This window comes from Cheilinus undulatus, linkage group 14, assembly GCF_018320785.1.
Source record: "Cheilinus undulatus linkage group 14, ASM1832078v1, whole genome shotgun sequence".
NCBI lineage: Eukaryota > Metazoa > Chordata > Actinopteri > Labriformes > Labridae > Cheilinus > Cheilinus undulatus.
Window position 1 is genome coordinate 33,047,187 of NC_054878.1, and position 61,069 is coordinate 33,108,255.

General features: G+C 38.1%; 3 protein-coding genes across 8 annotated transcripts; 1 reads left to right on the forward strand and 2 right to left on the reverse strand.

The window, feature by feature from the left end:
• Window positions 1-4,515: 4,515 nt before the first annotated feature.
• Window positions 4,516-15,014, reverse strand: taf1a (TATA box binding protein (TBP)-associated factor, RNA polymerase I, A). The gene is made up of 11 exons (XM_041804658.1): window positions 14,824-15,014; window positions 13,332-13,524; window positions 12,390-12,553; window positions 12,181-12,294; window positions 11,901-12,099; window positions 11,519-11,640; window positions 10,269-10,427; window positions 10,058-10,124; window positions 9,408-9,531; window positions 7,902-8,056; window positions 4,516-5,319 (listed from the first exon to the last, which is right to left on the reverse strand). The coding sequence occupies exons 2-11, from the start codon at window positions 13,456-13,458 to the stop codon at window positions 5,273-5,275; spliced, it is 1,278 nt and encodes a 425-aa protein (XP_041660592.1). The 5' UTR covers window positions 13,459-13,524; window positions 14,824-15,014; the 3' UTR covers window positions 4,516-5,272.
• A 2,147-nt stretch (window positions 15,015-17,161) lies between these two features.
• Window positions 17,162-42,967, forward strand: mia3 (MIA SH3 domain ER export factor 3). Of its 4 annotated transcripts, XM_041804875.1 has the most exons (28): window positions 17,162-17,351; window positions 19,624-19,757; window positions 19,855-19,941; window positions 20,043-22,845; window positions 25,756-26,091; window positions 26,367-26,497; window positions 31,441-31,572; window positions 31,847-31,868; window positions 31,979-32,067; window positions 32,155-32,232; window positions 32,366-32,476; window positions 32,563-32,634; window positions 32,719-32,823; window positions 34,060-34,182; window positions 34,294-34,381; window positions 34,510-34,562; window positions 35,005-35,095; window positions 35,228-35,366; window positions 35,549-35,711; window positions 35,798-35,833; window positions 35,941-36,008; window positions 37,906-37,991; window positions 38,249-38,362; window positions 39,229-39,291; window positions 39,376-39,419; window positions 39,544-39,618; window positions 40,065-40,476; window positions 42,050-42,967. In XM_041804875.1, the coding sequence occupies exons 1-28, from the start codon at window positions 17,231-17,233 to the stop codon at window positions 42,295-42,297; spliced, it is 6,024 nt and encodes a 2,007-aa protein (XP_041660809.1). In that variant the 5' UTR covers window positions 17,162-17,230; the 3' UTR covers window positions 42,298-42,967. The 4 variants fall into 4 exon arrangements, with proteins under 4 accessions (XP_041660809.1, XP_041660811.1, XP_041660810.1 ...); XM_041804877.1 differs by lacking the exon at window positions 38,249-38,362; XM_041804876.1 differs by lacking the exon at window positions 39,544-39,618 and having other exon boundaries at window positions 42,050-42,966.
• A 1,457-nt stretch (window positions 42,968-44,424) lies between these two features.
• Window positions 44,425-60,313, reverse strand: aida (axin interactor, dorsalization associated). 3 transcript variants are annotated; one of them, XM_041805463.1, is made up of 12 exons: window positions 60,027-60,313; window positions 59,249-59,315; window positions 59,110-59,163; window positions 57,240-57,294; window positions 57,093-57,156; window positions 54,829-54,929; window positions 54,663-54,671; window positions 53,256-53,378; window positions 52,873-52,995; window positions 49,775-49,892; window positions 49,580-49,689; window positions 44,426-44,696 (listed from the first exon to the last, which is right to left on the reverse strand). In XM_041805463.1, the coding sequence occupies exons 1-11, from the start codon at window positions 60,131-60,133 to the stop codon at window positions 49,590-49,592; spliced, it is 921 nt and encodes a 306-aa protein (XP_041661397.1). In that variant the 5' UTR covers window positions 60,134-60,313; the 3' UTR covers window positions 44,426-44,696; window positions 49,580-49,589. The 3 variants fall into 3 exon arrangements, with proteins under 3 accessions (XP_041661396.1, XP_041661398.1, XP_041661397.1); XM_041805462.1 differs by having other exon boundaries at window positions 44,425-49,689; XM_041805464.1 differs by lacking the exon at window positions 54,663-54,671 and having other exon boundaries at window positions 44,425-49,689.
• Between the last annotated feature and the right edge of the window lie 756 nt (window positions 60,314-61,069).

Sequence of the window (61,069 nt, forward strand, 5' to 3'; positions counted from 1 at the left end):
TGCCACCACCATGCTTCTTTGTTTGGATGGTAATGGCCAGGTGATGAGCTGTACCTGGTTCATAACTCTTAAAATTGAGTCCTTCAGGTGATTTTTTGCAACTTCTTCCATTTGAGAATTATAGTGGCCACTGTGCTCTTTGGAACCTTCAGTGCAGCAGAGACATTTTCCCAGATCTGTACCTTGAGCTCTGCAGGCAGTTCCTTTGACCCCATGGCTTGGTTTTTGCTCTGATATGCATTGTCAGCTGTGAGGCCTTCCATAGAGAGGTATATCCCTTTCCAAATCATGGATCACAGGGTCTGGGATACTTTCTGAATGTGTTCTATATGCAAGTGAATTTTGCCCGCCCTTCCCTGACCTTGTGGCTTTTCCAGTGTCCAGTTTAAAGAAAAAGATTTAAGGAGGAGACATAGAAAGCACAAGCATTTTCTAACTACAGACAATGAGCTGAAAGTTGCTTAAATAAACATCAGATTCATTCTTGGCATAAAAGAGACTACAAAAGCAGACCGGAGTAACTTTAAAGGGCTCCAAACTCTTCTAAACAGCAAGTTTGGCGAAAAAAGTCAACTCAAGTATGACAGCCACTTGCCTTTGTTAAAATATTCACTTCTAGATGCAACATTTCATTCTAAGTGAAGACAACCCAATAAAAAACGTGATCCTCCAGAGGCCTTGTCTTTAGATTAACTTGTGTTTCTCAATAATTGATGCCTGCCTGGAGTTCTTTTGTGCTTTTTTTTGGTTGTATTTTGGATCATTTGGGATTCTTCTTCTCCACTTCTAGTTGGTTTGTCACCACAGAGCTTGAAGCAAACTCACAACATTTGGATTACCACTTATCACACTCAGGCACGCGAGAAAATTAAACCTTCACAGCCTCTGGTGAATGCTCTGCTGGTCAGGCCACTTTGCATTTCGGAGTCATTACTTTGCAGCTCTGCACTGCTTGTCTTCAGCAACTGTGTACATGAGCAACATGCAGGATGGAGTCCTGAGTAATTATCAGTGATTGTCCGGTCCCCAGACGTTAATATTTGTAGAGGGATTAGCTGTTTATTTCCCAGGCTATGGATTTTCTTGCAGGCTGAATAAGTGGAGCAATCGGAGAAGTCGAGAGGATCAGTTTGCAGCCTGAGTCGCTGCACAGCACAGCTCCCCAGAAATCAGCTCACAGTCTTTATTCTCCTAATACATTATTGAAAGCTATTTTTGCAGCTGCACTCCAAGAACAAAGGTACTGTGGTTGTCACTTTCAACTTCACAGACAGAACAGGGAGGATATTTTGGGAATCTTTTTTCTTTATTCTTTCTTCCTCGCGCTGAAGTTCTCCAAGAGTTGCTTCCCCTGAAGCAATTCTTGTCTGCCAGAATCATGCGTGTGTCGGGAGCTCTTTGTTATCTACTGTTCAAAAAGGCCTTCATAGGTCTGGAATACACCCATGATTGTACTCACAGGCCATTTTCCCCACAGAAAATGTCTTTGTAACAAGAATTTCATTCATAAGCTTCTTCTTTCCCCTTTAGTTTGATCTTCAGAATGTTGATTCAGACTTCACCGCCATGTTTTATAGCATGCAGCACATGGCAGACGCATCTTAAGTCCAAAATGCATAGCTGAGTTATCACACTTTCTCCCTTCTCCTTCCTTTTAAACCACACCAGACTTCAAATGTTGTGCAGAGTTACTGAGATGTTACAGTCCAAGTCTGGATTTTAGGTTACAAATCCTCAGAGCCCTACTGCGCAGCCAAGCTAGACCCTGAGTCACCAACCGCTCTGTGTGTTCATGTTTGTTTTTAGTATGACTGTAAGAAAATTCAATTAATTAATGCCTCAGAAAACAAAACATCCAGCATCGTTCTTATCCCGGCATAGAATAAAAGCATTTTTCCCTGCAAGATGTTTTTTTATAGATTCAGTCTGAAACCTGTGCTAATGATTCATTACACAACTATTATTATGGCTGTCAGTTCACGGGGAGGTTAGGTGGAAGACGTCAGAAACATTCTCCCAGAGCCAGAGGAGGTAAAAGGCCTGTTAGAGTCGTCAGATGAACCCTAAGAGAGGTTTTTTTTTTTTTTTTTTTTTTTTTTACATGATAGATTTTTCAGTAAAGCATGTCTCAATAACCTTGAGATCTATTTCCGGGAGAGATTACATAGGCTGGCTGCACACCTCTATATTAAAGTCAAATACACAGCAAAAATTACAGTGTTGATTGAAGGCGGATTAAGTTAAATCTAACTCTATAAAGGAGTTCAAATCAACTCCAAAATGTCTAACCCTGAGATATAAACACTCAAGTTTTTGTTGTGCACAACAGCTGTTTTGGGTTGTGATGTGGAATCATTCTCTTACCATGTGCACCTGTGTAGTCAGCAGAGGTGGAAAAAGTACAAGAGTATTCATGTAAAAGTCACTCAGGGGGAACTTACTTAAGTAGAAGTAAAAGAACTGCTTTCAAAATGTACTCAAGAAAGAAAAAGTACCTAAATGAGCAACTCAGTTACAGTAATTTGGGTACATGTCATTGGTTACTTTTCACCCCAGTATTACCTATGGGCCACCAGTAATTTGTGATAATCCCACAGGACATCTGTGTTTTTAACTTGTGTAAACAGACTATGTCTTTAATTTGCTGAGAACAAAATATAGGGCAAATTACATACCATATTTCAGCACACATAGGCCCATAGGTAATACTAATCCCATGAATAGTACTTAAGTGATCTATATTTGGTTCAAAGGTGAGAAGTTGTCATTTCTCATGTTGTTAAAAAGACGTGTCTATGTAGTTTTTGTGAATTAAGCTTTATAAATTCATTATTTTATATAATAATACCTCTGTAATGAATATGACATAGTGCTTTTATACACATGAATTCATTGCTGAAGTTTTATTCTCAAAACTATTTGCAAATGGCACGTAGACGGCCTGGTGGTTAGGTTGCATCTCGGGTTGCCAACCATTCTTTAAAATAAGGAATTCCTTATTTGGAAGCTAGAGTGTTCTGACCTGAATTGATAAAGAACGCCTTTTGTTCCTTATTTTTGAAAATAAATGTCTAAATGATTTTTATTCCAATGAATTCATCACAGCTGTTGCTATCTCTCTGCTTGGAAGGTGTAGTGCTTTCCACTGACCAATGAGAAGCATCAAGTGTCCACTGTGCCTGTTCTCACTGACCAATGAAAAATATTTTTAGTGTTGTTGCAGAGATGCAGCTTTGAAAAACTTAACTAGTAGACAAGCAAAGAAGGCTACAAAAGTACAGCAATGGTCAGGAAATTATTATTATTAGCAGGTTATTTTGCACTTTAAGTTATTTTTACAGATTAAGTAAAATTATGTTGATGCAAATGTTAACCATCTGATAACAATGCATGTACAATGCATGCATGAAAGCCCAAAAATACATCTATTTAACAACTATTTGCAAATAAAGAAGTCTCCAACAACATTTTCTGGGTGTAAAAGTGCAGTAATATTTCCCCTTGTAGCATTTAGCAGAAAAAACTTGTAGTATGCCCCAAATTGCATACAATGTTAGTAAGCATACAGCGTTAGTAAGTTTGCCAGTAGTACGCCGCATTAGAGTATACTATTCAGTGTTAATGCACTCTCTGGCTGTATTGTTAGTCGCAGTGGATGGGGACAGCCTGCCCCAGTGTCCTGCTGCTTCGTCAGGCTACAACAATAGTCTGATGGCTCCATTACAGGCATGTTTTGTTGTGTGAAACCCCTTAAATCCCTAATAGGTGGTTACATCTACCTTACAGGTCAGTGTGTTCTGCAGTTTTTGTGACTGCTATGACCAGAGAACAATAAAACCTCAGACAAGTCCTTGTGGACAGAACTTGTTAGAAAAGATGAGAATACAAGAGCTGAAAACAGCCGAGAAACAGCAAACTTAAGTTACTAAAGAAGCACTTTGATGGCGTGACTATTGCGTGGGTTAGAGAGGGCAAGAGAAACTCCACTTTGTGACCCTGGACTGAAAAATAACCTTTAAACTAAACTGTCAAGGTGCCCTGAGGAAAGAAAACAACTCCCAGCAGAGCCACTTGAAGATAGAGGGAGCAGAGCACGGACTGAACATCTGTGTAGGTGATTAAAAAAATTCAAATCCCTGATTAAAAAAAAGAAAAGGTCACATCCAGGACGCATTCAGAGCAGTGACCAGCTCCTAACTCGATTCTCTTCACTGCTCCCCGAGTTTTTGAATTTTCAAGCGACATGTGTTCTGTATTCCCAGATCCCCTCTGCAGCTGCTCCTCTGGTCAGACAAGTGCTTTAGGCTTTGGTTTATGTAATGACTGCAAAGCAACACACACTCACACACAGAGGGCACGGCTGAGTGAGTTGCTGCATGGCCAACGTTGTGGCAAGCTGAAACAGAATCATTACAAACACTTTCATTTATTAACTTGGCATGCTGCTGGGTGAAAGGACCTAATTTCATGGTCCAGTCCAATGAGAGAGTAAAGCAAAGCGAGTGGAGGCTGGAATCATTTCATAAGAAACATGTTTAGTGCAAAAATATGAATGGGAGATTATCAGATTGTGACAAAATGTTGAACATTTTTACAAAAAGGCACCTTGGAATGTATGCTCTATGTATTCTACATTCATTCAAAACTATCATAATGACTCAAACATTTAAAGGAAAAAAAAAACCTGGAGAAACTGAATATTTCAATATTAGCAGCAACCACTTGACCATGGTCTGTCCCAGTGACTTCAACTTCAACAGATCCTGTCGCTGAAAGGTCTGTGTTGATATTTCTGAGGCAACAATGGAGAAAATCCCTCAGGCTTTGTGTTGTGTACACTACACCTTAAAATCCCTCCATACAGTGGTTTGAGGTCAGCTGCTCCCATTAAAATGTTTACAGAAACCATGAAACCATCGTGAAAGCTAACATTCAGAGCAGCACTGTCAAAATCAGTCAGCCTTACCCTACGGCCACTCACAGCAAAAACACAGAACAAGAGCTCCACATGGTGGACTAAGCAGCGTGTGCTTTGGTAATGAAGCACAATGAAGCAAAATACTGGGAAGATCAGCTAAAAATATGTATCTGAGAGTCTGCTGTTAACTCAGGATCACCTAAATGTGTCTACATGGATTTTTAGCACATATTTTAACACTCTGAGTATGACATTAATTCTTCATGAGCAGGCATCAGCTGTTTTTCAGTTACTTTCCACAAACATATCAGTCCTCTGCATTGTAAACACACACTCTGATACTCAGTCCTTTTCTTATGTCTTCTTTCCACATAGTCCAGCTGTGTACTTCAATTTCAGGTCTGTAAGAGGAAAGAAAATGATTCACTTTAAAATGCTACATAAAAAATAATTTGTGAATTTTTAATGAATTGTTTTGAGACTGGCTTAAATCTTCAAGGGGGCCGTGAGGGGAAAAAATCCTGTACAAGTCTGCTGCTCTGACAGATGACCTTACTATTTCTGGAAAAGAATTACAAGTTTTTAAGAGGTAATAATAAACCATTACAATAAAAGCTTGTCATTCAAAGGGTGAAATGCCAATACCTCAAATAAAATAGCTGTCTTCAAGTAATTTAGGAACCAAGTTGTGCCTTTTTTTTTTTTAAATCCTAGCCTTGGCATGGCATGTTGCACTTGAACCAAATATCCTTTACATGAGGATTTGAGAAGTGAGGTTTTGCAGGTGAAGCAAGTGCACAACAGTGATAAAATCAGCTTTATCACACTGAACCTACTACAGTGTCCTAACAGCCCAGAAGGAAAATGTGCCATTTTCACCCTGTCTCCCTGTTACTTTAGCTGTGTTTCCACCAGGTGGTCTAGTTTGTTTGGTTTGGTGCGGCTTACGTTTCCACAGATGCCCGTAGCCCTGACATGGTGGGTGGACTGCAAGGCTATTATAGTTAACTAAAACTAACTAAATAACTAAAACTAGCATTTTAAAATCATTTTAGTTTACATAAACTAAATAAAAACTAACAAAAAAATTAAACCTAACTAAAACGGCATAGTGTGCTTAAAAAACTAACCAAACTAAAAAGGAAATAGAGACAAAATATCCTTAGTTTTAGTCCTTGACACAACCATACTGACTGGCACCTACACCCACGTCTAAAGAGTGTAAAATTGCCTGAATTGATTGGTTAAGACTTCACGCAGAGGTAGTTTTTTGTCTGGAGTTGTGTTCAAAGATCATCTTTAAATAAATAAAATGATTAGTGAAGAGTAGCCTGTTTGATTATGTTTTTAAAAATGTACATTCACTCAGTCCTGACATAAATCTAAAAAAAAACAAATAAAACTAGACTTACACAAAGCATTTTTGAAAAAGATAAACTAAACTAACAAACCAGCAGTAAAAACGAATTAAAACTAAACTAAAATCGAACACAGAAAATGAAAATGAAATAAAAATAAAAACTAAGGAAAAATCCAAAACTAACATAACCTTGGTGGACTGTAGAGGGTATGTCATTTTCAGTACACAACACAGCCAGGATTGGTGGCAAAACACACAAAAATCAGAATAATAACCTCTTAAATAAGGGATATTAGGACTGGACAGAGATCCAAACTAATTCCTAGACTGTGGACAATGATATGTGGTCACAGCTCTAATCTTACATATTATGAGGTTAAACTGTTCTAGTGTCAGATACCTTTAGCTTAAGAAAAGAAAAAAATATCAGTATTTACCCAGTCGGGTTTATTTACAAAGACTACTTTATTTAATCTGTGATAAATATTGTTAGATTTGACAGTTTTTTGGTCCGTTCCTTTAAAAACACTTTATTTATCAGACATCACAAGACTACTTGTACAATATAAAAGATAATCCGTTGTCACCTTAGATATTATTTATCATCATTGATCTGCTGAAGTTTAAGGTCTTAATTTTCCTTAAAGGTGAGAGGAAGGAGAATGGAGTGGAGTTTAGCTTATACTCATCACTAACTGAACGATTGTTGTAGCTACTATAATAACTCAGTTTAATCGTGTCTTTATTAACGTACCGCTGCAGCTCCAAACATTTCCTTTAACATACTCCATCAGCTGAGGATCTGTGCTGACCACGGTGAACACGGTCAAGATGTAATTATTATAATGACAGAACTTTCCAGCTGAAATAAAGATGCCTACTGCTTACTCCCTACAGAAGGGTGCCAAAAAGTAGGGCAGTACAGGTCATTAATTTCAGACTCTTTCCAACTTTTGATAATGGAAAGGCAGATAAACGCGTACTAAGCCATACCAACCTGAACCAGACCACTCAGTGGAGACAACCTATATTTTCCACACTATCACTTGAAATGCCATGGTCAAAGAACAATGAGTGACAGAAATCTGCAGAGTGCTGGGATTGTCCTACAGGCAGATTTTCTTGGTTTTCTTTCGCTTTTCTTACTCAACAAAGCTTTTTAGCTTATTTTTTCAAAGAGATAATGGTGCATCTCTAATATTTGTATCTGTGATTCATATGCACTGTTCTCTGACTTGTATTAACAGGGAGGCAAAACCATTTGTCTGAACTCTGCAAAAGCTTACCAATACAAAGGCTGTCACTTTGGTTTCTCCAACGTCAACAAAAAAGAAACATCATGTTTCTAACAAGGGGAAACAGTAATTAACAGGGCAGAGAGTTAACACATGCAGTGTGGACAGCAAGCAATGTGAACCAATGCTGCTAGGACATGGGGTCAAATCATAAAACAAACATATAAACAAGACCAAAAGGCAAAACAAAAATTACAGTATTTTTGACAAAAATTGCAAGAGAAAATCGTATGCCTCTTTGCTGACACATACTTTCAGGATAAAAGTAAACATCCTCAGATATAGCTAACAGGTGCAGTTTACTGTACCTTCAGGTGCATCAACTTACCAGGACAGAGGATCTTTGCCAGTGATGCCTTCACTTCCATGAGCCCTGGATTCTCCACAGAGTCATGGCTGGCGTGGAAGGCTGTGAAGTGCAGAGCAGGCCACCAGTCTCTTCTTGCAGACATTTGTTCAGAGATAACATTCTTCCAGCCTTCTCTGTTTTAATACATACACAGGCACATCTCAAAAAATTGGAATATCAAGTAAAAGTACATTTTTTCCTGTGATTTACTTCAAAAAGTTAAACTTCCATACATTCTAGATTCACATACAAAGTGCAATATTTCAAGACTTTTCTTGTTTAAATCTTGATGATTATAGCTTACAGCTCATGAAAACCAACTTTCTTAAAATATTAGACAAAAGTCCAATTTGCAAGGTTTCCTGAGCTGTCATTCTCACACCATGGTTCAGTACACACAACTACAATCATGGGGAAGACTGCTGACTTGGCTCTTTAAGAGGACAATCAGTGACTCCTTCCACAAGTAGGGTAAGCCACAGAGGGTTGTTGCTGAAATAGTAGGCTGTTCTAAGATGCTGTTTCAAAGCATATCTATGGAAAATTGACTGGAAGAGAAAAGTGTGCACAATCAGCAGGAATTAGCCTTCAAAAGACCGCCAAACAAAGCACATTCAAGAACTCAGGAGAACTTCACGAGGAGTGGACTGAGGCTGGAGTCAGTGGATAAAGAGCCACCACACACAGACTGGTCCAGGGAATGGGCTACAAGTGGTCCAAACTAAGTCCTGTTTTCAGATTGAACTAAGTTAGAATTTTCTATGGAAATCAAGGTCCCAGAGTCTGGGAAGAGAAGCACAGAATCCAAGGTGCTTGAAGTCCAGTGTTTACAGTTTCCACAGTCAGTAATAGTTTGGGGTGCCAAGTCATCTGTTGGTGCTGGTCCACTGTGCTTTATCAAGTCCAGAGTCAACACTGTCAGCCATCTACCAGGAGATTTTAGAGCACATCATGGTTCAAGCTGCTGAGAATCTTTATGGAGATTATGATTTCCTTGGTTTACTGACTATGGTATTCCTGTGTTTGATTGGCCAGCCAACTGGCCTGACCTGGACCCCACAGAGAATCTCTGGGGAAATATCAAGGGGAAGATGAGAGACACCAGACTCAACAATGCAGACGAGCTTAAGGCTGCTATCAGAATAACATGGGCTTTAGCAACAGCCCAGCAGTACCACAGACTGATCGGCTCCATGCCACAACATGCAGTAATTTTAGCAAAGGGACTTACCATTACTAAATCAGTATAACTTTACAGACTGACTAACTTTTTCCTGTATCATAAATACTATCTTTGGATCCATGTTATGTGATATTCTAATATTTTGTGAGCTGTAAGCCACAATCAACAATGTTAAAAGAGCCTTGAAATATTTAACTTTTTAATGATGAATTTAGAATATATGGAGGTTTCATTTCTTGAATTAAAACATAAAATATAATAGGTGGCTACAGAATAAAACCTTTCCAAATATTCATACGTACTGTTGCTTAAGTTGTTGAATTATGAATTTTAGATGCTTCCACACATCTAAGTTGCTTCTCCAGCAGGCAAAGTCCAGCATTTCTAGAATGACACCTAGAGCTTTCGGGATTTTATCAGTTTTTTCTGAAAAAGACAGGGAGTGAAATTCTTACTAAATTACAGCAGCCAAAGTGAGCATGCGTCACGTTTTATTTGCCCCATTGTCCTCTGTTTTTTCAATTAGAATAATCAATTTATCTACAGTAATTATTTCAGATAACAATACTTGTTTTTTTCTGTGACAGGCCAGACATCCAATACTGTCATGGCCCACACTATTGAGATAAGTTAACCCTATCTCTGTTTGTTTTCTGCTTTTGTAGCTCTTGAGATCAAAGATTTATTATGTCAAGATCTCAAGAAAAACAACCAGAACTGACCCGACACTTGAAAAAAAATGGGTAAGATAAATGGATGCATTTAGGCCATCCTTGGGGCTTTCAATGTACATCTCATATGAGAATATCTTCCACATAACCATGTAGAGTATTTTACCAGGAAAAACAAAAAGTGTCATGTTATTTCCACTTAGTTATCAATAGATTAAATGCACTTAAATTTAACTTTTCTCACCGATTACCCAGATGGTTAATATCAAAGATGCTTTTACCTGACTGAAGCAGGAGAGAGCTGTACTCAAACATAAGCTCATGACTTGGGACCAATACATGAAGAGTCTACAGCATAAGGAGACAAGGATCAATATGATGCAGTATATTTTGTTTGCTAAAAGAGAAATTCCAAAAATCACAAATTCTAATTAACACACATAAACACCTGCATCACTTGACAGTGGCAGAGCTTTTACCATAAGGCAATACCTTTAAAACTTTCATCAGTTTCTTGTCTGGATAATCATGCCGCTTTAAGTACTGGTACAGATAGACATGTGCATTGGGATTGGGGGGGAAATTGCTGTCATAAGCGTAGTCATTCAGGACTTTTAAAGCTCCTTCATGGTCCTCATAGAACTCCAACATCTGTTAAAATAAAAAAAGATCAGCTGTGGAAAATTTGGCAGGAAATTAAACAGCAGGTGGGATAAAACAATTTGAAACCACAGAAGAGAAGATGTTTCTCTCCATAAAGTAAACGAAACCTTTTCTATAGCTGTAATAAACAGAGAATAAGTGATGTATCAATGGACACACTAAAGACTGACTACATTTGAAGTAGTAACAAATTATTGATATTCACAATGCAATAAAACCAAACTGGTGTCTAAACTTCCAGAACTGAGGGCCCATACAGAAAAATATAAGGGTGACTGGACTAGTTTTATATTCCTCCCCCTTTAGTGTATTCAAGATTGTAAAAACAAATCCAACTTAGGTATGCTTCAAAAAGCAATTAAAACATTTGGTGCTAGAAGACAAGTACAACATGCTTTGTAAATCTGATTGAACAGATAGCAGAGCAGAGGAGCGAGATTTGTGCTGCTATTTGCCTCCGTAACCCTTTTGTCTTTAATTCATCAGGGCAGTGGGAAACAAGATATCGTCAATGTTTTGTAATCATTTATGTTGTCATCTTAGTTATCCATGAAAATAAGCAAGTCAACAAATTCCTGGTCAAAACGTTTGTGTCCAGAATCATGACAGCAGCACTGCATAGTGTGGAAACAGGAAGTATGTTGTAATTTGGCCGATATTTCACTTTATTTCAAGAATTTACTGCCAGCCAATCATAATGGATTACAGGCTTCTGTTGGCCAATGGGCTGTAGTTTGAACACTTCTACTCTAAAGGAACAAACACATGGTTTTATTCACTCCATTTTCCTGGCAAAACAAGTCATTTCAGGCTGTTTTCTCAAGACTTTATTAATTTATCTCATAACCTCAGAATTGCATACATACTAGGCTCTGCTGCTCATCCCACAAAAGCGTGTTCCTCACAAATGTGGCACCATTTAAAAGGGAAATAAACAGTTTTTTTAATGGCACAACATTTATTGCTAAGAAGCATCTTTACAAAATCTACCAAACACAAATGTCCTTACTTTTTTTTTTGCTATGTTTAAAATGTCTATTTCTTTAATTAATGAAGGATAATAAGGAATGATTTCAGACCTCAATATAACTCAGTATGAAGGGATCCCACACTCCAGGATTTCTCATGATCTCCCTTAGGTTCACTGAGGCCTGTCTGAAGTAGTTGTGCATGTCTTGGTTGTCACTGGAGTCAGTATTATCTAAAACAAAAGGATAATTTCACAAAACACTCAACAAAAAATGAAACAAACCGAACCATTAGTCACACAAAAAGGCATCTAGTGAGATTTGTACACTAAAATTTATAGTCAACAACCTCGTCATCTTTTGCTTGTATCTTAGTTACTAGATCTGACCTGTAGGTGGCAGGATAACATCACATGAGAGCTTACAGCATGGCTGTGTGACCAACATGAGTGAATAATAGATGCTTTGGGTGTAAAGCTGTGTATCACCTTACCACTGTTTGAATGTTGATTCTTTTTGTCACACCAGATGATGTAATCCAGTAAACTCCTGTAGGCCTGGATCAGTTTAGTCCTCTGAATCTGAGAGGCCGACTCTTTCCCATGCCTCCAACTTTCAGCAACAGACAGCTGATGCTTTGCCTCCTCGATGTAACCGTTCAGCAGCAGATGAAAGGAATGTTCTAGACAGACCTAGAGGAGCAAAGAAACAAACTTAAATAAGAAATCGTCTTGATTTCAGTGTAGTAAGGTCTAGTAGCAAACATAACGTACCGAAAGATGATTTCTAACTACAAAGTTCTTCATTAGTTCATAGACATGGTTGTAGTCTTCCATCTTTGAGTTTGGGTGATGATGAAGGATCTCAGTGCTGATTCTCCAAACAACCTGGAGTAAACATTGCAAAAGGATGTTAATCATAGATGTGAAAGCTTTTGCATATCCATCTGCCAAAAAAAAAACTCAAACCAAACCCATCCTACCTCCTTGTACGGATGATTTAAGTTATGGGTTGGATCTTCCAACATCTGAGGGTAACATGCCATATACTCAGCTGCCTCTTGCCATCTATGATGCAGCAGCGCTTCTCTGATCCGCTCCAGACACATTCTGGTAGTCTGATGAAAACCAGTTTCAAAAGGTGTCTCTTAAGATAAAAGCAAAGCTGTTGTTAGTTAGATGACAGAAATATGATAGTCATAAACATAATGAGCTATTAGAGTAAATTAGCTTGTCTGATAATGAATTGAGGACAACACCAGTATTGATATCTGATCATTAAATCAAATAATGATAAATCAACTAATAGAAGCTCCCTTTTTTTAACAGAAACATAACAGAATCAAACATTTTCACTTATACCTTTGATGCATTCAGTTAAACACTGTATCTAGTACCTAAATTATATTTAACATATGCTTAGCATTTCAGTATAGGAAAGTATTTTCTCATTTACAAGTCACTAGATCCAAGTTAAGTTAGTATTAGCTGATGTAACAGCTTGAATAAATGTATTAAGGATGATCTGTACAGTACAGGCAGATATTAAAATTTCTGCAGATATGTACAACTAGTATTTAGCGATCAAAATCTGCCAATGTTGTAAATATTAGTCATCCAAACAAATAGGCTAAGTTAGTTGATTTTTAGGCTGGACCAACAGACCTACTTCAGCTGAAATATTTTTCTTTATCATCATTCCTTAAACTTTTATGAATTTTTCAGTTTTAAGGACAGAAAGTTGTTAAATTGTTCATTCTCAAACTTAAAATTGTGGGTTTTAAGGACAAAAGTTTCAGGTCTGAACTACATTTAAATATCCGTATCAATATCAGCTAAAATTATTCTGTAAATATCAACATATCAGATATTGGTAAAAATCCAATTTCATGCATTTATATGTGTTTTAGTGCTGTACAACTCACCAGAAATCATAGGATAAGTTATTGGAAGCTTTGATTTCTTTCCTCCTTTTGAGGAGTTGTCTTCTGAGAAGTTATCATCATCAATTGGCTCTTCAAGACACCCTAGCTCTCTTTCCAAGTCATCCATTGTCAAGCCTCAGCTGACACAGCTACTTCGTGTTGCTTATGCTGATGCTCAGAGAAGAGATTCTATCTGCAGAAAGAAACATATTTGAGTAGTTTGGACAAATATCAGACAGTACATCACAACCGTCAGTCAAACTGAGCAATCAGGGAGAAGGGCCTTATTAAGAGAGATGACCAAGAACCCGATGGTCACTCTAAGTCCCAGAGATCTCGTGTGGAGATGGGGCAAAGTTCAAGAAGGACAAACATCACTGCAGCACTCCACCAATCTGGGCTTTACTGCAGGATGGCTAGACAGAAGCCTCTCCTTAGTGCAAAACACACGAAAGCCCGCTTGGAGTGTACAAAAAAGAATTTGAAGGACTCTAAGACTGTGAGTAACAAGTTATCTGTTCTGATGAAACCAAGGCTTAACTGGTTGGTCTCATTTTTAAACATTATGTTTAGGAAACCAGGCACTGCATCACCTGCCCTTTACCATCCTAACAGGGAAACACGGTGGTGGTAGCATCATGCTGTGGGGGCCTTTTTCAGCAGCAGGGACTGGGAGACTAATCAGGGTTAAGGGAAAGCTGAATGGAGCAAAGGACAGAGGTATCCTCAATGAAAAACCTGTTCCATGGTGCTCAGGATCTCAGGCTGGGCCAAAGGTTCACCTTCCAATGTGACAATGACCTAAGCACACAACTAAGACAACACAGGAGTGGCTTAGGTACAACTCTGTGAATTTCCTAGAGTAGCCCAGACAGACCCAAGATTTGAACCCTATCGAACATGCCTGGGGATACCCAAACATGGATGTCTGTGACGGTCCAAATCCAACCTGAGTTTGAGAGGATTTGTAAAGAAGAATGGCAGAAAATCCCCAGAGCCAGGTGAGCGTTCAAAAAGACTTTACACTGTAATTGCTGCCAAAGGTGCTTCAACTAAGTACTGAGTGAGTGGTCTGAAAACTTATTCCAATGGGATATTTCAGTTTTTAATTTTCAATTAACTTGCCAAAATTTCTATAATTCTGCTTTCACTTTGTCTAATTTTATTGCTATTCAAAACAGTTTTTGTGGAACAGATTAAAACAACTGGATTTTATGCTTTACTGAAATGAACAATGGTTTGCTGCAAATGATTGTTGTGATTGATAAGTTACTAAACCAGAAGCATGGGTATCTTTGACCACTAAACCAGTAGATGACCAGAAGTGTGTAGAATTGAACCAGGTTATCGCTATTAAAAGCCAATACCAGCACTAAATTTTTAAATACCGTGTATGTAAAAAGCCTACATGATAGAACATGTGCCTTTATCAAGGTTAGGCCACTAGAGCAAGCCAATTATCTTTTGTAAACAAAGTAAGCTGAGTTCCTACCTGCTGAGCTGAAACTACAAGTAAACAAAGGAGCCGGTGCTACGTTAGCCGCGACGTAAGCTTGTGTCGGTGAGACAGCTAAATAACTACCGTTCTAGACAAAGTAGCTTATTTCGGGAGAGTCTGGTTTTACATCGAAGGGGAATTTGAGTCCCGCATGTTGTCTACAATTTCCCACCATGTTTCTTGGACGCTAGCTGGAGAAAGGAAGTAGAGGAGAAAAGCTCAACGGTCATTGGTTGCTGCAGTCGGAAAAGGCGGGGCAAAGACATTCTTCTTCGCTTGTGACTTTTTACTTCTACTTCATTCTACTTCCTGCCTCCCCAACCTCATCTGACCCCAGGCGAAGATCAGCAAATTAAACTGTATGATGAAATGTGCTTCTACCTGCATTATGTTAGAAAATCTGCCTATGAATTACTTTTTGTGGTAATTAATTAAAGGCAGCCAGTGTTCCTGTTAAAATTTCCCATGTATTCAAGTTTTATTCAGTTGTTTATTTAACCTGGACAAGGTCAGACCTGATGTTAGTATTCACACGATAATGTTTGTACAGACCTTTATATTTGTGATTACAAGATTGACACAGGAGCAGTGTTCTTAAACTGTTTGTGTTCAGACTTTCATGCTTGTGTATAATTGTTTGTCTAAATATAGCTATAGTAATCACTGCCTATGTTTTTGTTGTTTCCAGTTGGCCTGTGTGGTTGAATTATCTGTGTGTGAATGTTATGCTTTATAAAGGCTATTTTTGACTGAGGCTAAACAAAAGAAAATCTACACTCATATAAGTGAAATCCTAATGTTTTTTCCAGCATTTTCTTCCCATATCAAAACCACTGATTTGTAAATCAGTTGTAAATATTTGCAGTTTTCAAAGCCTGAAATAAAAACACACCATGAATGATTACAGTTTTATAAACTGGGTTATCAAATCTGTTTTTTTTTTTCAAAGTGTTTAAAAAGTTTTTTTTCTCAAACCTATTTTATTTTTAATTACAAAACAAACAAACAAAACTACCTCCTCAGCTTTTGCTTTATCTGTTCAAGTACCTCATACTCTCTATTCAAATGTGATGTTGTGATAAATGAAAAGGAAAAGTCCATCGAGATCAAGAATCTAATTTACAAGAGTGTCCTTGCCAAGGCAGGCACCATCAGGGTTACACACACAAACACATTATTACAAACACAAATTAGTCAAATTCAGGCCACAGAGCAACAAGTCATACATCAAAACATCTTCAACCTGATGCGTCTTCCCTCATTGTCTTTAATTTACAATCAGTTGTTCTCCATGCCCCTGAATTTGCAATCATAAAACTGCTTGCAACAGGCTGATAAGAAACTGCATGGGGTCTGTAGGTAGCCTGCAAGGACTGCCAAATTTTACACCACAACAGTGGCTCAGAAGGTGCAAAATTTAGGTCAACAGTAGGGAGCCCCCCTAAGGAGACCCAGTGTGAAAACACTGTCTCTTGTATGATGTTTTTATGATGCTGATTTTTATAGGCTAATGTGTATTGTTTGATGGAGCCATAAAACAGGGATGAGAGCGTGGGGAATGACATGCGATCACAGAGCCAGTTTAAAGGACTTGAACCTGTCTGCCTGCATGCATAGGGTGCAACAAAACCACCAGGTCTTCTGCACCCCTTAGAAATTATATTAATGTAAACTGGAGTGGAAATAAAAATGTATTCATTCACACTTTGGATTTTTCCCACATCTTTTTTACATTTATTAACAATGGTAATGAGTGCATGGTTGCAGGGGCCCCTGTGAATTTTTGCCTGGGGCTGGAAGGGACTCGCTACTGTTTGCAATGAGTTTTAAGTGTTTGAAGATGGACTGATGGCAACAAGAGATGCTCTCACTTGCCTTTAGATGAACTGCAAATGTGGATTTTATTTCGCATCATTAGGTAACACTTTGTGTTTTCATTTTGAACCCATTTGCTACTTTGCTTTGCTTTACTTTGCTACCTCACCCTTTTTCACTTTTACTGTGATTTTAAATAAGATTTGTTGAACTGAGATTCTTGGGGTTCTGATTTCCCTCGGGATTAATGAAGTATCTATCTATCTCTATCTGTGTTAGCATGGTTAAATAACACCACAATGCACCAGTCCAGATCCTCAGAGTAAAGCTCTTAATATGCATAACGAGTAAGCTATGCATAATAGATGACGAGGCTGCATTCAAACCAGTTTTTTTCTTTAACATTGCATCTGTGAGAACTTGTTTTCCCCACAGTCACATGAAGCAGCCAGATCTCAGCCTTATATCCTGTGAAAACCTATCCTAGCCTACACCCAGCCGGATCTGATCTGCTGACGTGTCGGCTCCTTCTGCCCAGTGCTCATGCTCAAGCTGCAGGATCAAGCCAGGCACCGAAACTGCCAGCATGGCAGCAAAACACTTCTACCGACAGGGCTTTTTATTACTTTTATTCAATTTTATCTCCACCGCAGCCTTGGAGAAAAGGTTCTCCGACTTTAAAAGATGCGCCGATGAGGAGTGTAGCAGTAAGTTTGCTTGCTTGTACCTACTAGGAGCTCATCTGTACTTCAAGGATGCATCTTCCCACATCCCGATACTACAGCTAGCCATAAACTGCGTCTTATCTCTAGACCTGTTGCCACTCGATATTTGCGACCCGGATTATCTCATGTACTAGTTCTGATGCTGTATGGCGACGTTGGGCTTTTTCAAACACCCCCAGGCTAATGTTTATAGCAGTCATTAGCTGTGAAAGGTTATCCGTTCAGACGCAGTTTGTGTTGGCCGGTTGCCTGGCATCTCCGGCCTGCGTTGTAGTGAGGACAGTGGTAGCTAACGTTAGCAGCTAATTAGCCACCGGCCGGCGATTGTTATTACCAGAACAAACACTAGTTAACTTAAGCTAATGAGGAAGAAGCCGAGCTAGCTCTATTGTTTGGAAGTACTAGCTTTAGCTTTACTTCTGACCTTGTGAATGCTATCAATACTGTTGTTTACCTAATTAAACCAACAAACAATCTCCTTAGATGTAATTCAAGCTAACTCTAATTAACGTCGTAAACTGTTCATAGAGGTGTTCATCCACTTAACTCATCACTTTATTTAAGCTAAGACAAGTCAGTCTGAGGTGACAGTCACAGCTGTTGTTGTAGACATTGTTTAACTGAAAATATTAAGCAAAAATCCAGCTGTAGGTGATAAGAAACTGTTTTATTGACCACAAATCACCAGTGAAAGCCAGTCATGAGTCATAAAAACACTGAAGACAAGACACAGAGTGCTCTTGTTACCATTTATGAGTCACGAAATGCTTTAAACGTAAAATGTGTTTAGTGACAGGTATAAAACCTTGAAATTTAGATTTTAACATAAACAGCAGTGTACCATGCAGATAACAAATCTTTAAGCTAGGTTAAACTGTGTAAGTCTTTTTTGCATATCTAGTCAACAAGGGCTTGTAGAACAAAAAAATGTTTTGCAATCGACCTGAAAAAGATAACCTTTATTTTTAGGGATGCAGAATATTATCGGCATGATATCAGTATTAGCATATATTCGCATAAAAAGTGAATTACAAATATACAAAATGTACGCTGATATTTGGCTACAACTGATATTTTTCATATTTTTTATTTTTCATGCCTAAATAATGGCCACCTACTTCAGATAAAGTCTTTCTCTTTCTTCATCATCATTCCTTATACCTTACAGTATATTTTAAGGAATTAGATTGATTAAATTGTTCATCTTTAAAATTCAAATTGTATGTTTTGAGGATTGAGATTTTAGGTCTAAACTACATTGAAGTATCAGTATCGACTAAAATATATTTGTAGATATTGTCATATAGGATTTCATCCTAAGCAGTGTTAATTTCATCGACTAAAACTAAAGAGAGAGTCAAGTAAGACTAGCTAAAAATTGATCTATGATAGCTAAAACTCTGAGAAAAAGTATCATCAAAGACTAAAACGAGACTAAAATGAAATTCAGTTCTTGTTAGACATTTAAAATCCATGATATTTCTCCACTGTGGGTAAATCTGTCAAAACATATATATCTGTAATTCTTCTGCCTCTCACCCGTAGAAATCAGGGAACCCAGGTTTTGCAGGCTGCATGTTTAGGTACAAGATTTAGGAAAGAGAATAAATTTTTGGTGCTAAAAGTAAATAATACAGTGTAAGTACTTTAATTGACTAAGACTGGGCTAAAATCTTTTCCAGTTTCAATTGACTAAAATTAGACTAAAACTATAAAGGGGAAAAATGAATAACGTGACAAACTACAAGGCACTTTATCAAAAGACTAAAAATAGGACTACAATGAAACCTGGCTGCTGAAATTAACACTGAGCCTAAAGTCCAATATTATGTATCCCTATTTATTTTTAGTTGCAGTTAGGTAAGTCATCATTTAGCTAACACCGAAGTATTGATCCAAGCTTTCAGTTGTGATTTTGTACAAAAGTTTCGTAGTTTTCTCTTACATTAGGACTAAACCTTATATTTTGTTGTTTTAGACTGTTGAATGGAAAAAATCAAAATATTCAGTGGACTATTTGGGCTTTTTTGAAGTACATACATTGACATACTTAACCATCTAATCAAGAATATAATAAACAATATTCACGTGTAACCCTTCTGTCTGTCAAGTCTATATGCACCTTTTTTTGAAAGGTAATTTACTTGTAGCTTTTTAATTCTTGGCATAACTCTCAGAATAAGCTTTGAAAACAAGATTTATAGAACATCTTTGGTAATAGTTCTTTATAATTCTTTATAATTTGCTTCCACAGTGCTCCTGGTTCGGGGAAAAGCTTTAAAGGACTTCTTTGGACCTGACTGTCGGTTCCTGACAGTGAAGAAGTCAGAGACTATCTATGTATACTATAAATTGTCTGGAAGAAGGGCTGACATATGGGCAGGAAGTGTAAGTGTACTATGTCGATTTTTTAATGTATCGTTAATATCAAGTTTTGGTTATATATGTAATCTTACACAGTGTCTCTTCTTATATTTACCAATAGGTTGGAAGTAACTTTGGGTACTTCCCAATGGATATTCTTGCAGTGAACCATGTTTATACTGAAAAAGAAATAGAAGTTCCAGCAGAGGTACAAAAATATTTGATTAAAAATAATATTAAGCTATCAAATATAACATGGCTGCATTTATAAAAGACCTTTCCTAATTGTTGTTTTCTGTTCTCTTTTAGGAAACAGATTTTGTCTGTTTTGACACTGGATTTGATAAGTTTGATAATTATGATGTAGATTTACTGTTAAGATCTTCATTAGAGGAGAATGATGATGAAAAACAAGGAACTTCAGACCAAACTGAGACAGGAACTGAGCATCATAAAGACTCAGAGGACCTCCATGATGAAGCCCCTAATGATCAAAGTGCCTCTTCACATGAACTCAACATGACATCTGAATCAGAAGTAGGAGAGTCCGATACAGATACACCGGATGCTCCTGAAAGAGACGCAGATCACACTGAAGAACACACAGTTATTACAACTGAAGTGCCAGAGATGAGTGAAACCAAAGACACAGCCACGCAAACCGAGGTTGATTCTGCATCCAAAGATGATTTGGTTTCAGAAAAAGTTTCAGTTTCTGAAGAACATCAGATCCCTGACTTAAAAACCACCTTTGGAGCTTCTTTTGATGCAGTCGTGTCTGAGGATGAAAACACCAAGAGAGTGACCCCATATCTTGAAGAGGAGGAAGGTGAAGATGTGAGAAATCCTCCTGAAGATGACTTTGATCTTAAAGAAGAAACTCCTCTGCTGTCTTACACTGAGGAGATGGAAAACATTCCAGCAGATAATTTGAAGAAAGTATCTGAAGGAGTGCAAATACCTGAATTAAAAACTACTCTTGGATCAACTTTTGATGTTGTCGTCTCTCAAGAAGAAATCACAACTAAGGTTAGCCCATATGAGGAGGAAGAGGAGGAGGAGGCAGAGGAAAGGGAAAGTGAAGAGATACCTCCCAAAGATGATGTTGATCTTGAAGAAGACACTCCACTACTGTCGTACTCAGAAGAGCCAGTAAACACTCCAGAATCTGATTCACCCAGAACATCAGAGGGTGTGCAGATCCCTGATTTAAAAACTACCTTTGGATCGACGTATGATGCCACTGTCTCTGATGATGAAATCACTAGAAAAGTTTCTCCTAATGAAGAGGAGGAAAGCGAAACAGCTGAGAATCTTCCTGAAGATGACGTGGATGTTAAAGAAACTCCACTGCTGCCGTTCTCTGAAGAAACTCCAGGTTCTTATTCAGATAAAATATCTGAAGGGGTGCAGATCCCTGCTTTAAAGACTACACATGGAGCCACTATTGATGCTGTCATCTCTGATGATGAAATCACTAAAAAAGTAACCCCATATGAGGAGGAAGAAAGCGAACATATGGAAGATGTAGATGAGGAAGTTGAAGAAGACACTCCACTGCTGTCTTTCACTGAAGAAGCAGAAGACACTCCGCCTTACACGGACAAAATTTCTGAAGGAATGCAAATCCCTAATTTAAAAACAAGCTATGGAACAACTTTTGATGCTGTCGTGTCAGACGAGGAGATAACCAGGAAAACTACTCCATATGAAGAGGAAGAAAGTGAAAATGTCCAACATCCTCCCACAGATCACAGACAAGATAAAGAAGGAACTCCACTGCTGTCTCTCTCAGATGAATCCTTGAACTCTCCATCATCTGACTCCCTCAAAGAGGAGAAGAACATTTGGACAACATTTGGAGATGCTGTTTTTTCTGTTGTCACTGGGGGGGAGAGGACAGCACAGGATTTTGGTTCAGAGGAAGATGACGACGATGAAGATGATGATGAGAAGGAAGAGGCTGCTCCAAATGCCTCTGATATATTTGCTAAAGCAAAGCAAGACATCGAGGAAGACTTTCATGAGGTTCTTCAAGATCTGCCTATTGCAGTACAATCAGACGAACATGGCGGTGACGGCGATGGAGAAGTGGTAGGACCTGAGGAAACCTTAAAACCAACAAAAGAGGCAATACAGCATCAAGCAGACGCAATTACAACTCCAGACCAAGGCAAATCTGCTATTCCCGAGGCAACAAATGAACCATTTGAGCCCAAAGAGGAAGAGAAGGGGGTCGGTACTGGTCAGACAGGTGTACACCACAGTGTTGCAATGGAGCAAAGTGAAGATTTGGAAAAAGAACTGGCCAAAAACAAAATGGCAACTAACCAAGAATTAGCTCATTCTGAAACTGAAAGGACTCAGCAACAATCCATGGAAGAAATTCAGTCAAAAAATTCAGACATTCAGGAGAGTGAAAAGATGGTGCATGACAGCATACCTTATCAGAAACACACACATCTTATGTCGGATTTAAAGAGTAATACCAGCCAAGCAGAATTTTGGCCATATTTACAACCAGAACTTCAAGAGGAACCCCTCAAAGAGGAGCTAGAAGATGCAGAGACTGCAGTGGAGAAAGAAGAACTACTTGAAGATGAAAATGCACTATCTCTATCACAATCTGAAAATATAGACTCTGAAAAATATCCACCAAAAGAAGCTGATCCTGATATGTTGACTCCAGAGCCAGAGTACAGTGATAGTGTGTTGAGACTGACTCTGATTCGAGAACACTTCACAGAGGACAAAATGGAGAGGGTCTTAAAGCTGCTTGGTCTCAAGAATCTCTTCAAAGTTGAGGCTATGTTTTCTGACTTGGACACAGAAATGAAGGCCACCCGTTTCTCACACACAACTGCTGCACAAGACATTGAGAGTGCGCTCGAGGGAATCTTGGAAGCTTCTGAGAACACCATCCTGGATGAGATCGAGAAGATGCTAGACTCAAAACACAACCATGAGCCAAATATGGAGGAAAGTAATTTGGATGAGGAGACGGAAATACTGGATGACTTCCAGGAACTCGCATTCAGTCTACGACAGAAATATTCAACAGCCAGTGACAGCACGCCTTTGGCAACAGAAAAAGAACCAGAATTGATTGAGCGTAAGTTTTATTTATACTTCTAATTAATATCCTGTGTAGATTATGTTTGGATTATTTGCAATTGGTAGAGTCAATGCCTACAAAATAGGTCAGGCACTGTAAAATGGAGAGTTTAATCATGCTGATCTACAAGATGTGATTTGGTTTGGGGGTCCCCAGGAGGGGAAAAGGTTAAATCTATCTTTCTAGGTGGCAATTTGAGTTCAGCAAGACCTCAACATGCACTTTGTTGTTTTTTAAGGACCATTTGTGTACCCCATGTGGAGTTTGCATTCCTGCTAGCTACCAGGACAGTAGTTGAGTTCTCTTATTTTAAGTCTCTATAGAGTATACCCCTCTTCTTGGATAGCTAAGGCAACAAAAAAGTAATGAGTAAACTATTATGTTGCTTTGTAACGCATTACTCCAGCGTAGCCAAGGAATGTAGTAGAATAGTTCACTCAAAATTCAGAAGCATGGAGTTGGCTGTAGGCCAGTGGTGATGGTAAAATCTGCTTTTTGGCTGTTAATTTCATGATGATACTTACCATGTGAAGCAGGAGATGTTGAGTTACAAATTGCAAATTCCAAGGCACATTTTAATTGAACTGAATATGCAGCGCAGTTATCCTTCATTTTAAAAAAGTGGGGGATAATTTAAGAGTGTACCCACTCCAACTACACCACTGGTTATGAAGCATAAACCCACAAACCAAAAGCACAATGCCTGGACTGCCCACCTCTGCCACTATCTTTAACTGAGGAGTCTTTTAAATCAAACCAGCACTCTGCAAGGTTTATGAAGTTAACAGTAAAGCTCTGTTTTCTTTAAATACTGGATTATGACTAGGGATGAGCATTGAAATCTGGTACCAACATGGTACCAGTACCAACACATCTGATACATACCGGACCAAAATACAACCCAGATTTTTATACTTTAATAATAAAGTGTATTACCTTATTTTTTCAATACCCCACCACCCTCATGTGATATGTTGCCACCCCAAATTAAAGGCAAGAAATAATTTGGAATTTTAGTGCATTCACTTTATTTCAGATGAGTATAAATGTTTTTAAGTTGTTTTGTCATCTGGAGTAATGTCTTTGCTCTGTGTGCATTTTTCTACCAAGGAAATAATCACATTTGGGCGCAGGTGGCCTAGTAGTTTAAGGCACGCCCCACATACACGATTGGCCTGGTTCAAATCTGACCCATGGCACTTTCCCACATGTCTCTCCCCAGCTCTCATCTCTGTTTCCAATTTTATCCACTGTCCTCTGCTGTCATTAAAGGCATAAAAAGCCCAAAAATAGATCTTTAAAAAAAGGAAATAATCACATTGGCTGGTACCCCCTTTTCCTTTTCTTATCTCTTGTTCTTCTGGCATCTTTTTAAGGTATTTCTGCAAATAATTTCTGATACCCAGACAGCTTTTATCCCTTGACACCTTTCAACACACTTTTTTTAATCAGAAGTACAGCTTCAGGCACCATTTAGGCACATGCATCATTTTAAATGTTTTGATTTAGCACTAGTAACAGGAAAAACATGAACGATACCCAACCCTATTTATAACTTACTGAGAGAGAAAAGCTGTTAAAAAGTGGTGTTGCCAGCCTAACTTTGATGCTATGTCTCAGCATGCTTTGAATACCAGTGCTTTCACTTGCAAAACACAATGACATGGGCAAATTTTAAAATGCATTGTATTGCCTCAGCATTTTATACAGGTGTATTGCTAACAGCTTTGTCAGATGCAGCCAGCTTTTAAGTTGAAGGAAAAAAGTTTTTGTGAGTGTGCCCTAAACACCAGATTTGACCAAAAATTCCATATGTTCTTAGTGTGTATAATTTCAGACTAAGTTCAGAATGGTATGTCATGTATCATCACTTTATTAAAAGTGATTGCAGCTCACACCTTATCAGAATGGACATCAAATGTCCCTTTGTATGACAGTTTAAATTCCCTGCATAGAGGGTATTGGCCATAAAATCAAAGATGACTGCAACAATAACAACAATATTTTGATCATATTAAACCATTAATGCCTAAGTGGAGTTGTATTATTTCATTCATAGCACTTATAGTACCAGCCGAGCAAAAGGCACATCTGCTGAAATTTGTCAAAACAAAGTGTGAAGGTAAACAAAGGTAAGTGTCAACTAAAGATATATTGTTAAACTGGGGGTATTATGCCTTTTTTCAAGGCTTTACACCATCTCTCTGATACACATGTAGTAGCTTTACATGGTTTACAGCTCAAAAAACTCTTTGTTTCTCATACTGGCGTCCTGAAAAGCCCTTATTTTAACCTCCGTCTGAAACGCTTTGTTTTCGCTGCTGTCTCTTTAACTCCCCCCACTCCACGGACTTGCTTTCTCCCGATTGGCCGATTTTCCGGAGGCTGGCCAGCGACAGGACTCAATGTTTTGTGTCCGCCCCCTCCGATGGGGCTATATTGCTAGGCTAGTAGCTGCTGGTTTTATTCCCCCTCTCTCTCCAAACTATCAGGGTCAGATTCTGGGTCTAACACATATCAAAATTCGCCATAATTTACTCATTCGGACTGGTTCATTCAAAGTTTACAAGTACTAAATATGACAAACGCACCGACTTTAATGTCCAACAGGAAAAAAAAATCTGTGGAAATTTTCTTTAACATACTAAATTGATTAAATAGCCATGAATGAGTAAAGAATGAAATAAAGAAATGAAGCAAGGCATGGTTTGATAATAAACACTTGGCTGTAGCTGTTTTGTTCAAACTTCTAGCACAAAGCTATTTGGTTGAAATTGCATCCAAGAAATGTCCCTCTCATGACAAAGCTTTTAAACCACACCTGCTGTCCAAAGAACAGTTACTGACTGAAGATTTAAACAATGGATCTTGCAAATGATCTTTTTTTTTAATTGTGTTTTGTTGTAGCTGAACATGAGTCAAATGCAAAACCTGACATGTCTAAAGATGAAGAAGACCGGACAAGCAGTGTCCCTCTGGCTGAAAGCGATGACAACCTCACAGCAACAGATCATGAAAAAAGGACAGTGGAGACTAAGGAAGAGCAGGTATTTTGGGATGAGCAGCCCAGTGGACCAGATGTCAACATGAGGGAAGATGGTGGACACTTCAATAAAAACAAAGACAATCAGCCAAGCTTCAGCACATCAGAGGACTTGCAGAGAGTCCCTCAGGATACCCTGGAAAATCCTCTGGAAATGGGGCTCGGGGTTGAGGTTGATCACACATCCTCTGGTTCTTCGGGTAATATGCCCAATCAGTATTTCTTTTTTTTGTTGATTAGTCAGTAATATCCCTCAAAATGCTAGATTACAGTATCTTGATTGCACTGCCTTTTAACCAAAATTGTCATTTCTATCTGACATTCTAAGTATTTAAAAGCTTTTCATGTAGTCAGCCAATTGCACAAAAATGTTCCTGAGAATTTACTACTTTAATTTTAAGTTTGGTTATTTTACTTCTCTCTCCTTGTCTGCCTATAAGATACATAGATTAATAAGTACGTTTTGTTCCACCAGGCTCTTTGGAATCCATGGATCCAGTTCCTGAAAGCCATGTTGAAGAAGTGGGATTATTGTCTACTGGAATAGTTTACATGGGCTGCATCCTTTCAATGATGAAAACTAAATTTTCTGAGTGGACGATTGTGGTAAGTTTACAACTTGACTCCAATAACTCTGTTAGCTCATTCGTTATTGTTCTCAGCTCTGCACGTTAAATGATTGAGTTAATCCATAAATCAGAATGCAAAAGTATGAATACCCATATTTTAGTGACTTGCGGAATTAAACTCTGACCCAAGCCTGCTGTTACAACTTGCAGGGCTGTGGGCTACCAACTGCCTCTTAATATTTGCTGTAAAGCCCATAAAAAACAGAGTTTAAATCAAAGATTTGTGCAGAGTGATACATTTGTCTTGGAAAGAACAATACTGGAAATAGGTGACATCTTTGTTTTCTGTGATGTATATTGTGATATAAAAATACAGCTTGTTATTTTAAATGTATGCAGTAAGTTTCTAAAGACTAATATGTATGGGAACAATTAACGCTTGAATCTTAGTATTATAATGTAATTATTTTAGACTTTAAGCCTATTTTCATCTTAGGCCCATACTATTTAAAGGAGAATGTGATGTGAAATGAATGGAAGTATAATTAGAGATGAAACACTTGCCAGTGTTAATCAATTAAGACCCAAGACTGCCTAAAAACCACCCTCTAAGATTGTGTATGGATTGACAAAGACCTTAAAAATGTTGAAAAACTGCACAGAATTTCAAAGTTTCTAGAAATATTTTTTTTTCTCAGCAGATAAAGACAGAACATTAAAACCCTCCGAGATTTTAAACCCTTGACTCGAAGTGTAAAAAATTCCCTTTGCCCTAAAGTTTATCATGTTTTTTACAATAATCAATCTTTCACATCAAAATCATCAACATCCTCCTCTTCAAACATGGCCCCTCATCCACTGTGCTTTGTCTAGAGTATCCCCAGTCACATCATAATCTGCATTGTTCACCATGGTTGTTCTTGTCTTCTAAAATACTGCTGTAGTTGGCCTCAAAAATGAAAATATTTTTTACCCCACTTGCCTTCCAGTATGTATTTTCGTGAATCACATTGCAGTTTTAAGGTCACTTTTATAAACAGTAAGATCATCCAGAACGTGGATGGTCCTGTTTCTGCAGAATATACAGCCCTGGATCAGTTGTAGAGCAGATATTTTTTCTGTGTTGGCCAGTTGTTGGGGGTCTTCAGTCAGTAAAAAAATGGTCATTCAGGGAGGTATGGTAGGACTAATTTTTCCTGTTAATTTGAAATTTCCTCTAAATGTTCTGAATTTCCTAGAATTTTTCTTTTCATAAAACCACACTCATTTCCTAAAATTTCAAATGAATTTCCTAGATTTTCTTTGAATTTTTAAAACTTTTTAGGGTATCCTGTAAAAACATTCCAACAGAAATATCCCTGAAAGATTCCATGTAAATTCCTGATAATTTTCAAACAAATTCCCCCCAAATTTTAAAGTCAACTCCCCTATTTTTTCTTATCATAACAACCTTATTAACAAAGAACCATTTGATAAGGTTTTCATGTTTACTTCTAATGCTTATACAAACAAAAAGTGCATAGGCTAGTCCCCATACTGCTAATTTGATCTATGGTGGTTTTAATATCAAAGTTGATTAAATTATTTGCAATGATGAATTTGTACTTTTTTAGATTTTCAGCAAATTCTAACAATACAGTGATAGGTGATAATACTGATACTTAGTTCTTGATTGTTGTGTTATGACATTTGAGTGTTGTTACATCTCTAAGTGATAAACAAACTAATAACTCTAGAGAATCCATATTGGCTGAAGCTAAAAGTATTAAAGAAATAGAATAAATGCCTTTAGTGTCACTGCATAAATACTACAAAATTGCTCATGCCCCTTCCCGCAATACTACAAAACACTCGTATACTTAAAATTATGCTCAAATATTGGCTCAAAAAACATGCCTTGGTAAAATGCATGAGTGTAAATATTAAATATATTAATTTGAGATAAAATCCTAATCAAAACATGTTTCTCAGAAATACAAGATAAATGGAGCATTTTCAACACTAATTTGCATCAGAATGCTCTGAAGGCATAATCAAAACCTCTATTTCGTTTAACTCCAAAGGTCCTATTGTGACAGCGATGAAAAGTGCATTACTTTTGGTTTTTAGAAGATGCATATGTAAGACCAAACTAGTAATCTTATTGCATGCATTTGTCAGGAAGGGTCGGGAAAATAAATAAATACAGAAGCACCTTCAAATGAAAATGAAAGTCTACATGAAAAAAACACTTTTTCTTCAGTCCAACAATATAGATACCTAACGTCTTATACTTGCCTCAAAAAAAGCTTTAAAGCCCAGTAAGTCTAGTGCTCTGATACATTAAAACACGTCGACTGTCCTTATATGGACCTTTATATTGGGGAGTATCCAAAAATCTGAGTTTTCCTGAATGCCTCACGGCCCCCCTTTCTGTCTTGTTGACTGTCGCGGTGTAGGCTGAAGTTCATCACAGCCGGTGTTGAGCTGTCTACTCACACAACCGGTGGGCCTTATTTTGGCATGGAGAAGCAGAGAAACATTGTAAAACGCTGTCGTAACCTGGACTATCTACTGTCGAGCTAATTCGGTCATCAGACCCTTTTCGAAGAGCATTTTTTTAATCCATATTTGAACCTCTAGCTCGGCTAACGTCTCCGGCTTAACCGTTCATCTTTGATAGTGAAATGGAATCGACGACTTGTTTTTGATTACATTAAATGTCGTTTTCAAGTCCACACGCTACCTAGCTCAGCGCCTGGCTCTGATATCTAACGCTGTCAGTGTTATTGATGTATTTATGTTGTTTTACAAAGGCTGGCTGTAGTATTTAATCCACTCGGCTAATGCTAGCACAACTGCAGCGTTTACGTAGGGGATAGCTAACGCTGACGTGCTAGCAGGCTAATAGCTGTCAAAGTAGCATTCTCGGTGTAGTTCCGCTCTTGTTTCAAAGGCTGGCATGGAGACTGATACAGTACCCCGACCTGTAATGGAACCGGACCATGTTTACGTGTTGTTTCTAAAGCAGCTGCAGCATGTAAGTGAAAAATCTTAGCCCAGCACTGATTCTTGTAAATGTCACGTATTTATAATGCTATCATGGCCTGCTGACGTGTTATTAAGCATATGGTCAATGCACGTTTCCTACCTCTCAGTATTCTTACCAAACTACCATTTGCATTTGGTGCAGCTGGTTTTGCTTCAGAGGTGTTCAGTGAAGTGATTATCATCCTTGTTTATTCACATCTTGTGTTCAGTGTCGTCAAGTGAGTAAATCCCCTAAAACATAGCATGTTCACAGTCCTGCCTTTGTGCACCGCTATAATGGATAAAGTATGGTTTTGAAAGCAGCTAACAGAAAAGAGCTTTTTAATCTTTTCAGGCAGCGTGGTGTTAATAATTTTTAATCCCCTCATTTAATCAGAGACACAAGCGTGCATGCTTCTGTGTGAACTCCTGGTCAGTTCAAAGGTCACTTTGTGGTATGACTGGACACTTATTAAAAGGTGACACGGGTTGCCACTATATCAGAATGGATGTTATGATGTGACGCTAGTAATTGTCACACAATATCAATACCTGTTTGATACAGCAGCAACCAAAATAAGAAATTTTGGGTAATGAATGTTGGGTAATTTTGTACTTTAAATTACCGAAAAGTGCAGGCAGACTTCAGCACAAGTGGTTATTGTTTCTGTGCAGTTTAGAAAGTCTCCTTCTCTGCTTTTTTTCTGTTTGTAAGAGACATAAATGTAACTTTTACATCTTTATGAGCCAAATCCAAATCCCAATGGCTTTGGATTTTTTTTGACCTATGAATTTGGATGGCTTATCTGTTTCTTATTATTATTTTGACCCTTAAGACTCACAGTTTAAAATTTAATTGATATTTTTACCTTTTAAACACATGATTTCAAATTTTGTATCATATTTTTACCTTTAAAAGTCATTACTTCAACTTTCCACCTCAGATATTTACCTTTTAAAGCATGATTTTTGACTTTTAATTATGTATTATGACCTTGCGGTCTAAGAAGTTTGGCTTTCTTATGTCAAATTTTGAGCCTTTGAACTTGTCATTTGGACTTTTACAAATCTCAAAAAGATTCAGAGCTTCAAGTTTTTCCTTTTTTTTTTATATTTTATTACCAGTGAAAATAAGGCTGAGAGTTTATGGTCAAATGTTGACCCTGTATGGCTCTCGGGTGAGCCCTAACTTCAGAACCCGGCCCCTGCTGTGATTGAGTTTGACACCCTTGCTGTAGCCCTTTAATTGATACTATCAACTTTTTTTAAAAGGAGATTGTGCTGCTTTTATAATACATGGCATCAAAAATTATTGAGATGCTGAACATTCTGACAACCTTAGCGGTAATATTATTGTCCAGTTTGTCCATTGATGTTGTAGTTGTTCACTTCAGCCTTATTGGCAGCAAAAAACATTGTATTATGGAATTTAATTTTAATTTCAATAAGCTGCAGTAACCCCTCTGTAATAGCCCTAAAAATTCTGTCTAATTGAGTAGTTCTAAATCATTTCCTCATCGCTGTCAAAATGCGCAACATGATTGTGTCAGTGCCAGGAAACCCATGTGACTTGCTTTGCAGCTGTATGCCCATTTTGACTCTTTTGTTATGGGATATTTAACAGAGTTAAGTGTCTCTGGATGAGGCACAAGGACACCGTTTTGTGCAGTATCACTATAACTATTGTATGCTAACGTGCTGATAAGCTTTTGTCTTTCAGGGTTGTGAGTAGAGTAATAGATTAATCTCTCTATTGTTCTTTTGATATGTGTTAAGAAGTGTAGGAGTACATGGAAGCATCAGAAATTGCTATGACAACTAAATTACTAAATTGTCTCTACTTTTAGTTGTATTGAGAAACGTATTTATTTCACACCTTAAGACCACCTTAGAAACAGTTTGATTAAGAGTTTAATTCATCACTCTTGATTGCGCTAAGGATCATTATTAAATACTTTTGTGTGCCCTTAGATGATTTCACTACTACCAGAGGAGTGGAAGCCTGGGGAAACCTTGTATGGCTTTCCTTGGCAGGCTGTTGCTGTCACGGCTTTGGTTGGAGTAATGACCTTCACCCTCTTCTTCTGGAGGACCGTGTTGGCAGTAAGTGTTGTACTACAGTGTCTCTCATCTCTGCTTAACTTTTGAGTCAGGGTTTGCCAACAACAGACAAAAATATTTCTTTGTATGAGCTTAGATTAAATGTCTCTGAACATGCACAATGCCTTGATTTGTTTATCTTGGTTTTTGAACCAAGGAGAAATAGTTTAGAATCAATAAAGTATTTTTCTTCTGCACATCTGCCAAAAAACAGAACAAGACAAAAAAAAAACCCAAATGTGATATTAACCTTTAGTTTTTCTAAATCTTTTTTTAGGTTAAGAAAAGACAGTACCTTGGTAAGTCTTAACACATTTTGTCAACTATGCTGCTTTTTATCATACTTCATTGCTGCGCAGACTGCAGAAGCATGAAACTGAACTCATTGCCTAACATTTGTTGCACACAGTGGATGAGAAAAAGCTGTCAGAACAAATTCAGGCTCTCAAAAAGGAGAGGGAGGATGCACTCAAAAAAATGTCTGAACTTCAGAAACAGGTGAACCAAGGATAAAATGGAACCAAATAATCTAAAGTGTACTTTTTGAACCTTTTATAACGTTTTTTTTCTTCTCGTCTTTTTAAGACTGAACATCTGAAAGAAAAAGAAAAACAGTCCAAGGAAGAAGTTAGTCATACAGTGAAAAGAATTGAAGACCTGGAGGTAGGAATTTGTTATTTTTGTTTGTCCTTGTGTATTTGATTATACCATGTAAGGTGTTATATCTTGGCTTTTTTTTTTGTCATTCCATTATGAGCTTTGAGAGTAAAGTGAAGACTCTTGTTTCTTTCTGCAGAGCAAGGTGTTGGAGGCAGAAACACGAAATAAAAAAATAGCTGAGGAAAAGAACAAATACACCAAACTCCTCCAAGAGGAGAGGGCCAGTTCTCAGCAGAATGAAACCAGGGTAAGTGTCTTAAATCTTTTGCCGCCCTTTAAAAAAACCTTGATTTGTCTTCTCAGATTCATGATGCTTAATGTTTTTTTCATCAGATCGAAAAACTGGAGAAGTCAAATGAGAAGCTGCAGCTCAGCAGGAAAAAGATTCAGGACACACTTGCTAAGGTACGAGGAATCCTCTACATGTTGCAATATTGAATGATGCCCCTAGTTCCATCTCTTAATGTCAACTTTGTGTGCTTGTCACAGACAACTGTGCTTCTGGATGAGGCAAAGATTCGAGAAGATGCCCGAAACGTCCATCAGAAAAGTCTGGAGAAAGATTTTGCAGCATTAAAAGAAGAAAATAAAACGGTAAGACAACATGTAGACAAGTGATGAAACTAATGGCAGTTTTGATTATATTTGCAGTAGAATTCCCCCATTATCAGTGATACGGTTCAAGTTTTAATAATCAATAAAATGGTTTGGGATTACTGTGCTTTAATGTCATGGTAAATATGTCTGGACAGTGTATAATGTGCATTTGTTTACCTTGAGGAATTGAAAATAAGTCAACAGGTGAAGTAAGAAAGAGATCTGGAGATCTCACTGTCAGTCTATCTGCATTGTCTGTCAGAAGCCAACACAACTGAGTAGGGAGCACTTTACTAAGAAATCAAAGAAAACCACTCTAAATGTTTGTTAACATGTTTTAATTCTTTTTAGTGTGTAAATGTGGCAGAACAATCAGAAAATTTTTTATGTCTCTGTATCACAGCTTTTTTTTGCTACTGCTGATGCCCCCTCACTCTCAGTTTCAATGTTGATTGCCAAGCATGGCACACTCCTTCTCTCTTGCATGTTAATATTTTGACATTTATACCGACTTAAAAGCATAGTGCCCTGTGCAGCATTTTTTTGTATGTAAACAGAGGGGCCGATACTTAAAATTATAATTTTGATATATCAAATAAGCCATATTAAAACTTTTAAGAAATTTTTAAATGTCTTGAATGCTAGATGATAGGATCTTACATTTTTTATTTTTATTTTATTTTATTTTTTTAAATTTTCATTTCAGTCAAAAGAGTTGTAAGCTGTTTTTTCTGCTTTTGTGTTTTATATTTACTTTTAATCACAGATGAGGGTTTTTTTTTGTTTGGAATTACGCCAGATCTGACATTATCCTGTGTGCTCCTTAAGAATTATAGTAATCATACTACACATTATTAATGAAGTGGGATATTGTGCCAGTATATCTTTGTTATATATGCGGGAATTTACACTCCACCAAGAGTTATGGAGATAGATTATCAAAATAAATATAACCCAGTTAAAAAGAGCTATGATTCATCAGTGGGAACAATAAATTGATCATTGAAACATTCATGATTTAATATCAAAATTAAAGAGTTTTATAAGTATTCTGAAAAGGGCAATCATGCCTTGTATTTTTATTTCTTAAAACCTAAATGTATGCTTTTCTACTTTTTTAATATAATATATAACTGCTTTAATGTTGCATAAGTCAAAACCGGCGTTTTCTTCTTTTTTCCTACAACTTTTTATTACCACTTTCCTGAAGCGCACTCCTTTTTTTTCTTACAGCTCAAAGCAAACATTAAAGACTGGGAGGAAAAACATAAGGAGCTGAACGAGCAGATTAAAGTTTACCAAAAGTCCCAGAAAGAGCTGGAGGACTCCGTGGTGCTCAAAGATCACAACGTAGAGGTCAGGATTTCGGTGTTTCTATAATCGTGATGCTTGTTGTCAGCTGTATGTATTCATTATTAACTTGCATCAAGTTATTTACTTTTCCTGCACAAAAATGTCTCCTGGCAGGTGCTGTCTGATCTCCTGGCGGACCTGGATGCTTGTGACTCACAGAAAGGCGAAACCAAAGTCTTAGCCAATGGCGAAGTTGCACCTGGTCAGTCAGTCTTTTCTTTATTGGAAACAGTTTTGTTGTTTTTGAAGGGCCTCCACACATTTTTCTTCATTCTCAGAAGAATAGTGTTGTGTTCAGATTGATATTGAGTTGTTTATGAACTTTTTCAGACAAGAAGACAGCCATCAAGAACAGGATCAAACAGATGATGGATGTTTCTCGGGTAAGATCTCAATAGGGCACATAGTTTATTCTGATAGAGGAAGCTGCTCTTGAATTTGTTTTATTTGTTAGAGATGTCACAATAAAGGATTTTTTTAACTGATAAAGGTCAAATACGTATCAAACGATACTGAAGCCTGTTTGATATCAGAACAGAAATAAAAGTGTAATGTACCACATATAGGGAAGTTTGCTGGTTTTAGTTGCCAAAAAATGCTGACAAAAAACTGCATGTTGTCTGGATTACACCAGGGATTTTGTGTAGTTAAGACAGCTCTCTCTTTGTCACGCAGCAGATTTTGGCTACAGTCTTGACTTGAAATCTGTGTACATTGTACTTTTTGATACTGTCATTAAAATAACAGTGGTATTGTTCAAAAACCTGCTGTATTGAAGTATAAAAATTTGGCTTACTTTATTTGATATGTAAATTTTTCTTCCAGGTCCAGACTACTCTCTCTGTGGTTGAAGAAGAGCGTGACCGCTTCATGACCAAACTTCTGAATGAGGAGAAGAGTAGAAAGTCATTGGAGGGTATGCCGATCATGTTTGTTTTTGATAAATCAAAAGTTGGAACAGAGAAGTTACAGAAACATACAGCCTTTGAATGCATCTTACATCCCATCTCCTTCCAAACAAACACACCAATGTATTTTTTGGCACCAGAACAACACAGGGAGCTGGAGCACGCAATCGCTACCCTAAAAAGCGAGAAGAGCCACGTTGAAAACCAGTTCAAGATCCTTCAGCAGAAAAATGAAATCATGGTTGAAATGTATCAGCAGAAGGAGAACGCTCTGCAGCAGTAAGTGAAGCTGTAACCCTTGATAATCATGTTTTATTAGCTGCTGTTACACGCTGTAGAAAACCTGCTCATACTGTCAAACTAAGCTGTATCAGTTAAACCCTGTCAGAAATATGACTTTAAGGGCCTTTAAAATGAAAAGCTTTGTCCTGTTATGAGAAGATATTGTTGTGTTTCTGCAGGAGATTAACAAAAGAGGAACTGGAGCGACGCAACAAAGAGAGCATGCTATCTGAGGTGGGAGGAAAAGCCGTGGAGGCTGAGGAGCAGGTTAAGGTCTTGAGGCAACGAATTAATGAGATGGAGGAGCAGATGAAGAAGACGGAGGAAGTTTATAAAGAACAGGTAGATTCAGTGGGAAATCAGCAAGTACAGAGAGCAATATTAACAAAAAAATCTGAACCCTGTCTTTATCTGTCTTTCTCTTTTAGATTAAAGAACAGGAAAACAAAACACATTCTAACTGGGTATGTGGCACAGTTTGCTTGTAGATGCAAACATGTTGGACAGAATGTATGATCACTTTAAATAGAAGTATTTGTTTAGCACCCTAACGGTCTAATCCTTTGTACAGGTAAATGCTCGTAATGCAGAGCGAGCACTGAATCAAGAGAAGCTTGAAGCATCAAAGCTTCGGGAAAAGTAAGTGTTGGTTATTATAATTTTTTTTTTCCTGTTGAGCTGTTTCCACAAAACAGTCCAGTTCAGTTTGGTTTTATATGATATAAAGTTACTTGCATTTCCCCCACCAAAACTTGAAAAGATACCAAGATAACTGATCCATACCGTCCTATTTTTGACATATTTCTATCGGGTTACCAAGCATACTTATTTGACCCTAAAGAGTGTTGGTCAGACCAGTTAGTTGATTTATCAAATGAATTTCTCATGGGCCAACTGCATTAATGGAAAAACAGAAAATGCGCCATTTTTGCCTGCTTTTAGACTCAATTTACTTGCTTTTAGAGGAAATGGGCATATTTAGCAAATATATCTTGTGGGTAACTGGTTAGACTGAATTGATAATTTAATGGAATGCAAGGCAGCCGTAGTGATTTGTCATTTGGTTTGAAGAGCAGAAACCGATTTCCTTTTTGGACTCCATTGGGGGTCATGAGACACTGAGAGGGCATCATCAGATGCCTTAAAAAAACTAAGAATATATTTTAAATTACACTGTTGCCACTTCACACAAAATTTACCAAATTTTAACCCCTTTTCATCACTTTCCAACACCAATTTTGCCAATTTTAGCACATTTTTGCCACTTAAAACCCATTGGCGTCAAATTTATACCCTTTTCACCACTTTTTTTTCTGCCTGTTTTTGTCACTTGTGAATTAATTCTTGCCACTTTCTGCCTATTGTTGCCTCATTATTGCCACTATTAACCACTTTGTGCACACTTTAGCCCATTTTAACCACAGTTATCCCATTTTGCCAGGTTATATTAACTTTTCATCCCAGTCTACCTCATTTCCCCCAATTTCTTGCCCTTTAAAGCCATTTAAGTCACTTTTTAATCCCCTTTTACCACTTTTTGGGCCTGTTTTTGTCAATTGAATCCATTTTTGTTTTTTTTGTTTGTTTTTTTTGCCACTTTTAACCCATTTTTGTTCTTTAAAAATACGATTTTAACTTCTTTTTCACCATTTTTACCATTAACTAATTTAAGCAATTTTTTATCCATTTTAAATATGTTTTTAACAAAAGTTATTTTCATTTTTAGAAGGCTATTTACTACACAAATTAATAGATGGAGATAGAGATCGTGTGGTTATTATTCAGGCCAAATATAAAATATGGTTTTCACAGCTTAAGTTCACAGTGGACCATGATTTTTCTGACCTCCATTAGCCCCCAGTTTGGCTGGGTCCCAGAAACCTTCCCCTTTATCCCTCCTTATGAGTGGCTTTGTCTGCACATGATTATTCTTGAATGTGCATAGCTGTATTCAACCACCTTCAGGTACACTGGAGGTCCCCGGTCTCTGGCACCGTTATTTTTGGGGTTGCAGGCTGAAAAGTTTAAGAACCACTGGCCTAATGTACAAAATCAAAGCCAAAATGGTATCAAAGAAAGAGCTGAGTTGAAAGACCAAAAAAGTTACGATTGCCATCAATCTGAGGGAGGCTGGACGGGCTTACTGTGCCAAATTGCTAAACAAAGCATGACTGCTTGGTGGAAACGCGCCATGAGTGTTAAAATTCTAGTAAAAAATATTAACTCTTCATGCCCATTTTGGAAATATGTGGGTTATTTTACTAAAAGAGAGAAGCCCAACTTTCTTTCAGTACTTTTTGATAAGAAACCTACTTTATTCTCCCTCTTGTATGTTGGTTTTTGCCATTTCCCTTTCAAATGTAATCATGAATAAAATGTTTTCTTGAAGATTGTTGGTTGAAAAAACAGAGCAGCTTGATGATGGGCCATTGCTGAGAAATATGCTTTGCTGATGAATTGATGATGTAAATGAATGTTGTCTACAACTGACAGTTTCTTGCATCCAGCTATTTCTGTTCTTTCTCCCCATCTCCAGACTTGCTGTGCTGACCTCTCAGCTGAACGAGCGCCGTGCTCCTCTCTTTAGACCAAACTCTGGCCAACCTGCAGGCCCTCGCCAAGGTAAACAGTCCTTACAGCTCCACTGTTGATTTTTCTCCATTGTGATATTACACAGCTTTGAGAAGAGGAGGCTCTTCTCTAGTGAAATCTTGCATGCCTTTTATGTGTTTTTTTTTTTTTTTTGCTAAATGGGTAAAAGGATTCCAGTTCTTTTGTGTTGTTGTATGTGTTTGAGGGAGGACTTCTTCTTGCACAGATTGTTGGGTATTCTCAGTTCTTTCTTTTCTTCTGGTAAACGGATGGTTTAATCATGACAGGTGATTCATATGGCCCCTCTCCTGTGAGTGGGGGTGCCCCATCCCCTCCAATTATGATAGAGGGTCCAAGGCGCCCTCCCTCTGCCCCAGTGGGGCGAAGAATTGACCCGTATGGTGAGTCCTGGTGGATAACTGTCCACTTCTACAGTTGGACATCATCCCTCTGCTACCGTCTCCCTCAAATCTTTCTCTTCCTGCACATCTGACTTCACTTTTCCTTTCAGCTCCTTCACTTCCTTGTGTTCTTCCTTTTTATTGCTTCCCAGTGCATTACATCCTGTTTCTTCGTGTACACTTCCCTACGCCATGCTCCTTTTTTGTTTTGTTTGATTGAATCATTAAGAAAATTCCTTTTTGTGGAGATTTGTTTTGTGTCTGTTGAATTTTCTTTGTTCTGTCCCTTAAAATAAAAATGTGTTTTCTAACACATTTTCTAACTAAAAATCTGGAGCTTGAATATAAGAATGAATCCAAATTAATGAAGGAAACTATGCATTTGCATGAAAATCACCCAGAATGTCCATGAAAATTTGTGGAAATGCCAATCAAAAGTTTCTGAAAACTTGCACATATATTTTCCCAAAATTGTGAACATCCCTATGAAAATTGCTGATGATTTCATGATGATACTCATGGAAAATACCCTGATCTTACCAATAAATGTCTTCAAAACTGCATGCAAATTCCAAGGAAATGTCTCTAAATTTTCAAAGAAAATTCCTGAATATGTCCAAGAAAATCTGATTTGAATTCCTCAGAATTGTTGCAAAGTTAAAATTCTTACAAATATCCCTGAAAAAACAATTTCAATTTGAAAACAAACTAATGCCATTTATAATATGTTTCCCCTCTTAGTGCTGCCCTCACAGATTGAGATCATCTTTGCCCTTTTCAGAGTAGTTTTCTTCTCTCTCCCTCCATAAATAAAAGGCTCAGTCTTTATTGATTCTGTCATTAAATTTTTTTCCTGCTCTGCTCAGGCCCTCGACCGCCATCAGACCCACACGGTCGTTACGCTGAAAACAAACACATCTCTGGGATGGGTATGTCTTTCTCAGTCTGCCTTTTTTAAAGCTCAGTGTTAATCTCAAACCCTTTTCTAACACTGTGCTGTTTTCTTCTTTCAGACATGGGGCCCCGCAGCTCCTCGCCCGCCAACCTGGACGGATCTGTAAGTCTTTCTCTAATCTGATTTAACTTTTTCTTTTCCTACAATACCTTTCCCCCCTCCGTCTTCTGAAGCCATCGAGCCTCCTACCCATGTTCCACTTGTGTCTGTCCTTGCTCTGACACAGTCACAGGCAGTAGAGCCACAGATTAAAGCAGAGACAGAGACAAAGGCTGAGGCCTCCACAGACAGTCCAGAGCCTGTGAGTATAGAGGCGGTTTCAGCCAGGTGTTATACGGTGTACACAAGCACTGCACCCCCTCTTCTCTTAAGCTGGATTTTGGAATTGGGAAGAGATTCCTGGCATTTTGTTTCACTGGGCTGACTTAACTTTATTGGATATGTTTGTATGTGGTGTCACTGGTTCTCACTGCATGGAAAGAAGCAGAAATGCTGTAATCAAAACTCAAGCTGAAATGTGTGTTGGATATTTGGGTTAGGGCCAAGTTTGTGTGTTATGAGGACAATTTCTGTGAACGTGGTTTGATTTTTTTTTTTATCCAAATAATCATGGTGTGTGGTTACTGGTCATGTGATTGAGCACTAAATGCACTCACTGTTGGGATTGAAATTTGTGGTTTGTGGATTCTTGATGGCATGACTAGCAACAGCAGCACAGGGCTCGCTCTCATACACTTTGTTTTTCAGGGCCCTGGATCCTTCTTCGCATCCCCCATCAGGGACTCACCAGGCCCTGTTGTCCAGGGACCGCCACCCGGACCCCATGACCAGATCCCCCCTCCTGGACCCCATGGCCGTCTGCCTCCTCCAGGGCCTTACAGACCTCCACGTCCTGGCCCCGGACCCTACCATCTCCCACCAGGACCTCTTCCTCCTAATGTCCCTCCTTCTCTTCATGGGCATCCACTATCAGCCAATGGACACCCAGGCATGCCTTTGCCTGGACCAATGGGAGGAGAGTTTGGGCCTAGGCCCACCAATGGACATGCATTCCTCCCAAGGCCAGGCCCTGGACCTGTCATTGATCCTCGGGGTCCCCCGCCACCACACTTCCGTCCCCCTCCACCTCATCACTTTGGACCGATGCCTCCACCACATGGTTTGTACTGCTTTTATATTTTATTTTAAACATAACACTCTTTAATGAAACACATCAGCATTCGTGTTTCTGGGTGATTGAACTAATGGCATTTTGTCCTTTTCAAGCTCAAAAGAGTTCAGAAAATCCATAATATGAAGATCTAGGGGATTGGGCGCCTAATTAATCACAGTTATAATGTTAAGAACATTCGTGTTAACGCATCCAAAAAGTCTGAATTTATTCCTATGCAGAAGGTAAACTATCTTATGTAAACATGCATTACCCACCAATATAGGTGACAGTGATGCCCATAAACGTTAGCTAACCGCTTATTAACAACAAATGAAGAGAAAGAACCAGGCAAAACAAAACACAGGAAGAAGAAAAGTTAACTCCAGGTGCGGTAGCAGAGGAGCGGCAAGACTCACTGGCTTCCCCTCCTCCTTTGTGTATGCTGTATTGAAAAAGCCTCTGCATGTGAAAGCAGAGACTTTAGTGATAATACATTTTAAGGCCTTGCGGGGATATGCAGAAGTAGAGGACAGCAGCTACAGTGGTGTAGTTACACTCCGTCCCATCCTGTGTTTACATGAGCTTTTCTGCAGTCCTTCACTAATGAATAGAAGTCATGATTTTGCACAAGTAAAACACACTTAAGCAGGTGTTCTCTGCATCTACATATCTGTGAAGAGCTTTTAAAATCCTGTTTACTTATAACTATGTAATGCCATCACAGCCTTTTTAAGTTATCAGAAATATGACACCATGTTTTATACTCATTTTTATTAATTTTATTGCTCCAAACACAGATCAGACATTATTTGGCATCTCTTTTATTTTTTCTTCTTTTTTTTCATGTTTAATACTCCACAGGCTGTACCAACTGCCACGGGGGGCTCTTACACTAGCGGGATCAAACTGTAAAAGTAATAAATGAGGGAAACCCTGAATTAGGCCCATAAATCTTACCAAAAGTGCATCTTATATACTGGATTTTATGGTTTTAAAAATTGTTATTTAAGATGTTATTTACTGCCTGTCCTTAGGTTAATATGCACTCTCCAAGCTTGTTACATTGTTAAATTTTTTATTTATTTTTTTTTTTTTTAGGTGAAAGAGTACAAGCTTTGATACTTTTTGGTGGCTGTGCTTATTTTCAGAAAGCTGTTCACACTAGGGATAATCCTAGTGACTGATTTTACAGTGGATGAAATGGAAATTTAAATTCAGGCTAGTTGATTGGTATAAAAGGGAAATTTAGCAGTATTCATTTAAGTTGTCTAAAAACTATTCAAAACCATACTGTGTGCATCTTATTTAACTGCTATGTGAAACAGTTCATCACACGATTTACTGATGAAATTCAGGATTGTTTTTAATGCAGCTGATAGTGTGACTTTTTGGGATCTAACTGATTTTGGTGCTGATATTAACATTATATCAATAACCAGTTTATGGGATGAGTAATTCTAGTGACGTTTGGCAGTTAGGTTGACTTTCATTACTGATCCACACCCACACAAGAGTAATGGGGCATTTTCCCGCCTGTCTTACTCTCCCATTATTAATTTCTTGTTTTTATTGTCTTTAGGTATCCGTGGACCCATGGGACCACGTCCACCCATGCCTCTTCCTGACATGCGCTTCCCTGGCCCACGTGACTTCCCGCCAATGAACCTGCCTCCAGGTGCTCCTCCCCATCCTGGTGACGCTTACAGCCAGGCTCCGCCCGATGCCCTCCAGAACTCAGCGGGAGCCCACAGTGGCCCTGCACAGGGCCTGCATGTGAAGCAGGAGGCCCCTCAGGACTCAGGGAGGCCAGCAATGGTCAAGCCTTAAAAATGCCTGCAGCTGCAGCAGAGGACTTGAACTTAACATGAATTCATTAACATCCAGATCCAGTCCAAACATAGGTCATGATTATTTTCATACTTCAGTTTAAAATAAAAACTGCAATGATGTTAAAAAAGAAACATGGTCCTTAAATTAAAGCACCATCAACAATTATGTCAGAAAGTGATGAGAATTTAAAGGGTTGCCACTTTTAAACAGCTTATTGTGCAATAACAACTCATTTTACGCCAGAGGATTTTTTTTTTTTGTTGATCTTTGAAAATATATATAGCAATGATTTTTAAGGGGCAAATTTTTTAATGTCATTTCCTGTGGAAATTATTTTAAAAAAAGAGAAAAAGGAGGGAGATTTAGCTTCAGACATTTCAGGAATACCATCATTTCCCAAAGCTGTTGCTTAAGAACGGAGTGTAAAACAAAAATGTGTAGTTTGATGGCCAGATGTATAACTTATTTTACTATGTTGGTAGATCTTTTAATAATAAAGAATGTAAAAGCTGTCAGTGTTATGTTATCAGATGGTCATGGTTCCACACAAGCTCTGTAAAGTTTAAACTTTTTTACCCCTTTGCTTTGATTAAAAAAGTAAGGCATGCAACTGTGCTCTTGCTGAGATGCACACTTCTACATGACTTCTGTTATTACCGAGTCATTGATTTGTCTAAAAACTTTTAAATTCAGCTCTGTCACTGCTGAGAGAGAAAGGGGGGGATGACAGGTAGCTGCTTATCAGTCTTATAAGATTTATATTTATTATTGCTGCAAAGGTAAAGTACTGTGGTTCTATTTACATTTGTTGAAAGCTCCTGAAAACGTCCTGAAATTTGCTGGGCAAGCTGCATGTCTCAATGTGAACATTCACAATTTCACTTCAGCTCTACCCAGAATTACAACTGCCAGCCCCCCTGTAAATTTTCAGAGTTACATTTGGGTGAGCTAAAGTGAGAACGCAGCAAGACATATACATGACAATTCGCTGCAAGGGGGTGGGAAAAGAGTGATGGGATTCATTCTATATGGACAAAAGCATTTGACCGCATGACCATTACACTAACAGCGACTGTTACGACTTTGTACTCAAATACATGGACTTTAAAATGGAGTTGGCCCCCTTTTGAAGCTATAAGCACTTCTACTCTTCTTGGAAGGCTTTCCACAAAATTTTGGAGTGTTTCTTTGGGAATTTGTGCCCATTCATTCTGTAGAGTAATTTATAAGGTCTGGGACTGATGTTGGATGAGAAGGCCTGCCTCGCAATCTCCATTCCAGTTCATCCCAAAGGTGTTTGATGGGGTTATAGTCAGGGTTCTGTGCCAGTCAAGTTCTTCCACACCATACTCATCAAACCATGTCTTTATAGTCCTTGCTTTGTGCTCTGGGCAATGTCTTGCCCTTCACTGGAGATAAGGGGCCTAGCCCAAACCCTGAAAAACAACCATCATCTCTCCCTCACAGTCAGACAGGGAACATTCTCCCAGATATGGACTCAGCAGAGAGTTGGACGACTTTTACGCACTATGGGCCTTAACAGTCAAGACCCCACTCTGTGAATTTACCTCGTCTTCCGGTTTGTGGCTGAGTTGCTGTTCCTAAATGCTTCCACTTTCTAACGTCACTTACAGTTAACTGGAATATCCAGCAGGGAGGAAATTTCACAAAGCGTCTTATTGCAAAGGTGGCATCCATCACACTACCACGCTTGAAGTCACTGAGCTCTAGGCCCTAGGTGCTTGATTATATACAGCTGTGGCAACAGGTCTGATTGAAACACCTGAATTCAATAATTAATACTATTGTCAACAGGGTGTAACACCTGGGACTGGCATTCTGCTATGGACAGTTTTAGTGATATTGAAATTGCTTCATTAAGTTTTCTGTTTGCCAGTAAGAAAATCTTCACTCCATGATGCACTGATATAAAGGCAAATACTGCAAATCACATGCAACCTGAAACACATTAGTTTAAGGAACAGTTTACATGTTCATTGTTTTAAAAAAGTGCTTCTTATTTAAATCCTCCTCCTGCAATATTAATGTCCATGAGCCGAATGGTATGTATGTGGTGCCAAAATCCCTGAAAGGATATTTTTATGTTTTTTGTTGTCTTTAAGGGAAAAAAAATCCACCAATCATCTTCATTTGTAGTTTATTAAAAATTAAAGCATTGTAAATGTTTTGATACAATCCCCCTCAGTGTGAACAAGCTACAACACTCCACAGGTCATCAGTCCAACCACGTCGTATCAATCCATACACACAGTTACTGTATATTCATCAGTTAGTGTATCTTACAGTTAATTTACAGTCCTGAATAGCGTGATGTTACAAAAATAAAATCTGAAAAACAAATATTACAATGTAGATGCTTGAGTGAGGGAGAACATCTGCAAAGACAGGATGGAAACAGGAACACTTCATTATTATTATTTTTTTTTCAAAAAGCCCCTTTATAAAAGGGTGGTGTAAAAAATCAAATAGATGTAGTGAGCTTTTACGTATCTACAGATTGAAAGATGATTCTGAAAAGCAAAACATCGTGCACCATTACAGTCCTTCGTAAGCCAATGATGACACAAAATAACACTAGAATTCAAAACACACCTGAATAATCCAACCAGATGACTGCTTATATGGAGAAAAGGAAAATATAAAATCTTCACCCTGAATACAGGACAGACACCAACATCATGAGTCATCCTGCATCCAATACACTCTTAATTCCTTAAAAAAAAAAAAAAATTTACATAATTCAATCATACTATAGTGGATTTAATTAAAAAGTCTGTAATGAAGCATAAACTATTGTTGGACATTCAGTTACATGGACGTTTAAAGCTACATGATAAAAAAATTGGAAAAATTCTGGCTCAGAAATGTTTGATGTAAATTACCTCACAAGGATAGAGAAATCTTCCATGACTTAAGAATAATAAACCAAAGAATATTAAAATGTATTTAATGTTAAAAAATGCCACTTCTGAGTTAAACACTGTCTTTAACCAAACAAAAAACCCTTATGTAGTCTGAGTGTTCCATCAGGACTAATTGGGCCATCTTATGTTCAACATCATTGTTACATAGATGAACCCTGGGCTGTTTTGAGGGAGCTGCCATAATGAGAGGGGTCTAGCTACAGACCGCAGATCTCAGATGCCACCTCTTGAAGACCACTCTGGTGAGATGCGGCAACCATTGGAATGCAACCATTTTAGAAGTTCTTTTAGAAACAAAAAGTGGCGGTTACAATCATAAAATAACTACACAGCAAACATTACAGGCTAAACAGCATTTCATAAACAGACAAGAAAAAAGTCCGATGTCTAATCTAGAATGAAATTATATAGAGACCTGTTTTAGGAAAAGTTATGCAACTGGTGGCTCGTATTAGCTTCAGCTAAAGCAAACAAAGCTTCGCTGGCTATGTAGTTAACGTTACTGCATAAGCCAATGTAGCTACATAGCTTCAGCTAAAGCAAACAAAACTTTGCTGGCTTTGTAGTTAACGTTACTGCATAAGCCAATATAGCTACATTAGCTTCAGCTAAAGCAAACGAAGCTTCGCTGGCTATATAGTTAACGTTACTACATAAAACAATGAAGCTGCACTGGCTTTAGCTAAAGCAAAAAAGCAAAAGCTGGCCATTGGTGGCACAACTACTTCTAAAACGTGTTTAGCTTTGCCAAATGTAGCATAAATGAACATAGCTAATGTAGCTCAGTTTGCTTTGGCTATATTTACATTAGTTATGTAGCTATGTAGTGACATTAGCTTCAAATTCACTAACTAGAACCACACCATCAACTAGATTGCAATTTGACATTAATTGATTAGATACTGGAATGATGGGGAGGGTTGTGGAGTACGAGAACAAAAGTGGAGGAAATGGTCAGGTTTAAGGTTATGGAAATGCAAGAAGAGGCATGGTTGAGGTGTGGTCCAGCCTCTGACACTCTGCTATGTAGCATCACTTTAGCTATGTAAATATGTAACCTTTATGGCTTATGTAGTGTTGTTATCTACACAGCTAACATAGTTTTGATTGCTACATAGCATTGTAATCTACATTGATAATGAAAGTATGTTAGCTACATAGCTTTGTTATCTAAGTAGCTTCGTTATCTGAGTAGCTTTGTTAGCTTTGTTAGCTTTAGCCAAAGCTGTGTTAGCTGCGTTAGAGTGTTTTCTTGAAGGACAAGCATTTTTCCCTTTAAGCAGGCTGTTCACTCAGCTTTATTGGACATTTTGTGATTAGACTGTGCAGGTCAGGTTTTTTTTTTTTTTTTTTTTTTTTAAACTTTTGGTAGCCTAACATTCTCCTTAACCCTTACTTTACTAACAGCAAGTTTAATCTGACTTTCTCTTCAATCTCTTTAATATGGAAATACTCCATATCAAAGTACATTTCTGCTGTGTTTCACTGTAGTGGTCTGCATGAGGGGGTGTCTGAGATCTGCCGCCAGACTGTCTTGGCCATTACTGTGGTGGTCTCCTGACCGTGACAGCAGCATGGGTAGTTGACAGCTGATAAAGGCACCCTAATTAAACAATCTTGAGCAAAATTAAAGATATTAGACATTGCTTACCACTGTGATTAAGAAGAATCTTGACCATTTGCCACATATTTGTGATGACATATGTAACAATATTCTACTCACCAGCTGGAATCATAATTTAAAAGCTTTATTAAATTATTATAGACCTGCAGTACTGGCAAAACTTTTTTCTAAATACGTCAGTCATTTTTGTCTAATGCAGCTGGTCTGCAATGATTAAATGCAGCTCTTAAATCATTACACTTGCTAGCTGGTAGAATTAAAATACACATTCAATTATTTTATGCATTGCCTGGAGATGAATGGTAAAAATGGCATCAAATCATTCAGAAAGGGAAAAGAAAATCATGTTTGCTTGATCCACTTCTGAAGAATATCTCTTCATGAAGTAAAAGCTTGTCTTCTGTGCAGTTTGACAAAGCCACTTTCAGAAAGCATCAAGTTGAGCAGGGCAGGTTGACCCAAACAGGAAATCAGACAGTGAATGCACAGAGCATCAGTTGACTTTCAAAATAAAACACCAGGTACACACTGCTAATCATTTATCCCATCACCAAATCAACTTCAGGAATCAAATGGAGCAAATCAACATTGGATGAGAAAAGTAACATGTTTTGTTCTTTCGTTTTTGCTTCAGTAACGGACTTGTTAGGGATTATAGCAAGGCCACTGCAGTAATGGCAGCTTGTCATTCCTGGATTTTCTGGATTTATCTGTATGGTTGAGGTTTTTAGTACGGTGGCCAACAAGAGCAAATGATCAGTAACTGAAAATTACACTTTAGTTAAAACATGAAGCAAATTCAGACATGATGCAACGTGCAAATGTCCAAAACAAATACAGCCCTGAAAAGGCACGGCAAATATCAACACAAAGTAAAATCAAAAACACATTCAGAACACATCTGCAAAGCAGAGAGATGTAAATTATTTACAGAAGTGCTGCAGGTCTGTGAGAACATTCACTGGAAGAGCTATCTGTGCATTTTTTCCTAATGTCATCTGCCCTTGCAGGCCACCGTAAATTGGAGGACCCCCTGCACTATCTGCCATGCACTAAGGCAAAGTTAGCAGCTAGTTGGTTGTTAACAAGTTGGATAATCAGCTAAAGTGAGAAAAAGGCAGTGAAACTGCCCAAAATATACCTGTAATGCACTTCAAATGTTTCTCCATGTTTGCTGAATGAGTCACCAGAGGGTTCACACGTTTTAAACTGTGACAATACCTCAGAGTTATTTCATCTTTTATTTGCTGAACTCAAGTGATTAAAAAGATGTAGACTGATGTCAGATGTAGACGGAGCCTGGATGTTCAGAAGTTATGATGGTCTGTTTGTGTAGGTGAACAGTAGGAAATGGATTAGCTAAAAGTTTTAATTTAACAGATATTTAAAAATGATTTTTGTTATAAAATATTAAAATTTAATTAGCTGTAAGTTTAAACAAAAAGCTGTATAACTGATCTGTAAATATAAACCTCTTTTACTCAGGTTTTTATGACTCACTTGTCAATGATCCACTTGGTTATAATCAAACACATTAAAAGTCTTTAGTTATGGCACATGTGCACTCTTAAAGGCATTAGTGGATTATATCAGGATTTATTAAGTCTGTTGGCTCTACAGAGCACTCAGTGTTGTCTTTATGTGCTGTTACTCAGTGTTTATTTCCAACCATCACCAGGATTTCCCTGGCAAGGGGTACACCACAAAGCAAGTTTAACTTACCCAGGCTTTCTTTGACTAAGCTGGCTTGACAAAGCCTTAAGTTGTACAATGTTTACCACACACTGAAAATACTTCCCTCCAACAAATTCACTGACTGAGGTGTGATTTCTCATGTTAAAAATTAGCCTCATATGCCATCCTTTGACCTTTTTCTGCAGCTTTATGCTGCTGATATTATCATTTACACAAAGGATGGGTGTGATGGATGCAACCTCAGCGGTTACAAATTATCAAGTCAAACATTTCAAAAGGGAAGAGATGTTATTTGAGTGTAATAATTCAATGCACTGCTGATGAATACTGTGTAAAGGTCTTTCCTGCTGTTCAAGTTAAGTGCCACTCAATGGGAAACCCTTCATATAAGGTACCACGAACATGGTTATGAACTTTCCATGTTAACTCAGGCTTTCTACTTCAAGATGTCTGCAGCTGTCTATCTAGCCAGCTGTGTGGCACTGAAAACTCTGACCTTGGGTCAATAGACCTCTAATCTCACTTTGTGGTACACCCCTCATTTCCACATAATAGACAGCTTCAGATACTTTTAATGTTTTGCTTTAAAACTTAACTTTAGAGCCTAAAAGCACCAACGAAGGGTGGTGATAGAAAGTGAAAGACACAGATTAAGCACCTGCGATGACTCACATTTTGTCTCGTTTCCCAAAATCAGTGAGCTAAGGAAGACTCGAAAAGAGGTGCTTTGACTGAACACACACCTGCTGTAGTGTGAAAGCTCTGCGTCTTTAATCAGACAAAACAAATAAGTTTTAACTCCAACAGCAGGGATATGAAAAATAATGAGAAAGGAAGATAGAATATAAAAGTAATATTTTGTTCTGAGCTTAGTTCCCTTTATTTTCTTCATATATTCTTTTTAAAAAGCTGTATGAGGTTGATTTAGTATTGCTGGATGTGATGAAGTGAAACACCACATGTTGCACCGTGTGGATGTAAGACAGACTAAAAGAGGTGATTTAAAACCAAACACCTGCTGAGACTTAGCTGTCTTTGTGTAACGTCTGATGAAGATGAAGATAAAGTTGTTTCTTTGTTAACAGCTGCAGTTTCTTCCTCTTAAAGTCTGTGGGCTTCTTGTACCTGAAAGCATATAAAAGACGTATAAAAAAGACACAAAGTAATCGCTCACATCGATTAAACTGAGGATGTTTTTTGTTCGACTTACAGTTCAATTACGATGGGGCCCGGCTTGATCTCGTCCATTTCCATGAAAGCGAAACATTTTGTGCTGGTAAACCTCTTTTTGGGTTTGTAGTGCTTGAATTCAAAGAAGATAGCTGCTCCTGGAGGAATGTGGAGAATTTAGAGGAAGGGTTAACATTATCAGTCATAGTATCTCTCAAAATACAGCCTCGTCTCTATTTCGTAAAAACAATCTGCACATGAGCATGTCAAGATCCGGGCAGCTTTACAGGATCAGATCAGCCTTCTTGTATATTTTCTTACCCTCAACAAATCCCACAAAAATGTGTTTGTTCATCTCTGAAAACTTTTCTACTTTCCCCTTCTTTAGTGCTACCCAGCCTCAAACTCTTTCATTCTCTTCTGTCAAGAAATCTTTAATAACAGTCAGAGAAAAATAAATTTTTCATCACTATTTTCATTACCACTTTCTTCAAATATAAGTGCATTACATTTTATAACAATGTTGCTTGACAAGGAGTAAATAGGGTATTTATGAGTGGCTACTCAATTTCCAATGTCAAATAATAATTAGCAAAGAGGAAAAAACATGTTTGCATATACTATATATATTATTTATGGAAGCCCTGATTTAAAACGCATCATCTGTGAATCTTATTCCTCTGATTTCTTGTGATAATAAGTCATTTCGGGTCATTTTGTAGAGAACATGACTTATTTTTCTTATTTCTCAGGGGGAAAAGCACAAAACAAACAAAATTCATCTTATCATGAGGACAAAAGTTTGGATGTCTTCAGATAATAAAACACATTTACTGTTTATGGTGTGAAAACCAGCTATTTATCCTGCGATAACAGCAAAATTATTCAGAAATTATTTAAGAAAACACCTAAAAGGAACTTGTAATCAAAGGAAAATTGGCATTGTCTCAAAGTAATGAGACATAAGACAAAATCTTGAAAAAAAAAAAAACAACTGAAAATTACAGCAAAATCCAGGTTATAGTTCACACCTGTTTGTAAGCCACAGTCTGATTTTGTCTACAATGTGCAGTTCATATGCAGTAGTGTCACTCTTTCAGCTCCACCTGTTTTTGCCGATGAGAGTGTGCACCTCTGCCAGCTATAATATGGTAGTTGAACGTTCAGGCTGAGGTGATAGTTGTAAATTTGATACCCACAGTCAAACCTCCGCTGGTCACTTGTTTTCTGTAATTGAGGGGTCTTTTCAACTAAAGTAGCACTCCACAAAGCTCATATACATATCAGGATATCCTCATTCTTTACATGCAGTATAATGACCTAATTAGGGAGAAAAGATGGTAAAACGTGGGGTCAAACCCTGCTAGTTTGGTCTGTGTCATGATGTATCCTTGTAAGTTGTGAGCAGTGATGCAATGCTTGGAAAGCACAGAGAACGCATTTTAATTCATCAGAGTTCACATTTCAGGTCTATACTGGTCACATCACTGTATACAATGTTTTAAAGGAACAAGAAAGGTAGTAAAGGTGCATCTTGTACACCAAATTTCAAAGTCACTAGAAAACTGCATGGAGAAAATACTAGATGCATGTCCACTAAGGTCATCAATACCTTCCTCAAAAATGCAAAATCTGCATATGGCATTCTTGGATTCATCAAAAATCAAATATAGATATTTACAACCCCAATTCCAAAAAAGCTGGGCGCTTTGTAAAGTGTTAATAAAAAACAGAATGCAGTCTCATAAAACCATGTTTTATCTTTATTACAGAACCTAAACATCATATCAGATGTTAAAACTGAGACATTTTACTATTCACTGAAAAATATGAGCTCATTTTGAATTTGACGGCAGCAACACATCTCCAAAAGTAGGGACAGGGCCATGATGACCACTGTGTAGCATCCCTTCTTCTTCAAACAACATTCTGCAAACGTCTGGGGAGTGAGGAGAACAGTTGCTGAAGTTTAATGGAGAGGAATGTTGTCCCATTCTTGTCTAACGTAGGCATCTAGCTGTTTAAAAGTCTTGGCATTTCCTTGTAGGATTTTTCGTGTTTTGATGCAACAAATGTTTTCTATATACTTTTCAGTATTGATAGTGCCTTTCCAGATGTGTAAGCTGCCCACACCATAGGCACTAATGTAATCTCATACCATCAGAGATGCAGGCTTTTGAACTGTGCGCTGATAACAAGTTGGATGCTCCCTCTCCTCTCTCATCCACAGGACATGGCGTCTGTGATTTCCAAGGAGAATTTCAAAGTTTGATCTATCTGACCAGTGACCACAGAACAGTTTTCCACCTTGCCTCGGTCTATTTTAAATGAGCTTTGGCCCAGAGAGGACAGCACTGTTTCTGGATTGTGTTCACACGACTTCTTTCCATGACACAGCTTTTACTTGCGTTAATGGATGGCACGGTGAACTGTGTTGACAGTATGATTTCTGGAAGTGTTCCTGAGCTTATGCAGTGATTTCCAGTGCAGAATCATGACTGTTTTTAATGCACTGCCACCTGAGGGCTTAAAGATCACAAGCACCCAATTTTGACCTTTGACGTTGTGCAAAGAGAGTTCTCCAGATTCTCTGAATCTTTTGATGATGTTATGTGCTGTAGATGGTAAGATATTTGAAATCTTTGCAACTTTACTTTGAGGAATCTTTTTCCGAAATTGTTCCACATTTTTGTAGATGCAGGTTGTTGCAGATCGGTGAACGTCTCCCCATTTCTTTGCTTTGTTATCTTCAGATAATGAAATAAATTTACTGTTTATGGTTCCTCAAAATTGCAAAGACTTTGATTATACCACCATCTTGACAGACTCAGCTGCTCTCAAAAACTCCTTTTAATACACAGTCATGTTACTCATCTGTTGCCAATTAACCTAATTTGCTGAAAATTGCACCTACAGCTGTTGGTCTTTCAAACCACTTACTTTCCAATCTATTGTTGCCCCGTCCCTACTTTTTTGAGATGGGATGCTGCCATCAAATTCAAAATGAGCTAAAAGTTTCTCATGAAATAGAAAAATGTCTTACTTTCAACATCTGATATGTTGTTTATGTTTCATTGTGAATAAAATATAGGTTTATTAGATTTGCAGTAGTAGAGCTTCCTAGTTTTTGAGTGGTACCTTTTGGTAGTTTCTCCACATGTCTCTGGATCTCCACGTCCACAGAGAAGTGAATGTAGGTGTCTTCCTTCCTGGAGGCTACGGGTGTGTCCTGAACTGGGTTCAGATCGACACCGTTCACATCTGATAAGCACAGAATGATATCTCAGTTCTGAATAATTATCCACACAGGCGTGAAAAACACGAGAGGACTGCTTTGACAGACATTGTGGTGCCTTTTGAAACCTTTTGAAAAACATGTGAGTGGCTGTTTTTTTTAAAAGGAAGATGGAAGAGCAGAGCGAGAGATGAGGCTGAACACTGAGACCAGCTCTTTACTAAACTCTTTATCAGTCCTGGCATCAGATTTATGAAATGTGCTCAATGAGAAGTGATTCATTCACCTTTGACACTGATGGTCATGTACGGATCGATGCACTGCCCAGCATCCTTCAGCCCAATCTTTTCAATCTTTATCGTTAGTAGTGACATCCCTGGCTCTGAGGGTAACCGTGGCAACAAGGTACCTGTTGAGGACAAAGGTTTTAACAGTTACCATAACAATGGGTGCTGACATTAGCTTGACTACTCATTAACTAATGGTACACAACATTAAAAGTAGCATGCTTTTTACTATCCCATCAGAGTCTTCATGTTTAGTAACCACTGATAGTTTGAAATTAAAAATTTGAGGAAACATAGTGAGCCCAAATCCCAACTACACATCAGTTAGCTTTCATTTACTAATGTTTTAAAAGGTTGGTATTTTTGACTTTCTATTAAGGCTGGATCCTTCTTTTTTTTAAAGTTACCTGTTTGAAGAAGCATTGGCATTAATTCTGAGGAGTCAACCTCATAAAAATAACTCAAATATTCTCTGTCTTTCAGCTTTATTTTGGTCTCCATGAGCTCCTAAGGAAAACATCTGTTCCCCCAGCAGCTTAAGGCTTCATTAAGTCCACCAGTTACGAGCTAGCTTTGACAGTTTCCCTGTTGACACTAGTGCAGTGTACAGTAGAGCCTTTTTTACTTGATAAAGCTGTCTGTTGTGAGACTGACAAAAGAAAGGTTGCTTCTAAAATAACCAAAAAAGGTTTCAGGAAAGCAGCAACCCCAGTGTTGAAAAATGAAGGGAATGTTGAAGTACAAAATCAGCAGAAGCACTGAAAATCCAACGCACAGCCCATCTAAAACGGCTGATTTTTACAGCAGAAATAAACATGTAAACATGTTCGGACAGTCTGGTCCAAAAATCGATTTCGATCAGTCGATTTTATGGGCCCGGCTGTACTCTAAGAAGGCTACAAGTTATGCATAATTAGGGGTATGACTGCAAGCCGGGGTGGCCTCAGCGCCACCTCTTTGTCTGCCTCTAGGTTTACCTAAAAGTTGAGACCGTTGACACAAGTTCAATTTAAAACAAAACCATTGCCATTAGGTGAAAATAATGTTAAAATCACAATAATGTTTAAAAACCTTAAAGTTTTAGTTTGAGCATGACTATTTTTGAGTGTCCTGGGGTGTGTGCAGCTACACTTAACCTCCAGCGACAGTAGGGGTCCACAGGCTCTGGCATCGTTATTTTGGGGGTCATGAGCTGAAAGTTTGTTAGATTAAAAACCCAAAGTTCCCCCCTTTTAAAAGGACATTTTGGAACCAAAACTTTAAAAAGTCTAGAAATAAGTCAATCTATATGCTTTACACCTAAAATGAAAGAAAGCATTTCATATGACAGGCAGTGATAAAACGAACACGTCTGTCATGCAGCAGAGCACAGACTGTGATGCTGTGAGGTGATAAAGAAGCCGTACCTTGTGAAGCTGCAAATGAAGCAGGAATGAGCGATGAAGCCATGCACAGCACCGACAGAGAGAACACAATGAGACACGATCAAACAGCCCGCCAAAATAAAACACAACAAATGAAACAGCCCAAAGGGTGTGTTCTGGCTGGGTTAGATTTAACTGTGAATGTTACCGGGGGCGCGCGGAGGGAAAGCTTCTGTAGAGCCCGCTCCTGCTGCTGCATCCTCCTCCTCCAGCTCCAGGTTCTCCTCTTCACCTGGAGCCAGGATCTTCCTGATGTAGAGGAAAAACAACAATATGTTACTCTGACAGAGGAAAACTTGAATTTATAGTGATAATTTTTTCTGAGGCACCAGATAGCAATGCACACCCACTTGTTCCATTTTTATGAAAAATGTTCTCCATGTTGAGCCAACAGCACATGGTAATTTATTTATATAATTTATCTATCTTTTTTTATTTGCCCACATATGTATTGTTTTCTTGATTGATGTTATTGACATGTTGTAATGTGTTGTGATGTTGTTTACTCAGCTAATTCAATTTTATTAACCACTTATTAAGGCTATAACAGGACACAATGATCATAGAGGATAAACCAACAGAAATGAAACAGAATAACTCAGTAGCACTTTATTTTAGTGGGCCCCTATTTCCTAGTAATACTATAGTAATAAGTGGTAATAATCTAATAATTTTTCAGGAATAAGGTGGTTTTTACTTTGTTATAAGTTGGCATCTTACCAAGTAAATTAAGGATATTAACCTACTTATAATGTATCGTTCTTAGAAATAAGATGGTAATGTTCTGTACCTGCAATTTCTTTATTTTGGCCCACTAATCACTAATCAATCAAAGTAAGTTCTTCCTGAATAATTTTCAAGTAGTTTATAAATCAGGGCAAAAGTGCAAGAAGGGATTCCCCGCTCACCTGTGGAGGCAAGGCCCTGGGACACCAGGAGGTTAGTATTTCTAATTAATATGATAAAAAAATATCACTATCAAATGGAGATGGATCCATCAGTTGTAATTTTTTTTTAGACCAGTAGGGTCCATGGTTTTTAATACATGAATACATCTCATCTGTGCTGCCCTTCTCCAGACCGTGGTCCAGTCCCTGTTGTTCTCCAGGCACCTGCCTCGCAAGTTGTGTTGGCCATGGAGTTTAAAATGTGATATAGGTTGCTCATGCAGCCACCACTATTCATTTTATAATTGTGTTTTTTAGTTCTGGCATGGATGTCATTCCTGGTCTGGGGAGACAAAAACCATTTCTGAGCCTTGAAATGGTTCCTTATTCCATATATTACTCTTAAAACTTGAGTGTTCAAGAAGTGCTTAAAGATTTTTATTCCTGTGGTAGGTGGAGATCAGCAAGCAGCTGCTTCGCACATCACATCCCTCCCTCACCCCCTCAAAGCTTGTCTTTATTTTTTTCAATTTTCTGATTAAATTATTACCGTGGGGACAAGGGTAGGGATGAACAGCTGAGCGTTGGTGGTTCTGTATTTGTCCTTGAAGGTTTGGCTGACTTCTGTCCTTATGCCTAAGGAAGCACTTAGAGTAACCCCTGAGCTTCAGCGTGCTAAAGAGGGTTCTGGTTGCCTCCGGGAAGGGTGCAGATTCTGTGGAAGCGTATCAGCCTGGATTTGATCAGACTTCTGCACATGTGCTTCAGATGATAACTGGATTTATGGAGGATCGCGTGACGGTCCGTGCCTTTGAAATAAACCATGATGGCTAATGTTTCGTTTGTCAAGGAAGTTGATTGTGTGGGGCTGTAGGTTCTGCAAGTTCAATTAATAATTCTTTACTAATTTTGAAGGTTAGGGTAAAATACCACATAATTAAGACAATTGCCACAATATTTCAAAGATTTATTTGATCATTTAAACATTATTACAAGGTAAATACTTCCTTAATATTACCAAGTTATTATGTGGTAAAATGCCAACTTATAACTAAGTAAATACACTTTAATCTTGAGAAATAAGATAACTCCCACTTAGTACTATGAATTTACTCAGTAATTAGGGCCTAGAATTCTCACACCCATCTATATCAAAGTAGAAAGTTCATATTTTACAAACGGGTGCGCAGACCAGTAAATCTACAGGTTGGGACAAATTCATTCAGGGCTTCATTAAATCAGTTTCAGTTCTTACCTCAAAAAGTTATATTTTGCGTAGCAGACATTTTTAAGCCAAACAATAATAACTAGTTATATCACATCACCTAGCCAACTGCTTACTTATTTACCGGTTTTATTTTGAAGAGCTGTGAAAAGCTTGTAAAGGGACTTTGAGTTGAGCTTGTTTAGTCACACAAACATTAATCCAAAGTTAATGAATAAACCTCCAATCACTAGGATCACACATTATACAAACCATATCCTTAAAACAACATTAACATGAGATATCTGATGATGTATTTACCTTAAGGGCACTGGCTGCACATCAAAGGGGAATTCTTTGTTGTAGGTCAGAATATTCTGAATGACTGTTGACAAAGAGAGGACATTTAAATGAAAATACATCCTCTTGGTAAGAGGACAACAGTAAATTTGATGTCAGTGGACTCACTGGTTTCCAGTTTCTTCAGTTCTTCTAACTTGAACTCCTCCGTTGACTGTGTGCACTGTAGGAAGACACAAACGTGACATGACATGATTTATACATGTGGGATAAGGAGGCTTTATAATCTTAATATTTTTCAGGTTTATTGTGCTGTTTTAACTTCACCTTTATTAATTGTCCTTCTCATACTTCTTTGCTATATTTTTTCATTGATTATGGCTTTATTGAAGTTAGGGTTATATAACCCTCTCTGTTCACATAACAAGACCCTGCATGCACTAATGAGGACATTACATTTTGGCTTTCCTACAACACAGTAATCATTTCTGCAATTAGTAGTGAATATCAGTTGAGGTTTAGGTAATATACTTGAAATGCTTTTGAATTTTGGGGGGAATTTGAATATTTTGGAGAATTTTTTGGGAATTCAGGAAATTTGTTTAGATGTTTGGGGGAATTTGTTGGGAAATTTTCAGTCAGTTTCAAGGAAATTTTGGTATTTTATTTGTAATTTTTTTCAGTTGGGTTTGAAATTTTGAGTAGAATTTGCTTTGAAATCTAGGCGTTTACATGGAAATTTAACAATAAATCAATCAATCAAACTTTATTTATATAGCACTTTTCATACAAGACCATGTTGCACAAAGTGCTTTACAAACCCACCCACCGCAATCTGCAATTTGGTAAGAAATTTTGATAAGAAATTTTAGGTGAGATTTGCTTTGAAATTTTGGGAAATTTGTTTGAAAAGTTTAGGAATTAATGTGGGATTTTTGGAGAAGTTTTGAAATTTAGCTCAGGTTCCTCCCATTTCTCTCAACCTTTGCTGAGATGTTTCTACAACATGACTATAGTCCACCACAGGATTTTCAGTGCTTTCAGTGCAAAACACATAAAGCACACTTAGAGTTTGCAACAAACTCCAAATAAAAAGCCAAGAAGGCTTTCCTGTGTTTTGCACCGAGTAGAGGCCTCCATCTAGCCACTCTGCAATTCAGCCCAGATCAGTGAAGGACTGCAGTGATGGTTGTCCTTCTGAAACTTTGTCTCATCTCCACACAGGATCTCTAGATCTCAGTCAGAGTGACCATCAGGTTCCTTACTATCTCTCTCACTAGGGCCCCTTTCCTCTGATTGCTAAGTTTTGCCACGCGACCAGCTCTTGGAAGAGTCCTGGTCGTGCCAAACTTCTTCAATTTGATAATTGTGGAGACCACTGTGCTCTTGGGAACCTTCAGTGAAGTAGATTTTTTTGGAGGCTTCCCCAGATCTTTGTCTTGCAACAATCCTGTCTCTGAGCTCTGCAGGCATTCTCTTTGACCTCATGGCTGTGAGCCCTTTTATAAAGAGGTGTGTGTGCTTTTTCAAATCAAGTCCAATCAATTTAATTGACCACAGGTAGACTCCAGTCAAGGTGTAGAAACATCTCAGTCAAGTTCAAGAAAAATAGGAGGCAACTGAGCTAAATTTCAAGTATTTCTGCAAAGAGTCTGAATACTTATGTCAATGGGATTTTTCTGTGTTTTTTATCTTTGAAAATTTTGTAACAAAAAATCTGTTTTCACTTAGTCATGATGGTGTACTGAGTGTAGATTACTAGGAATAGAAATTATTTTTTTCAACACTAGCATCAGGCTGCAACACAAGAAAAACGGAAAAGTGAAAGGGGTCTAAATACTTTCAGCATCTACATCTGCTCAGCCCTACTTCTGTGTAATTACATTCAGAAAAGTTTATAAAATGGGCATTAAATTCCCTCTAAGTTTATGTTTTTTTTTTTTCTTTAACTAATCCAAACATTGCAGCTGGATAATATTCATGACATTTGTGAATATTTAATCATGGTACAAACACATTCAACAATACTGATACAAACCTGTAAACTTGCACTCCTCATCTCCAGGCATGTTGCAATCTTCCCTAAAGTTTTCTATAAAGGAAATAAAAAAACACTTGTAGGTTAATATTAAAATAGCTAACTTAACCATCCAGGGGTTAACAGATGTAATGATTACCTTCTGCTCCTCTGTGAAGTCTGTTGAATTGGTTGACTGGACCTCTTTTTGGAGCTGTCTCGCCAGACTAAACAACAACAACAACAACACAAATGTGTAAAAGCTCTGCAGCAAAACTTTAATGTATGCAGGCTTAATTATGTATCTATGCGCCCCCTTGTGGTCAACAAAATAAGTTGGTGAGGGATTTTGGCTTATAAGTACAATTCCAGATAAAGCATTAATTAGTAGAGGAAGCAGATGAGATTTGTGAAAATTTGAGAAGTCCGTGATTTTGTGAGAAAGCAGGAAACATTCCTGAGTGCACAGATGAAAACCCACCCATAACAATGAGAGGGTGTGGCTGACTATTTCTCAATACTCCCAGGAATATTGGCCCATTTCTGCACTGCATGACACATAATGAAACAAACTGCGCGTATTTCCGGATGGTTTTCACTAAAACATAAAAAATGACTCCCTGAAAGTCAAAGTGTCTGTGGATGAGGCCGAGGATGCAACATGCACTCAGCAGTCACAATGCTCCCTCTGCAACCACTGCCACATCACGTCATGGATGGGTAGGGTTTGTTTACTGCTGTGGGAGCTGACTGACAGCGCAAGAGGCTAGAACTTCTTGTGAAGCCTCGGGAAGCCTATGAATGCTGCACGCGCCCTGCAGACTTTCAGTAAAGATGGGTTCAAATGAGAGAAAAATATGAAGCAAGCCGCGCGCTCCTCACAGGATATATCATATTTATGGAGAGATGAAATGACACACATGTTGAACACAACTTACATTTGGTACTCATCTATCGCCTCCACTAATTGTCCCCACGAGTCAAAGTCCGTGCCTTTCCTAAAACTGGCGTGCCATTTCTGAATAGTCTTGTTGACATCGGACATGTTGGCAGGGTGGGTACACGCGGAGCTCTCAGGGCAGCATAGCCGAGGAGGAGATTCATCTACGGGGCTTCAGCAGCAGCTGCGGCGTCGTCAGCCCGGTTTTCTGCTGTCCAGAGCCGCACACATACACCAGTGACACCCCGACCAAGCCCTTTCTGCCTGCTCACCCTGAAGATTGCATCCGCAACACGGAGGAAGTCCCGCCTGGAGTTCAGGGTGTGCACGATTTAGGATGTGGGGTCGCACGAGCGGGCGGGAACCGGATGTATTGAATTGTGAACATGCAAAATGTTTTTTTGTTTTTTGTTTTTAACAGTGCAAATAACATTTGAGAAACAATTATTATGAAATCGTTGATGTTAACTTTTTATTAACATTCTTTAATTTGACAACTGTTTCACCTTACCTTTTATTGGATGTTCGATTTTTTTCTTTAGACATGTAACTAAATCCTAAGACCACTTTTAAAAGTCACAGAAGTGGCATTATTAAGTGTGATTGAATAATTCAGGTCCAACTCTCAAAATCTGAGGACAAAGTTTTTAAATCTTACGTTTTCTGTAGAGGGCAGACACTAAACGCACTTAGTGACTGCCCTCTACAGGTTGAAACCAGGCTACTACAGCTGAATTTTCCTATTAGCTGACTTGGTGCCATCTGGCATTATCTGCCACTTTAGAACCAAGTCATCTAGGTATATATTTAAGTGTTTCAGTTGGCTGTTTATTGAAATAAATTCAAGGTGTGAAATTAAAAACTCAGTCTAGATGCACTTCAGTTAAAAGTTTAGATTATTGGATTTACTTAATTACTTTATTTCAATCAGGCTTTGAATCATCATGGTATAAACATCCTATTACTTTTTATATTGTCTTAAAATTAGAATACACTATATCTAATTGAACAATTGATTGATTTTAATTATTTGGCAAAAGT

Excerpts from the sequence above, each read along its gene's own strand:
- taf1a (XM_041804658.1), bottom strand. The coding sequence starts at position 13,458 with ATGGATGACTTGGAAAGAGAGCTAGGGTGTCTTGAAGAGCCAATTGAT. Across the intron at positions 12,295-12,389 it reads TAAATCATCCGTACAAGGAG|GTTGTTTGGAGAATCAGCAC; the intron begins GTAGGATGGGTT and ends TGTTTACTCCAG. Across the intron at positions 9,532-10,057 it reads CTCTCTCCTGCTTCAGTCAG|AAAAAACTGATAAAATCCCG; the intron begins GTAAAAGCATCT and ends TGTCTTTTTCAG.
- mia3 (XM_041804875.1), top strand. The coding sequence starts at position 17,231 with ATGGCAGCAAAACACTTCTACCGACAGGGCTTTTTATTACTTTTATTC. Across the intron at positions 34,563-35,004 it reads AGATGATGGATGTTTCTCGG|GTCCAGACTACTCTCTCTGT; the intron begins GTAAGATCTCAA and ends TTTTTCTTCCAG. Across the intron at positions 35,712-35,797 it reads AGGAAGTTTATAAAGAACAG|ATTAAAGAACAGGAAAACAA; the intron begins GTAGATTCAGTG and ends TTTCTCTTTTAG.
- aida (XM_041805462.1), bottom strand. The coding sequence starts at position 60,133 with ATGTCCGATGTCAACAAGACTATTCAGAAATGGCACGCCAGTTTTAGG. Across the intron at positions 59,316-60,026 it reads GCGATAGATGAGTACCAAAT|TCTGGCGAGACAGCTCCAAA; the intron begins GTAAGTTGTGTT and ends GTTGTTGTTTAG. Across the intron at positions 54,930-57,092 it reads GTGCAGCCAGTGCCCTTAAG|GAAGATCCTGGCTCCAGGTG; the intron begins GTAAATACATCA and ends CCTCTACATCAG.